General features: G+C 43.7%; 3 long non-coding RNA genes across 4 annotated transcripts in view; all 3 read left to right on the forward strand.

Moving 5' to 3' along the window:
- Window positions 1-20,647: 20,647 nt before the first annotated feature.
- LOC121073401 lies at window positions 20,648-33,562 on the forward strand. Of its 2 annotated transcripts, XR_005821689.1 has the most exons (4): window positions 20,648-20,963; window positions 31,337-31,549; window positions 32,900-32,970; window positions 33,143-33,562. It is a non-coding gene; the product is annotated as an uncharacterized LOC121073401 (long non-coding RNA). The 2 variants fall into 2 exon arrangements; XR_005821688.1 differs by lacking the exons at window positions 32,900-32,970; window positions 33,143-33,562 and adding an exon at window positions 32,238-32,507.
- On the forward strand, window positions 33,563-37,640 carry LOC121073400. Its single transcript, XR_005821687.1, has 3 exons — window positions 33,563-34,229; window positions 35,241-35,391; window positions 36,480-37,640. It is a non-coding gene; the product is annotated as an uncharacterized LOC121073400 (long non-coding RNA).
- A 25,321-nt stretch (window positions 37,641-62,961) lies between these two features.
- LOC121073510 overlaps window positions 62,962-71,871 on the forward strand; it is a 14,633-nt gene continuing 5,723 nt past the window's right edge. Inside the window, exons 1-2 of the long non-coding RNA XR_005821760.1 lie at window positions 62,962-63,071; window positions 69,599-69,753. This is a non-coding gene — a long non-coding RNA (uncharacterized LOC121073510). The remainder of the gene's footprint in view (window positions 63,072-69,598; window positions 69,754-71,871) is intronic.

The raw sequence follows: 71,871 nt of genomic DNA on the forward strand, positions 1-71,871 counted from the left end.
GGATTAGATCGCTGAGAATTGCAATCAGTTTCTGAAAACTACAACTTCTGATGAAATTCCCAAACATAAGCAGCGATGTATTTAGCCAGTATAAATCAGGGAAGTTCCACTAGATTTAGTAAAGCTAGCTTACGTCACTTGAAGGTGTCAGCTTTTTCAGATGCTTTTGAGAAAATGGCAAAAAGGCTTTTGTGTGCATCTGTGTTTCTGAGCCTTTTGGATTATCAACAAAATAGGCCAACCAGGAATAATAATAATAATAATAAAAAAAAAGCAAAATGATCCAGAAAGTGTCTGTCACTCATTGTGGTGAAAACTAGCTCTTATCAACTTTGTAATTTATCATTTTTCCAAGCTCCCACCTAATTTGAATAGGATTCACTTCTTATAAGTGAGGGGTGCCTATGAAGTGTCCTCATATATATATATATATATATATATATATATATATATGTATATGTATATATATAAATATCACTCCTCGGTAATAGATTAAGATGAAAATCTACATTGCCAGTGCTCTTGCTCCCTATATCCTATAAGATGATGATAACGCTTAACTTCAGCAGAGGATCTCTGAGGTTGCTCAGTCCTAAAGCTTTGACCACTTGTAGCTCAAAGCTGGGGACTGCAGTCAGCAGAAGCCCAAAGTAATTTATGAATCAGCACCAAATGGAGCAGTTTTAGTAACAATACCAGAAATGTATGTCCCAGGTTTGGCCGTAATAGAGTTAAATTTCTTCCTAGTAGCTCGTATGTTGTGTTTTGGATTTAGGATGAGAATAATGCTGATAACACCCTGATGTTTTGGCTGTTGCAGAGCAGCGCTTGCGCAGAGGCAAGGATGTTTCAGCTCCTCCTGCTGCCCTGCCAGCGAGGAGCCGGAGGTGCACAGGGATCGGGGAGTGGACAGGGCTAACTGAAGCCGGCCCAAGGATATCCCATGCCATATGATGTTGTCCTGAGCAATAAGCTGGGAGGGTCGGCTGGGGTGGGGGCAGCCAGTGCTTGGGGATTGAATGGGCATCATTCAGCGGGTGGTGAGCAATTGCATTGTGCATCACTTGTTTTGTTTAGTCTTTTTGTTGTTATTGTTATTGTTCCCCCCACCGCTCCCATTTCTCCCTTTCTAATTACACTCTCCTTATCTCCACCCACGAGGTCTTGCACTTCTCAGTTCTCTCCCACATCCTGCTGTGGGGCTGTAAGCGAACGGCTGGGTGGTGTTTAGCTGCCTGCTGGGCTGAACCACGGCAGTTTTGTCTTTTGCACCGTGTCTTTCTGAAAAGCACAATGTAGGAACTGCTCAAGCTATGGCTTTTTAAAGAGAAAAATAAATAGCAACAAGTAGAAGAATAGATAGAAACAGCAAAAAGGCTATGTTGTGGTGGGGGAAATAAACGCTGCTAGCTCTTCCCGAGCATTTCATTCATGAGATAAAACACAGTTCAATTTTTAAATCAAGTCTAAGCTAACACAATTTCATGGTAGCCAAATAGGAGAGACTTTTCTCTGACAGCATGGAAGATTACCGGTGGGTACATGGCCATCTTTCCACCACCAGAAAGAAGAGAGAACCCCTCCGACGGGCGGACTGCTTTCCCGGAGGGACATCCCTGCGGCTGGCTGTGCTCCCCATCTCGTGCCCACGGGAAGCAGCGGGTGGTTTGGGCAAGCGAGAGGAGCCTTGGCTGAGGTTTGCCTGCTCTTTGCCAGGGAGCTGGGGGCCGTGGGGTGCTACCTGGTGGGGAAGTCCTCGGGAAGGGACTGGCCATAGCGAGGCGAGGGCCGAGCGCGCCTCCCCCAGCCTGCTGCCCTGCCAGCGGTGCCGTGCTGTCAGAAGGCAATGAGTATGCGATTCTTGCCATGGCAAGTTCAATAAATGCAAACTATCGTTTCTTTCCTAGCCTTGAATGGATATGCAGAGACTAACTTCAGTCAAGCCGGAGTGGGGAAGCGTCTTCAAAGAGACAGGGAAGATTAAAGCACATTTCCTGAATGACAAAGTTTTGTGATAGCGGCAATTACTGTTCAGCCTAAGGGCTAGCTGGAATTTAACTTCCATTTTTGTTATACAGAAATATAATGCTCTCTGTGGGGAAATATGAAGAATTCTGGTTTCTGCCTCCTTGGTACAAACTGTTTGGGTTTTGGCTTGGATCGCAGGGTGGGTATTTAAAAGCATTTACAGGGCAGGCAGAGCGCAGCTGCCTGCTACCTAGCCTCTGCGCTTGACAGATGAGATTTTGGGGTCAGCCACCTCCTGCTGCCGTGAAATACCCTCCAAGAAACTGTTGGTTTGATCTCAGAGGGAGTTCTAGTGCTTCCTCCTACCACTCTGAATGGAGGCTCTCGTGGCAGCCCAGGCTTCTCCTGGGTCCATCCCCCTCTGCTCCCAGAGGGCTTCCCAGCCGAGCCCCACCAGCCCTAGGGTGGTTTCTTGGCTCATCATCTCTTACCTCCAGCTTTCCATTAGTTAAATGCTCATGAAAAATGCCTTCCAAAACTTTAACCTTCATGAGTTTATGTTGCCACGTTAGCAGCTGAACCTAACCGCTGACACAGAGGTGTTGGTGCGCGGTGCTGGGGGCAGCAAGCGCAGAGCAGGGCCTGGGCAACCGGGATGTGACAGTGCCGGCAGGGATGGAGGCTGCTGCCTGCCAGGCATGAGCAACCCCCCCAGCCCCAAGTCACACGATGGCATCTCTTTTAGTGTGGTCTACACGAAGTCTTGGGTTTCCAGCGCCGTGCTTTGCTGGGGAGCTCTGTTTATGCAGCCTCACCTAGGATTTGTTCAACTTTATGGTAACATGTCTTTAATTTTATTTTTTTGGATGGGCAGAATTTGTTCTCATGTTTTATGGAAATGTTTTTACCACTTCAGTATTATTATGCATTAGGATCAGTGATGTATTTTCATCCGCATGTGGTGCCTGTAATGAATTCTGCTGCCAAATTTGTGCTGTTTACCCAATGGGCATGGAAATCTGAGGGCTGTGGACGCAGGCCTCATTAGCAGCAATGATTTAATTTCTTAATCCAATATGATGTCTTGATACTGTGGTGCTAAGAGCAGTAGAAGTACTTGATTAAACCAGGGAAGAGTAATGGGAAGAAAAGATCCTAGAGCGTGATGCTTCTACCTTCCTCCTGCTGATCCGAGACGAGAACGTTCCTGGGCACAAGCCCCGTGGGGATGTAGGACAAGGCAAAGCATCTGTGGCCATTCCAGCATGGGAATGGGCTTCTTATTTTGATTGCATTGTCGCCCATTTTTTTACGTCTCCCTTTTTCCTCCTTCTTTTCCAGAGCATATTTGTAACCATGGAGATAGGAAAACAGGAGAGGCACCTCGCCGCGTGGATGGGGCATGGCAACAAATTGGTTTATGGAGGGGCTGAGAAACTGTGCGTCGGCCAGTGGATAAACAGGCATTTTATGTAAGAGTTATGTATTCGCAATATAATAGAATGTCTGTTTTATTTGTTCTTTTGGAGATTTATTAGTGCCTGAAGAGGAGAGAAACAAACAGCCCTAATTGAAGACCCTAGAGGATGGCAGCACTAGAAATGGTCCTTCCCAGGATTACACTTTTTACAGAAAGTAATAGTTTATGCTTCTGTGAGTTTTTATTGATGTCAGTTGTGTTTATCCTAATTCCTGTAATATATTCATCTACTGGTGCATGTGCTTGGAGAAAGAGAAATGTACCTGGAATTTGAACAGTTTAATGCAAGAAAAAGAAAAAAAGAACACTCTTTTAATTTTCAGAGCACAGAGAAATGGACACAGGGTGAGGAGCATGAGGGATCTCTTCAGATCCCAAATCCACACTTAGGTTGGTAAGCTGGCGACAGTCACAGGGCTTCTGCCCACGGATGTGATAAATGTGATAAAAAACCCAGCTCACACAACCAGGCACACATTCACATGTCTCTATTAAACTGAATTCAAATTTTAATTACAGGGGCTGAAAGGGATATGTGGTTTTATTAAGAAAATGTTCTGTATCTTTTAGCTCAAAGAAAATGGGTTTATTTATACCAGCCTTTTTAATTCTATATTCCTTAATACACAACTGCTTACTGTGTTTTATTCTTTGTCTTCCCCACGGATAGAACCATCAGTGTTATGTTAGTCTGATGATGGGTAAAGAGAGTAAGATTCTGGAGACGTGTTTTGAATTGTGCTATACTTTAGTAGTATTGATCTTGGGGCACGTAATGGCTGTACTGCATTTGACCTCTCCTTGTCAGGTTATTTTTAGGACAAGTTGTTTATAGAATTGCTAAAGAAGAGCTAACCTGAGGTAAGCGTTTTAGGATGTCTGATGTTTTGCAGATGTTAGCTCTTCTAACATGAGCTCTTTGAATTCCTAGGGGTAAAAGTTGTCTGGACCCATTCCAGTATTAGCCTTCCAGGTTGAGCACAGCCAGCCAGTCCGTTTGCTGTGTGAGCTCTGTGTGTGCCGTCAAGATGAACATGGGGAAAGCACCAGGGGAACACAGTGAAATTGTTTGCTCCAGCACTGAAAACTTGCTCTGATTCCAGCACCCTCCCTGGCACAGCTTGGGCTCGTACCAGGCAGCGTGCTCCCTTGTGCCGTCCCATGGGGTTTGGTCCCAAATAACAGTGGTCCAGGAGGGGGCACGGGCTCAGGGTGCCACTAAATGCAGCGTGGGTGAGAGCAGCCTGGTTTGGGAGAGGACAGTCCAGTATGTTCAGGCTGTATCGCCTGCCAGCACGCTCGAAGGAGAGACTGTGGCCTCTTTCCATTAACAGTATAGCTATGGCTTTATAGCTTGTTTCTCATAACTGTTATTAAATATTTATTAATAAATATGTTCACAACACATTAATGTAATAACCACACTCTATTTTTCTCTAGTACCACTCTGAGACCTAGACTGTAATGAGGTTGCCACCAACAGGCACTGACCCTTCAATATACTCATTTTTCCTCCATTCTGAATAGATGGATGTTAATCTGCTGTTGTATGGGAGTTTTCTGGCTTTCCCTGTTCCTGCCTCTCTGAAGCCTCAGGGGAAGGCTGTGGGAGAAAATACATTTTTCTGTGAAGACAAGCTGTTCTTCCCGCTCGCTCACAGCATCTCCAGGGCCGTGCTGGGCAGGGGTGGAAGCAGGTGTGCTGAGCCAGGCAGGGAGCAAACCCTCGTGGGCAGCGGTGGGTCCCAAGCAGCCCCGGGGACTGTCATGGGGAAAAAAAAATCAGCTGGCACCAGGGTTTGGCAGGGTGTGCTGGCTGGTGCTGGAAGGGAAAGTGTCTTGAAATAACAACCACTTGTAAGGAAAATATTTGGTTTCAAATATATTTGTATGTTTTTGATTAGTGCAAGGAAAAAACAAACAAAAGAATGCACGGTTTGCTATGGCAAATATGAAAAGCAAGGGAAAATTTCAGCATTTATACTACATAAAATCTGGGGATTTTTTTTTTTGCAGTGGGAACATGAGTGAGCAGTGAAGCTAGATGTGGGTGAAATTGCCTTGAAGAAAACCCTGTACAGCACTCAGGAAGTTGATTTTTGTACTGGTGATGGCAGTGGTTCCACACCACGGAGGAGGGAGCTCTGCAGGCAGCAGGTAAGCTGGTGGATGTGTTGGGAGTAAAGCCTGGTGAACGACTCTGCTCCTCTGGGCATGGCGATGGCGCTGCTGGTGGGACTCCTACAGCTGCCTGCTGGAGCAAGTCTGCATTAAATTTAATGGGAAATTATTATCCAGATCCCTTTTTCTGGCTTGACAAGCCTCACTAGCTGTGGAACACCCCACAAAGGTCAGGGTACTGAGGGGTGGCTTAGGGCAAGTCATCTCAGCTCCTGACAGCTTTGTTTAGTTTGATGCAGCATAATTAATGGGAATTTACAGGATTTCTACTTATGGACCCAATCTTGCTTCTTGTACAGCAAAGGCTGTCAAACAATATCTTTATGGTGTGTTCTGGTCTCACCAATGTTATTGTGTGTGTGGGTGTGTGGTTCTTTACATCGATTTACAATTAGCAAAGAAGGAAGCATTTTTCTTACACTTTTTGTTTATTTTGTAAAAATACTTGAGAAAACTGACCTCTGCTTCCCCAGTGTGTAATTACGTGACCATAGATTACACGTTCTTGAAAGGCCTTCCTTTGTTCAGAAGGAAAGTGAGGAAAAACTGGAATTGCAGAAGTATGTGGTGTTGGGCGTGGGAGAGCTAGAGCCTGTGCTGGGCTCTGAGCGTGCTGTTTAGTTCTGCTCTGAATCTCCAAAGGAAGAAACAAAATGCCAGAAGTTCTAGCTTCTTCATTTTTTTTGGGGGGGTGGGGGGGGACGGATTCTTGTTTGCTGAAGGCTTGAAGGCTTGATAAATGGGATCATGCACTTGGTTTCTTATTTTTTTTTCCTCCCATGAAAATTCCTTTTTCTGTGGCCAAAAAGACTTTCATACAAAAAAATCTGCATATAAATCTGCAAGTCTCTTTGCATCTGAAGGTTCTGCAAATCTGTGTAAAGATCTAGACCCTGAGACTCTAGATATATTCACCATTAATCCTTGCATTAATCTAGTTTGTCTTTCAAAAAGATGATTGATCAGATCAGAAAATTACAAGGTGCATCTGAGGGGGAAGAAGCTGGCAGGCTCAGGCTAGTATGGGAATGCTAAAATGAGAGTTTGACACTGGTATTTCAAACAAGGAGTTATGAAAGGACTGAAATTACATTGGAAAAACGATGGACTTGAATTTTTCTGGCACATTCTTGACTCAGGAGAAGCAGGAGCCCTCAGGAAGAAAGGTGCAAAGCGACCTGTTTGCTCAGTGCACTCCGTGCTCTGCGAGGCTCAGCACCGTGTGTTGGGTGCGACTGCGTGTGTCTCCTCTCACACCCTGAAAAAGGCAGTCAGAGCTCGATACAGCTTTCCTGGTAGGGCCACTCTATAATCATAAGCTACAAGGATATTATCAAGGGACTATTAAAACGTTCTTAATATGCTGCAGAATATGATTTTCTTGTCTTAGCAATTTCTTGTTTTCCAACGACTGCCTGTAGCATGAAGCAGCAATAAAAAATTCTGTGGTCTATTTTTTGACCGTGAGCCATTTCTGTGTGATAAAACTGAGCCGGCAGTAAAAGCATTGCTGGCCTTTCATGGGGAACACGTCCCGTGGGCAGTGGCAGCAGGACAAGGGTGGGAGAGCAGGTTCCTCAGTGTCCCACAGGACGCTTGGCTTCCCGGTGCGGAGGATGCATGCATGGGGACAGATGCACGTGGTCACTGCGGCTGGCAGGGGAGCACGGCCGTGCCCTGGCCCTTCGAGGTGCACAGGGCAGGAGGAGCAGTGCGGAAGGTATTTGTCAGTGGGGAAGCTGTGTCTTCGCTGTGATGCAGGCGCTGGTCTTTCTGCAGGTGATGGAGAGATGTCCGGACCCGGCCAAACCTGGCAGGAGGAACCCGAGGAAGTGCTTCTCAGCTAAAATGTGCCCTGGTAACGGTGCTTTTCGTCTGTCCCTTATTGGTAGGCTATTTTAGCATCCTGGAGTTCCTTGACCTTAACTAATGAAAGGGAAAATGTGCGGTTTTCAAAGGCAATGGTGAATAGGATATGAGACTGTTATTGAATTGTCTGCAGCTCTGCGTGCGGCTTCAGCAGAGTTTTGTGAAATCCAAAATGAGTCCTGGTGCTCTAATTACTGCAGAAATAAACTGAAGTGTTTTTAATGTATATCTATATCGAGGCTTCGTAACACTGGGCAGAACAGCTGTTAGACAGTGATTTGCCAAAATACCTACATTCAATCTGGGCAGTTGGTGAACTGTAGTATTTGCCAAATCATGGACCAGACAGACACTTATTCCAATTTTACGGTCTTATTTGCTGCCGCAATAAACTTGGGGTCAAAAAGCTCCAATGTAAATTGAAAGTAAAGCACTGTGGCTAAGTGACTTACACCGTGCTTCATTCTGCTGCAGCTCCACTTCAAAATGTATTTAATATAAGCTCTGAAACAAAATGATGCGAAATGTTAACCCTGCTCGGGCAGGACAGGACCAAAAATGCTAAGACATGTTTATTCATGACTTTCAGTGCAGCGAGTATCATATAATTGAAACAGGCAATGGGTCACTGAATTCACACAGAGCATCATGCTTTCAGAGTGTCTTTTCTGTAGGAATAGATCAGTGCAATTTACAGCAGAGTAATGCGGACGAGGTAAAGGCAATCTCTTTGGATAACCTAGCATTCATTTTTTATTAACTGGAGGGGAGTACTTAAGTTATCGTATATGCACATTTCCGTACCAGAAGAGCAGCAATCCAGCTGTGTTGGGGCTGTGCAGACGGCTCTCGGTCTGGTCTCAGGGAAAAGATGTGTGGGACCGAGGCGGTGGGGCTGGGCTCTGCTGGAACCTGCAGAGGGAGAATCGCCCAGGGAAACCCCTGAGAGACCCACGGCAGCAGCAGGTGATTCAGCAAAACAGAACGGATGGACAGGTGGATGGAGGGAAGGAAGGACTTTTTGGACTCTCCTGTAATTCATTCAGACATTGTAAAATCCGATGTTTTCACCAGAGAGAAAGCAGTATAGAAACAGGGCCGGGAATAAGTAGCCTCTCCTCCCCATAAACAGGGGTGTCTTCTCCTCACCAGATCCTGCCCATTCGCCTCCATTTCAGTTTCAACCAACAGGCAAATAAAGTATCTTGCAGATATGCCAAGATCTCGGATTTTTTGTGAATATCTGGCTTGGGCAAAACTACTGCTCGCTCTATCAGTAGGTTGTTATGAAGCTATTTGCACAGCAGATAGCATCACAAGTGAAGATTTCCAAGTCCTTTGTAAATTTTTTGCCTGAATTAAAGTTTTCCCCAGGCTTGAGAAACTCCATCTGGGAAAGGTGTAGAAGTGCTTTATTTGCTGTGAGGGTTTTGTGTTTTTGCTTTTAAAGTACAATTACAAAGTAAGAGTTTTTTTGTTTTTTCTTCTTCAACGTTCATCCTAATGAATTACAAGCATGCCATGTTTGCAAGCTGCAAATTGCTAAATAAACTGCCAGATAATAGGATTTAGTGTGTATTTTAATTTGATACCACTGCCCACAGCATTACAAGATGTTTTTGTAACGGAGTGCTTATAGCAGTGTGCTCCCATCATTACGTACCTTCATTTAGAGATTTCTAAGACAACATTATCAGTGGTAATACAGTCCCAGTTTGTGCCACGGCAGCCCGCACAATGCTTTCCTCCAACGTGGTGGTAATGGGCTGTATGAGATTTAATCTGGTGTTAAAGTGATAGATGGATTTTAAGGCTTGTGAACACACTAAATTCTCCTGTAAAATATACTAAGAAAATTAAAAAATCAATCTTTTTTTTTTTTTTTTTTTTTTTAATGGGAGGGAAATATTAAATGTTTGTGTAAAATAACCATGTTAATTTCTTAGTGGCACAGGAGGGAGCATGCATTTTCTGTTCATATATACCTAACATTATTTAAACATCTCTAAACTTTCACAGAAGATTTTTCAGGAAGGCACTGAAGCTTTAAATAGCTTGTTTTCACCAGAGCTGATACAAGACTGGGGAGAAATAAATAAATGAACAAGCAAAAGCAAAATCCTGTGGCTAGATAGCCAGCATCCACAGCTGAAGGTGCGTTTTGAAGGGCTTGCAAACCTGAGGCCAGATTTTTCCAGGGAGAGCTCCTTCTGCAGACTTCCCTGACCGCTGAGCAGTACCTCAGGTCCTGCAGACCAGCTTTGTAAGTAATCTTGTAGTGAACACCTTCAAAAGCATTGAAGTTGCCGTTTAACAAATTAGGTAAGATTTTCTGTGACTTCTGGGTGGGACTGCGTGGGCCGTCCAGGAGTGACCCCGGCAGAGGGGCTCTTCCCCAGGCAGCGCTCGCCGTACTGAGGCTCTCTCGTGGTACATCGCACAAGACATTCTCCACATTGCTGACAAGTTCTGGAGAGCACCTCTGCTGTAGAGAGCAGGAGCTGGAAATGCGGCAGACGAGCAGTGCGGCTCGTGATTTGGTTGCAAGTTTCCCAAGAACAGACCCTGTTCAAAGGCACTGCAGGATCTGGTTCTGGCTGTGAGCGTACACCGAGAGCGTCTGCAGCACTTCCCTCAAGCCTGGCGGGGTGAAGGCTGTGACGGGAGAGAGGCAGAGCACGGCTTCACAGTCACTTGCCTTTAATCACCCATCACTTCTGCACTCTAATGCCTTCAAGCTTCCCCAGGAGAAGCCACGTGGAAAGGCTCAGTGTTCCCCTAAACTGACTTCGGCTACAAGAGCGGCTGCAGAAAAATACAATTTCCTTTCCCAGCAGACTTTTTCAGCTGAGCTCCCTGGCTGTTTGGATGTAACTTAGTGCATTTTATTTTGCATTTTTCTTTCCCGGTGTTTTATTCTGTGGGCTGTGCGGAGTATTTACAGAGACTTGGTGCAGGGGGTGCCAGAGCCCTGCTTTCCAGGTGAGCAGCTGATCCCCTGGTGCTTTTGTTCCCAGCAACCCAACTGGAAACATCTTGGAGATCCTCTGAAAAATCTTGTTAAGTGTCTCAACACCACGGGCAGCCAAAGTGAGGAGTAGCTCTTGAAAACCGCGGGACCAAGTTTTTGTGTTTTTAATAAGATCTGTCCCGTGTGTCCTTGTGAGCTTCCAGCAAAGCTGGGGCTGGGCACGCTCCCACCTTGGTAGGCTTTCACTAGCTGAGGTGAAGACTGACAGCTAACTTACCTCCTGCAATAAACTCAAAACTACTTTTCTGTAGGAAAAATTGAGTTGCCTGCAGGTTTCTGGATGATGTTGTGAGACACCACTGCAAGAAACTGCAAGGGCTGTCGGTTCTGCCACCCTCTGAATACGGATGAGCACCTCTGGTAGGATGGGGGGCCGTGGAGAAGAGGAGACCGGGCAGGAGTTTGGCAGGGGGGGAACAGGGCAGCTGGGAACATGGTGCTCCGTGGGTGCGCGATGCAGGCAGGGGATGGGCCATGGAGAAGCAGAGACCTCTCGCTCAGAGATTCCCGCACGTGGCCTCTGCTGCTGCAAGCGGAGACATCGGTTTCTCACAAAGGGCAAAGCTCTCAGTTTGTGTCTGTGAGCACGGACAGGTTACCCTACTCAGTAACACGTTAATCAAAGTACCCCTGAAATACAATTTGAGTGAAAACTATACTTAAAGTTTGCTGAAACCGACATTTCTGCAAAGCATTTATTTTCAGCCACGTCAGAATATTTCACGTTCGGTGCTAGCTTTTCACTTCACCTCCAATATTAGCATGTCCCACACAACCTGTTTTACTACAGGGAACTTTCTTGAATGCCTTCAAAATGTAATCCAATGGGTACTTGAAAAAGTCACTCTTCTGCACATTTCTGTGGGCTTTAGAAGTGTATTTTCAGGGCTGTAAGGAAATGGTTTCTGTGTAAAGGTGTTGAGGTTGCTGTGAATTTCACCATCTCCATTATTAAGCATTTATAAACACATTGCCTGTATATGGCTACTGCATGGAAATTAACCCAATCTCATACTCACCCGGGTAAAGCAGTGGAAGAGGTCTGCAAATCTGGATTTTTCCATTCCCACCGTGGATGTTGCGGTGTTGGGTTTGTTTGTGCTTCATTGATTTTGTCTGTAGGTACAGGAAATTCTGCCTGGAAGGTTCCCTCTTTCATTATTGCTTATCAGCACAGCAAAACAGGCAGAGTGATATCAAATAGAGTCATAGGATGTCTCTAACAAGAGTACAGGAGGCAAAACATCACTTGAAAATGTATTTCAGTTTACCCTGAGTCTGTCTTTGATTGTCCACCCTCACAAAGCGAGCACTTCTACCAGGCAGACCGTGTGCTCTGTCTTGGGAACAGCTCTGGACGGGTTTGAAGCTAGAAATAGGCCTCAGTAACATTTTTTTTTTTCCACTCAGATTTGGATCGTGAGTTTTCCTTTAACACTTCAACAGTGTCTTCATTAGTTGATATGAATCCATCTCCATTTGGAAGGAAAAAAAAAAAAACAACAGAGGTTAACAGTAAGTCACCGATTACTCAAATGTAGCAGGAATTTTGTCAGATGGCAACATAGCTTCTTTTCCTTCTAAATGACCAGTTCTTGCTCAGGATGCACACTCTTAATTCCTAATGGAGACGAGCAGCTGCAGGCGGGTGCCACCCTGCTCCCATGGCTGCTGCTCGGCTCGGCAGCACCATGGGGCGTTATAAAGCTGCAGTCACTGGCACCAGCTCAGTGTTCGGACTTCCTGCATGCAGTCACTTGAAAATTTCTACTGCCATTGTAAAAAAAAAAAAAAAAAAAAAAAAAAAGTATTTATTTATTTATTTTTCCTGTTGAAGCAATTGTTAAAATTTGCCAGTGATGCTGCAGGCAGAAGTTCTTTATTGAGAGAAGATAATGTTGTTGTAGTGTATGAGCCATGTACACTTGCTATGTACACTGTACTGTGAGCTATGTGGTTGGAGAATTTTGTGTCTTGGGGGGAGATTTTTGGCAGCCAACTTTTATTGAAGTAAATTCAAAAAGGCAGTAGTGTCATATGTTGTGCCATACTGAAGACACAGATTCATTCCATTGGCCTTACCTGGCCTGTCTTTGGTCCATTTTCACATAGCTCCAAAGGAAAGAGTATCAGAAACAGTGTGGGGAATGATTGTTACCTTGTACACGTCACTGGTGAGACTGTGCCTCGAATACTGGGCTCAGTTTTGGGCCCCTCGCTACAAGAAGGCTATTGAGTTGCTCGAGCTTGTGCAGAGAAGAGCAACAAAGCTGGTGAAGGGGCTAGAACACAAAACGTATGGGGAGCAGCTGAGGGAACTGGGGTGGTTTAGTCTGGAGCAAAGGAGGCTGAGGCTCTCTCCAGCCGCCTGGAAGGAGGTTGCCATGAGAAGAGTGTCAGTGGTGACAAGCAATAGAACATGAGGAAATGGCCTCAAGTTGTGCTGGGGAGGTTTAGGTTGGGTGTTAGGAAGAATTTCTTCATGGAGAGGGCAGTCAAGCACTGAGACAGGCTGCCCAGGGAGGTGGTGGAGTCCCCATCCCTGGGGGTGTTTAAGGGATGTGTGGACGTGGTGCCTAGGAGCATGGTTTGGTGATGGAATCCGGTAGGTTGGGTTGACAGTTGGACTTGGAGACCTTGAAGGTCTTTTCCAATGTGATTCTGTGATTCTATGACTCTAAGTCCCATGGAAGGGTAAGCTGCTTTTGTCTGAGAATGTCTCCTCCCCAGGACTGCTACTCCACTACTTCTCCAAATCTATTTTTACTGTAATTTACTGCAATTCAGAGGTGTTCCAGGGCATCAGAGCAATAACTTTATTGTCCTCTTATTAAAATGGTTTATATTGTGAGCAAACCTTGCTGTATTAATGGAAGAAGAAACAGTGATGTATCATACCATCTCTTTAAATTATGTTGTTTTGTGTCTGTGTTAGATATTAAACATTATGTCATAAAATGTGTGGCTGTAGAGAATTTCAGTAGGCTTGACATCAAGGTAAGAGACAAATAATAAACACATCCTAGTCTCTTTTATAACAGAGCCCTTTGCAACCATGGAACACTAAAGCTAAAATGACTTTTTGCCAATAATTGTCTTTTGGTTCTTTAAAGCGATATAGTCAAACCTCTGCAGACTCAAAACTACCAGTTAAGGGATTTGCATCTCTGCTAGATGCAAAATTCAATTCAGTGTTCAGTTGTTTAAAATTTAAAATCTAAACTTAAGTATGTAATAAAAATTGGACTGCTACTGGTACTTATTAGTCTGGGAAAAAAATGGTCTAATTCAATGGAATTCATGGGCATTGACACTACATTGGGGTTTATTAAATAGACAAGGTTGTTTTAATATATAAACCAAGAAAAGGCTGCAACATCAAGCAAATTATGCAAATTCGAGTGTTTAAGTAAAGGAGTCATATCTGCATCACATCACAATTTAGGAAGACTGTCCCTTGCCAGATCTTCACCGTGCCAGTGATGGTGGCTTGTGCAGTGTTACAGATATGTGCACGGTCAAATTGGATTGTGCTTCTCTTTCTCCTGTTGGAAGCACAGTCCCAATATGCTACCACATTATGGAAATTAGAATTAATAGATTTTAGAGGCTCCAGCAGAATTGGAAGCTTCATTATACTAGGCACTGAATCTATATATAGCCTTGTCACTGGTGGTGCGGTTCGCGCTGTGCTTAGTCGATGTGCTGTGGAGCAGCCTGCGTCCACGTGAGGTGATTTGTGGTGCGTATTAACTGGCAAGAAACTGTGGTTTGCAGTGCTGTTTTAAAACAACAAGCTCACTGAGCGCTGCATTGGTGATTGCGGGCGAACATTTGCAGTCTGGCAGTGCTGCAGCTCTTTGTCTCCTCTCCTTTCTGGCTGCCTCCCTCTGCTGTGTCCTCTCCTTGTGCTCCAGGATGTAGGAGTAAGGGTGGGAAGCCATCAGAAGCGCTGCCTTGGAGAGAACAGGGAGGTTCTCCACCAACAGCTGGAAATATGTCCCTGTCTTCTGCCTTTCAAAAATCAGCATTGTGCTGTCTGCCAGTCTGCTGTGACCCATCTCCCCCGTGCTCAGAGCTGCCTGGTTGCGTTGGACCAAGCCAACCCAAACTCCCCAGTCGCAGGTGTCTCAGGAGAGCACAGGTCTGCTGGAACCAGAACCTTTGTAGGGAAAGAAAGTTCGAGCAGTGTAACAACAGACCATGTCAAAATTAAATTGTCTACAGTGTGATCAATGCCATTCTTAAGGCCATCATTTTCATGGCTTTGACAGTGCAGCATCTGACTGTATAAAGCACACTTGCAACCGAGTGAGGTGCTTTATTGTGTTTTATCAGGACAGCTTTCAAAGAGACTTTGTAGTATCTAGGCATCTTCCTTCTGGTGAAAAGAATTCTCATAAAATTTAACAGTGCTGTTGGCAGTGGCCATAGCGGATCAGATACAATCACTCACCCTTTTCTAAGAGACCTGCTGTTGATGGCCAGTGAAACCTCTGCCTGCACAGCTGCTCCTGCAGTGGGAAGGGAACCTCTGGTCATCATTTTCCTTTCCTCACCTATTACAGATACCTGCCCAGCTACCGTGTAGGTTCAGAGAAAACGTGCTTCTAAACTCCTGTTACTGTGTTACTGTGAAATGATTGTTAAGGGATCACAAACGGATCCGGACTTTGATTTTTTGGGGGGCTAATGAGGGTTTAGCGAGTCAGTGTGTTGGATCTCTCCTCCCCCCTCAGAGTCTTTTTGTGATCTAGAATATTAAACACCAAATTACAGTTGATCAGGCAGGAATAGAACTAGTTATACACACTGACTTAATGCCAGCTTGTTGTCATGTCACTGTTGTTTTATACGTCATGGGATGGATAGCCTCCTTGTCCGAGCTGGACGTTAGGCCATCCATTTGTAAGACAATTCCTTGAACCTGTGATAATTCCCCCCCGTCCTCTCCCTCCAGCTGAAAATGCTGCCTTTGCATTTAATGCACTAAAATAGTGATGAAACATTCCAAGATACTTTCAAAGATTTTTCATGAAAATATTCATATGACCGCAGAAAACATTTTTAAAAGTATCCACTCTTCCAATAAAAGTTATAATTAATAAGTACGTCCTCCTTGCAGCAGCATGCATTTTTATGGAAAAAAATGACACATCATACCGATACCACTGCATGTTAAAGAAGGCATTAAAACATCCCAGAATGAAAAATAATTAGAAAAAAAAAATCCACGAGAGTAAACGTGCCACATCTAAGAAAAGTTCAATTAAAAAATGCAGTTTTTAAACATAAAACTATGGTCTTCATTCTTAAGTTTTCATACCACTACATAAAACCAAGCATGGAATATTTCACTTCAGACTGGAGAAAATCTCCCTGAAATTCTAATGAAGTTCATAAAATATACATGAAAAATATGCAAAAGAGCGAAGAAGCAACAGCCAAAAATTCACTGAAATTTTAGACTTGCATTTAAATGTCTCCTTTTTAGTAAACAAAGATCTCTTTTGGCTGCTCATAATTGTCTGAGGGTCTCTGACTCTCCACTTGGCAGCCCAGGACTTTCTCCCTTACTCCATCAGGTAATATTTCCACACCGTACAGTCTGTAGCACAAGGCTGGTGGCATCTCAGCAGCCCCTCTGCGAAACGGCGTCCTGAGTAAACACCACTGTCATGTGAAAGCTGCTTGGGCAGAAAAAGGGTCACTTTCCTGCAAAGCCTTGGTGCAGGTACTCAGGACACTGTTGGTGTCCTCGGGTCCCTGAGTGCTGGGGGACGCTGGTGGTCACCCTGATGTGGCCGCCGTCAGCCTGTGACTTCACAGCTGTGCTGGGCCATCAGAGCACGCCGCGTGGTCTTGGTGATTGTGTTGGAGCGAAAACAGAGGTGAAGAGTGGCAAGGAGAGTTTTCAGCACCTCTCGGGTCCCTGTTGTTCTTATCAGGAGTTCCCACAGTGGGGTGAAGGAGCGGTCTGATGGCATTACGAGCAGGGAGCACGGGGAGGAGGTTATTGGGAGAGCTCAGTGCCAGCTAACCTCCTCTCACCACAGGCTCGTCGGCACCAGCCTCAACACGCAGTTTTCAGCATTATACACTGTTTTTCTTCAGTAGAACTGAAAGTGCTCTCTAAATCAATTTTGTACCATCGCCGCGTTCACACTGCGCTGGGTCATCCCACAGAAGTGGAACCCTGACTGGGAGGGTCCTTGTACCCATCACAGCACAACCTCCTCCTTCACCCATCAACAAGAGAAATGATAGAGGAAAAACAGGAAATAATGATGGAGGAAAACATTTCCAGTTAAGTTCAACACAGACCTGCTGCTGCTCTTTTCTGTGCTGATGCTGTGCTATTCCTTTGGCTTCATTCACACCCCAGTCAGACATGAAGAGAGAGCTTCCTGCACCCAGCACTCTCCTATGCACAGCACCAACCCCAGCCTGTGCAGAAAGGCCAAAGGAGATTGGTTTTTGGTTTTGATTTTTAGGTGTTCTTCTGTCTACCTCAGTCTATAAAAATGTCAGAGCCTGTGTTAGCTTGGTGCATGCAGTTTTACAGCAATTTGGACCCTGGAAGAGCGCTGCTGAGTCCCTTGGCTTTGGTGCCCGTGCTTCTGCACTTTTGCAGGTTCCAGCTTAGCAGACATAATAGGGCACAGAAGGAATAATAAGACTTGGTGACCTTGAAATTTATGGTAAATCTGAGCCTAAAAGTATCTGAAGAAATGCTTGTCTGCAGTTTAAATGTTTTTAGAGCAGTGATATTCCTACTACTTGCTCTCTGCAAACATAAAGATTCACCCTTTCCTCTTAAAAAGCCACCTGGGATTCCTGGGCATGAAGTTGCCCTGATTATGAAGATTGAGGATTTTGTTAATTTCCATTTACAGCAATTTTCCAAGATAAATGTTGGATTTATAGTCTCCTGGCAGACACTGTGTAAAGGGAATAATAACCGTGTACAAACATTTTTTTATTTTACAGCATAATGTAAATAAAATGTAAATGTGGTGGGACGCCTTCAGCACAAGGCTGCTGTGTCCCCCAGCCACAAGGCTTGGTGCACGTCTCGCTGGGCTCCTCGGTTTCCCTCGATGCCCTCTTCGCAGGTGCCAGTTGTCCATCGCTTTCTCTAAATTCCCAGTCCTTGTTATTAACTTGCTGCTGGGGGCTCCCGTCATCATCTGGAAAATCCAGGGGAGAAACAAGAAACACCAGAAGCCAAGAAGCTGGGGAAAGTCCTGCGAGGCAGAGGTATGGCTGGAGAATATTGGCCATTGGCATCGTGATAGCAGTGACCTGACCTGTGAGGGAAGTGCTGCTAGAGGCACCCACCTTTAATATTAGCAGGGTTTGTGTTGCATACACATTGGGAAGCCACTTTAATTATTTGTCAGCCCCAGAAGTGTGTCAAAACGTGTGTGTATATATATATATATGTGTGTTTATAATCCACAATGGCTTGTTTATTTGCTCTAGTTCAGCAATTCCATATCTATAAAAAAGAAAGCTTTTCAGCCTTTTTGATGAATTAGCAACAGCCCTGGGAATTTTGGCAATCAACACTTGCTGAGATTCCCAGTGCTGTAGCTAATTTGAATATAAGTTAATGAGTTTATTACAGGAAATAACAAACTTATCTTTTTTTTTCCCCAAAAATCCTTTCATTCTTTGCTAACAGATTGTTTCATTTGTTTTGCCAATTATTTCATGAAGTTTCTCAGAATGTTCATAATCCGTTCATTAAGAATTCCTTTGTGCTTAGGATAATATCTGATAAACTCCAAAGGAGAAGAGCAATAATTTCCTTCAGAGAAATAACTATATCAGTGTGGATTTCCATGGAAGATGGCTGCAACACTGCTTTCTGCCAAAGTTAAGCAACTCTGTAAGTTGCTTAGGAGTGAAAAGTTATTGCTGGCAGCTGTGAGAAGGAAGGGGCCTTATCTGGCATTTGGAGTTGTGTCGGATGTGTTCCCCCACAGCAGTGGGTGAAAGCACAGCGATCTTCAGCCAGCACACAGGGGGAGCTTTCTCATTGACTGTCGAATAAGTTGTAGAGCTCTCTTTGTTGGTGTCTCTGGAGCTGGTATTCCCAGTTAAAATAAATAAATAATCCTATAATGCTAGGTGCATTTAAAGTATAGAAAACCTCTTGAAAATGTTGGCAGCTCCTAAGACATCAAGAAATATTCTCCCTGTGTTGCTCTGAGGTACCTCAGATGCACTCAGATGCACTTGTCTTCCATGATATGTTGATGCTGAAAGAAAAGAAATGGAGCTGAGAGGACACAGGGTTGCCCAGCTGTGGCAACCCCCTCAGCTGAAGCAGCGTTTGGAGTGGTTGGGTAAATACAGATTCACCTAGACCAGCTCCCCTGGTCTCACCTTTGCTGTTTTCTTCTTTTCTTTTTAAATGAAAAGGAACGAAGCTGTTGGCAGGACCGAGGCACACCCTCGGAGTTGTGTATTGAACAGTGATCTTTCTTTTGTCACAGCTGATAGGAACAGGTGAGGAAATTTCCTTTCTCTTCTCCTTTGCTCCTGGCTGGCTTTGCTCCAAGCTAGGAGGATGTCTGAATTCATACTTGTGCTTTCCAGCTCTTGGTGGGAATTCAAGGCCAAACGTGAGTCCTGTGCTGATGGCCAGGCAGGGGTTTTCGAGGCCTTTTTCTGCTCCCTGAAGCACAGAACTCTCTCCACAGAAAGTCCAGGCTTTGGCACAATACAAACATGGGATGATTTAAATTCTCACTTGATGTACATGGACACAGCAAAGAGAAAATACAAAAAGTTTAGGAAAGGAGGAGAAAAAAACTAGCAAATATCACAGGAGAATTAAGATTTGCTAGTGGGACATGTGAGAGGTGAATTATCCTCATTGGTAGCAGTTTGCAGAACAGATTCACATGGATACATTGGCCTTTTCCCTCTCTTTGTGGTCAAACACGGTGAAAGCAAAAGAGTTTGCTCTAAAACAAACAAGCTGACAAGTCTTGTAACTGGTTGCCGACACAGGAGGTATTTAGATGCTGCTGGCACATCACACGTGTCCCTGCAAAGCCCCTGCACCCGCCTGGGACCGGAGCACTGTCACTAGAAACTAAAACTGACAGCAAGAGGGGAAAGGTGGAGTTGTGAGCTGAGGGATGAGCGACGTGGGAGAAGATATCCACCCCTATGGTGCTGCCGGCCCTTTAGCTGGTTCATGCTGTGGAGGGAGTACAGGGCGTGCTGCTGTTATCACGCTGCTTAGGAAGCTGGTAGGCAGCAGTGCAGGTACAGAACTAAAAGGAGACAAAGTTTAGAAAAATAAAAGAAGTATAAACAGGGAATCGGTACGGTGAAAATAAAGCAGCCTTCATAGAGAGCCATAAACTGGGACAGCGAGCCCACGAGGGCCTGCGCGCTCTGACGGGGTCCCTGTGCAACCAGCACAAGTTCTGAGCCACAGCCTGCCCCCTGCCCGTCTGCACAGCTGTCGTGGGGGAAAACTAGGCTGATCCAATGGAGTTCGTTCCTGACAAACTCACAGGGGTTGATTCCCCTTTCCTGGTTGGGGTGTTGGTGTTTGCAAAGGCTTTCCTTCATATTTTGCTCCAGCGCGTGGGAAGGAGCTGCAGTTAAGCTGAGCAGTCTGAAGACAAGAAGCAAGAGCTGTGTGCTGTTACATAGACTAAGGACTAAATCCTGCAGGTAGTGTCTTGCTTCAGGTGGTGTTTCTTCTGCAGTGACCACTCACAAAGTGGACGTAGGCCACCCACGGCAGGAAGGTGAGGGGGAGACTTGTGGTCAGTGCATACGTGCATGTGCTGACTGCGTGATGGGCTTGCTCTGCCTTGGCACTGGGCATAGGTCTGGCTCAGGCCTTCAGCCACAGCAGGCCTCCAAGTGCTCCTCCCGAGCCGGAGAGCTCGTTAGCAGCAGGGCCGCAGGCAGAGCTCATTGCCATGAAGTCTCTCATGGGAAGTAATGAAGGGATCTGAGCTTGACTACAAATCAATCTCTTTATCTAATAAATATGGTGCCTCATCCCTTTCCTCTCCATAATCAAAGGAAAATTCATCTTGACACCAATCCTCTGTTACCCGCGGTGGAGCCCGATGCTGCCGTGCGTGACACAGGCCCCGGTGGTCAGGCCTCACCCTGACCACAGCCCCTGCTGTGTGACTAATTGACAAGGACACAATTAAGTGCTAAGGGGAGGGGGGCTGTGCAACTTGATTCCTAAACAAAACACCTGAATCCCAGAAGATTACTGACCAAGAGACACTGGCATTGCACTCCTATTAATGGTGATCCCTAGCATGAGCTTCCTGAGCTCTCCAGGGACTGCAGCAGGCTGCACCCCCTGTCTCCCCCAGCCTCTCAGGTCTGGCTCCTCGAGGAATGAGCTTGTCCACAGACAAACGCTGATGAGACAGGAGGGTGAGTAATTCACCTTAAGGGGGATTTGGGAAGTGAATGCTTGGGGTTAGAGCTCCCCCAGGACCCTGCAGTAAGTCTGGGGTGAACCTTGCCATTCTTAAATCTGGAACTAAGTCGTTGTTTGTATTATAGCAAATTCCTTCAGGTCATTGTGTTAATTGACTAACACTCAGATACTGATTAAATGCTGTTAAGAATCACATAATCTGATCTTATTATTTCCTATAAAGGCATATAATAAATCCTTAATTACTGCTACATTAGATTTGTGTAAATCTAATTGCATGACACTCTGACTTTCCTCGCTTCATAGATATTCCTCCTGACTGTTCACGTGAAATTTGAATCTTAGTGACAGACACAAGGTGGAGGAGGTAAAATCCCTGTGAAGAAGATTTAGAGTGAAAGGGATATAACTATGTTTAATGGGGTGGAGAAAAGGAAGGTTTAGGCAAAAGCTGAACTTTTGCAAAATAGAGCCTTGGGGGATGTTGTTGGAGACCTGCATTTAAAGCTGGGCTGAAAGTAACAGAGAAAAGTATTCCTAGGAAATACCTGCCCTCGGTACTGAGGCTGGAGGCTGTCCTGGGGCATTTCCCAGTGCTGCTCTCAATCGCTTCTGGGACTTTGTAACTCTCATGGGATAATGTTCTGCTGTCAAACCGGCTCCCTGCAAGCACCAGCATGACTGGTGAAGTGTCTGATGGACATCCAGCTATATGTCACGCCAACGTCTCATTAACACTCTTCCTAAGGAAGCAAGCTGCATGTGGCGGGGCTGTGAGCTGCTGGCGGAGCAGGGGTGATGCCGCCCACTGCACTGGAGCTGCACAGGCAGTGCACAAATGTTTTGTCCTGCCTGCCTGCGCCTTGTCAGCCTGCGAGGGTTCACAACAGCACCCATTTCTGTTTCCTGTCCACCTCCCCGACCAGCCAGTAACCTTCATATTTCCAGTAGATTAAAATAGGTCGGCTTGTGCCATTATGTCAATGAACACCAAACAATCCAGAACGTATAGTAATGCAGTGGTAAAATGCTAAGGGGGCAAGTGAAAAATGTTTATTACCTTGGAGTTTCTCTTCTGCGTTTTATTTATTGCTAAATTGGAACACTGATAGCCATATGGGATACTGTTTATTATTTTTCTGCAGTCAGCATTCTAACACTCTACCCATATGCAATTAAACTGAACGCCACGCTTTGCATTGAGGTTTTTATTCCTTTTAAGAACAGAAAGGAATAACTTTGTTGCTCTGTATTGTAGAATAATGTGTTTAACACCAAAACTCCAATCAATGTGATACAGATTTTGTGTTCTTCTCTTGCCATATATTTTGTACCCACCCTGCACATGCTTCGTGTTGGCTCTGTCTCTGCTCCTAACATCAGCTAGAGTCATTTAAAATTCACAAAGCCACATGGGATTCACACTTGTCTGTGAATAGCTGGTTGCTATCAAAAGTATGTTCATGGTGAAACATTTATTTATTTATTTAGAAGTGTTTTTCTGAAGATGCCAGAAACCGTTAGTGCCTGTTATTGTGTGATAGCACACAATTCTATAAGCACTGCTGCCTTAAAGACACTGCAGCCTGTCTGTCTTTGTGCTTGTGCCTTGATTTTATTCAAATGTCTTTATTACAAATACTTTCAAATGTCAGTGGCTGCCCTTAGTCATCTGTCTCAGCTAAGTCAAGAGTTTAGAGACTCCAGCTGCAGGATGCTTGGGGTGTGGAAATAAAGCCTCTCAGTAAAAGGGAACTGGGAAGAGCAAGGAAGCTGGTAACCACTGAGTCTGAGCCATGTGGGTGTGCAGTTACACTCACTTCAGGTGCCTGCTTCAGTTTAGATTTGTTCCCAAACTGGGGAAAGAGCAAAACTGGGATGAACAAAAATAAATGGCCCAGCGTTACTGAAAACAATACTTGATCAATTACCATAAAGTCTGTTTCCTGCTGGAAAATAACATAATTGGTGGTATTTGGAACTTAAAAACTCTTCCTTGGTAGTTATTAAATTCCATGACATTTCAGCTTGATTAACTTTTTAACAGATAGAGCTTGAGGCTGTTACAGGGAGACTTCTGACGTGAATGGGATATCTGATGACCTACCGCAGTGACAGTTTCAATTATTCAAAACAAAGAAAATATATTATAAAACCTCATTAGTGAAAGGAAAATGATTAACTTATTGTCTGATCCTGTTTTAATGCTGGCTGAGCTGAAGGGCTGCGGTGTGGGAGGAAGCATCCTCCTGCCCCAGAAGGTGGAGGGAGAGCAGTGAGAGGTTTCAGAGCTCAGCTCTACCTTTGCCTCGCTGATGACATCCTGCAGGAGTTACTTCTGCCTTTTGTATAGCATATGTATTTACAGGGGGCTATTCTGTTCTTGAGAGCCCTCGTTTACAAAATCTGGCTTTGTCTAACCTTAAAGTGAAACAAACCCAAAGAAATAAGGCTCTGAACAAGCTGAAACTGACTGAGCTATTGAATGATGATCAGAGAGAGATTTAAATTCATTTCAAGATGCTCTATGCTTCAAACTACTGAAAGTGAATATACTTAAGGATTAATGGAATTTGCTTTTGTCTTTCTTAAAGAAGGAAAAAAAAAGGCTACTTAAATCAGTATTGTGCTTGTTATGCATATGAAGACACAAAGGTTATGAAAATATGGCACAATCTCTTCAATTCTTAGATTTAATTAACACATGCCTCTGAGGAACAAAGCAAAAGGGATGCTCACAATAAATGTAATTGATAAACTTGTGTTCCATATTTTGAAGGTGTGAAACAACATTGGTAATAAATGACTACTTAATAGCACAAAATGTCAGGAGAGGAGAATTTGAAATCAGTTTGGAGGATAAAGGGAGAACCTGAAGAAAGTGGGTATGTCATAAGTCATCCTTATGAAAGGATTTTCTTTTAAAATAATGAGTATTTGAAGAAATCTGTAGAAAAGATGGATGAGGGAATTGCTGTTTTTCTCAGTAAGTTTTTTTTTTTTTTTTTTAATAAAAAAGTTCTATTCCAAACCTATTTGGCCAAAGTGGTGTGTGAGTTCTGTAGGTGACTGGAGATGGTAAAAGTACGGATGGAGTGAACCTAATGGGACAGTACTGGATGATGCTTCAGATACTTGGGGAAAAGAAGAGTGACTTGGGATCTGTCATACAAAAATCTTCCCAGTTCATTAACCTGGTATATAGTTACATCAGCAATTAGACACTGTGCTATCAGAACATCAGGAAGTCCCTTGTGGTGCCCCAGCAGGTGGTGTCCGTCCTGTATAAAAAGTATTGTCATGCTGTGGGTACCCCAGGGAGCAAAGCAAGAATCAGGAGATTTTCAGAATTCTTTTTCTTGGAGTTCTTTTTATTAAAGAAGTAAGAAGAAATTGAGCAGACAGACAGGAATCTTTCTCAACAGCCCTACCACCAGTATCTGCAGAGAATTTCAAAAAATAAATTTCCATGCTTTAAAGCACATCCCAGGTATGTCTGCATCCTTTCTAACCTTGAGAGTCCTTTCCCCAGTTTGATTCACGATAAGTTTTTAATTGGAAAGAAGTGTGTGGCAAGGCATTTTTGTAGCTATTCTGACTCCTTTCTCAGCTGGGAGACTTGCCAGTTTTGTAGGGTGCTCCAAAAGTGTCCTTAACCACTTAGTAATTGTTTTCTGCTGGAAATGGGGATACAGGTGTAACCATTTCTTTTAATCAAAGCTGAAGAAAATGACTGTTGTCCATTTAAAACATGAAATGTTCAGATTAGTTCCCCCTGGAGCCCACTTTTGGGCTCCAATCAGGACTGAATTCTTCCCCAAGAAATACAGCTTTGGAGAGCCCAAGGTTTTGCCATCAGAAGTGTTGGGTCATCCTGGGGGCAGAGGTGAGCTACACGCAAGTCCCCGCGTTGAATTGAAGCTTTCTGTGGCTGCATGGTCCTCGTGCTGCATCCCCAGATGCCACCAAGAGCTCCTGCACCTTCACTGTCCCCGCAAGCAGCAAGCACACACCAGGTGTTATTGTGTGCTTTCTCTTTTAATTAAAAAAAAAAAAATAAAAAGAAATTCTTTTCTGGTTCTCTTCTGGCAACTTTTTTTTTATACATTTGAAATGATTGTTTCTCACTATCAACACCTTATTGCCAGTCTGAACTGTTGAGAGAGAATCTAGCAATTGTGTGCTAATTACTCTTATTGCTGCAATATCTCAGATAAATGCTGAAGAGTTGGAAGATAATTATTATTTAACCAATTAAGATTGTTACAAGTTCAGGAACACAGCTCTTGGATGTTTTTTCCCTGGCAAATTCAGAGGGAATGCAGTAATTTAACAGCGTTTTCAGAACTAAGCGGAAGAGATGGTCAAAGAGAATTTTTTATTTTAACAGCAGCTGTGGGATTTCACCTTTCCCTCCCAGCTGCCACCCAAGCTACCTCCAGCTTCTCATTAGACATTGTTAGATTACAGTTGTTGGATTACGGTCTGACCTCAGGTAAGCCCACAGTTTTTGTTTCCACATCTGGGTAATGTGGAAAAGTAGAAATATTGGTCTATGAATTATGATAAAGATCAATGTGGTTTTCCTTCCTCTTTTCTTGCAGATTGCAGCCACGTCCCAGTGGAGCATTCCCAGAACTGCTGTGGTGCCTTGCACTGGGTCCTCCACAATAACATTTAAGCAGTGCTTGCCTTTTTGGTTAGCAAATCATTCCCGAGTGTCTGAGGGGGAAAAACCCACCTTAGTGCTTGAGCAATCTTGCTTATGTGCCTGCGGGCAGGGCTCCTGGGCTATGAGAGGTCTAAAATAGGCTAACATTCTTGCTGATTGCCAATTAATGTGTTCATTGCTACTAATTTTTTATGCAAATTACATCAACTTTGAGTGAATGTTAACCTTATCTAGCAGTCATTTCTTGCCATTGGCACAGCTGCTAACCATGAGGGTTACCTGGACGGTGTCTTTTTGAGATGTGAGGGAGTGATGAAATGACAATTGGAGCAACCATTGGAGTACTCGGGTTCCCTGACCCCTGCCAGCAGAGCTGCTCACGGGGGTGAAGAGGGGGGACAGAGCTCCTCTGGTGCAGGTGAGGGCACCACAGGAGGTGAGGGCCGGCACTGGCTGTGCACGGGGGGGTCTTCCCCAGGGAGCTGATTGTGGGGCCGTGCTGAGGCACTTGTCTCATTACATGCAGTTTGTTTTCGTGATCAGGAATGCTCCTATGAGAATTCTTCTTCAAGTATTCGCTTCTTGTGCATGGAGTCTCGAAGATTCTTAAATGTCTTCAGGCATTACCCAGAATAGAAGGCTTTCTTTGCAAATTTCTCCTCTTCCAATTTTTGTTACCTCCTTCTGGGACTTCACCTGAGAGCTCTTGGTTTTGCAATCATGACGGACGTGCTGACTTAGTCACAGCGTGTCAGGGCCTGCTGGAGAGAGGTTCTTGTCCTCATGTGACGTGAACCAGCCCCGTGTCACAGAATCACAGAATTGTTAACGTCCTCAGAAGGAGCATCTGAGGGCCGAGGGGCAGCCTGGTGTCGGCCTGGTGGTCAGGCCTCAGTGCAGCCTGGGCCCTGCCTTACCTTGGTTGGTGCTGGAGGAGAGGAAGTAACTCTGTTTATAAATGAGCCTAGGGAAAATTTAATAACTATGTTTATGAAAATATAAACGTTGATTTAAAAACGTATCCTGGAATAAATGGCCCAAGAGAAGTTATAGATGAATTCATGGCCAAATCTGTCAAACTACTCTCACTGTGGTTCCACACCCATAGCTGTCCTGGATGAAGGACTGCATGCTGACCCTAGGGTGGGGGCTTTTGCTTTACCTGTTGGTTAATTGCCTTGGTTCTGCAGAAACTGCACTAGTTTCTCTCTCACGAGAGCAAACTGCTCTTTCATCTCCTGTTCCGCTTGCCGTAAACTCCTTTTGTACATGTGAGCTGAGAGAGACTGCTCTAATTAAGATATGCTAGAGCAAAGTTAATTTTCAGAGTTTCTTCCAGATGCCAATGGGAACACAGTGCAATCGTTCTATAGCTAAGGTAATTGGCTTCTGCTCAATGTGATGCTGGCTTACGAACAGCCAGTCAAATGCACCTATGCCAGCAATGAGCAAACTGGTCACAAATATTACCAATAATTCTTGAATTAAGTAATGCTGAGTAGGTTAATGTCTACAGTCCTGTTGCTGTGGCTAAGAGGAAAGGAGATGCTGATTTCACTGTTTTTTCTCAGTAGGATAAACAAGCTGTAAATGACTTGTGAATTTGAAAAAACAAGGTGTTCAGCATGTTCTTCTTCTTCAAGTCAGCTGTTTGTCTACACTTATTTATTCTCATTTTATGTGAATATTTTATTCCTTTGATTTTTTTCACTGGTTGGGGTAGTTTTGCCAGGCCGTGGCCAGGCAGCACAGGGTTCCTTGTGTCAAACACAGCCTAATGGGAAAAATTGCAAAAACTCATTTTACAGTTTGGAGAACTGTGGGGTACATTGGCAGTTGAGGTTATCTAATGGAAATGTTTAAGAATTGTTTGTCTTTCTTTATGCAGGTTTTAAATATTTAAATATAATTTTGAAATCACAAGTTTTCTTTAACTTGTATTGATTTTGAAGCATTTCATGGACAATGTTCACAACACAGAGAGGCTGTCACATGCTCTCACTGCCTCTCAGGGAGATTGCAGTGGATAAAAGAGAATTCTGAGGAGAGAAGCTGGAAAATACATAGAATATACATGGATTTTCCCTGGTCCTGTCAGGGCACTGATTGTTTTTCTCATTATGTTATTTCCATGAATTTCATAGATGCTGGCAAAGCTGATCCTCTAGCCACGGTGGACAAGTACACAATTTAGGAGATTTGCTCTTGCCCCAAGGGTTAAATGTGAAAGCTCTTTCTGAGAGCATAGTGGTTGTGGGGGAATGCTGAGCAGGCATAATGCACCAGGAGGTGTAACACACCGAGCCTGTCCCTCCAAGGAGTTAGTAGGGAGCCAGGCCAAACCCTTGGTGGACCCCAAACTGTTGGCAGGAGAAGAGGTGTCCCCACACTGGTGTGCATCTCCTGCCCCACTTCGGGCTCCCCCACCCCACCTAGAGGAGCTGCTGCTGCATTCGAGGAGGCCGGCTCTGGCTGCACAGGTGGACGACAGAGAGGAGAAGCCCTGCTGCATGGGTGATGCACAAGCAGCTCTGTCTCATAAGCAGGAGACAGATGCAGCTATAAATTTTGTAGGCGAGCAAAAGAACTCTGACAAGCTCTTTGTAGGTAAAATTTGCCAGAGAGGGATTTTTTGAAGAAAAAAAAAAAAAATATTCCAGCTTTTGTTCATATATGCTTTCTGAGTGACCTGTATTAATTTTTCCTATAATGCTAAATAATTAATACTTAGTGTGAAAGCTGGAATTACAGACTGCAAGCTTCAAGCATCAATGTAATCTGAAATCAACCCTCTGATATTTATCCAGCATTTATTTCTGCCTTTAGCATTCAAGAGATGCAGTAGATAATTCAGAAGAATATATGATCAAATGCAGCTTTTGAGCAGGGAGGACAGGCAGCGATAACAACTCTGCTGCTGAAATAACCTTTCGTGATTTCTTTCCCAGGCTGTTGTCTGCCTTTTCCTTTAACTCTGCTTTTAATTTGACTCTGAGCTATAAAATACCAGCCTCGTACGCTTTACATTTGTACAGAAATCCTCCTCTTCAAAGTGTTACAGAAACCTTAATTAATCCATTCTTGCTATGTGCCACAGCACAGAAGCATCCTGGCCCTGCTTTAGAGACAAGAACTGGAAGAGCAGAAACCGAGGCCTTGGTCCTATGAGCCCTGAGCCGCTGTGGTGATTTACACCCCATAAACATGCCAGCTGCCGTGATTTTTGTTTTCCAGCACCCAGCTCACGTTGTGCACTGGGTGGGCAACTGATGCGCTTGTGGTGAGGATGCTCCAGCATTGAATGCGGCAACAAAAGAGGAGCAAAATCTGTTGTGTTTGGGACCCAGCAGCAACCTCAGGCTTGTTCGGAGCCTGGGCAAAGCTGGGCCCACAGTCTGCATCTCACCAAGAGTGTTTTCCATGGGTTTAATCCCCTGAGAGCGCAGTACCTGCATGCGCATCTTGCAGGGCAAGGCGAGGAAGCATAGCCCGGCCCTTGGCACGTGGTGCACAGGCTATCACCTTCGTGGTGTGGTGGCTGCTGGACTGGGTTAGAACCTGAGATTTCAGCTTTTTTTTAAGGTTGAAAGGTGAGCAGGTGCACCCAGGCGCTATTTGCAAAAAAGCATCAACCTTCACAAAGGGGATGCTTCTGTGAGGCTCTCTGTCAGGAAGGTGCTCACGCTTTCCAAACGCTGTCACAGGGAGGGATGTCACAAGCGTCGCATTTCTGACACGCGCTTCTGTAACATGCCAATAGTAGACAGAGGTGCTCTGTCAAAACCAAATCCTCATCAGGACTGTAGTAATCTTCCCACAACCTCTCCGTCTCGTTTGCTGGGATGTCACTGGGGCGCGCTGGCAGGTGGCTGTCACGCTGAGGAGCTCCATCCCCCGCGAGCCCCCGGGATGCCCGGCGCTGCTCCTCGTGTTCCCATGTGTCAGAGCATTAGGATTTGATATGGCATCCTAATAGCCCAGCAGGAAGGCACGTCAGCAGGATTTGTTAAAGTGCCAGGTAAGAAAAGGAAAGCAATGATACCAGAAGCGTGAGAGGTATAATAAGAGTGGAAGGAAAATGTGCATTATTTACCTGTTAATCTTTAAGTGAAGAAAGAGCAGAATGGGTAGTGCTTTTCACCTAACAGGACAAGACATATCCTCCTCTCTGGAACATAACATTTTTTCCCTCATTCCTTTCCTGGACGTTTCTAGCCTGTTTTATGACAGTGATTCAGGAAAGCACATACTCATGGGCTGCCCTAACCGTGGGTTTGAAATTAAACCAAGTGGTGAAGCAGAGTCAGTGTGTTCCAGAACAATTTTAGACACCACGTATAACCCTTTCCAAGTATTTTCTTGAGGGTTTGTTCCTGCGGCTACCTGAGGGACGCTATTTTTTGTATGAGGAAATAAAATCACAATGCTAAAAATGACTGCACATCAGAGCTGTTGGAATCACCGCGGGTGAAGTTCATGTCCGCAGTTACTCACCTGTTATTTCCAAGGCCTTGCAAGTTTGGTACAAAATTCATCTCTACTAGGAAGCTTTAAAATCTCAGTCCAAACAAATTTCTTAGCTATATAAATTAGAAGTAAAAGGAAATTATATTGTGAAGGTGCCAGAACTGTTGGAAAGTGACTATTTCAAAGAGCGATTTCATCAATTTAATTTGACCATGCGCGAACACCGTGGGGATGTGGTACTCTACACTGAGCTGTTAGCACGCAGAACAGGAATGTAAACTGCTTATGTCTGCCATTGACAGATGGTTCATTTCATAGAATATCATCGGGAAGTGTATTAAAAAAAAAAAAAGAGAGAGGGAGAGAAACCCAGAAGGTTTCTCAAGGGGCTATAAGCTGGAGTTTCAGAGGCCGTGAATCTATGTAGGATGATCAAAACTACAATCAGTAATTCACACTTCTCTCTGATCTCAGAGCTTGAAATGAGCTGTGCCTGTTTTACTTGTGACTCTTTCCCTCTCTGTATGTTGCCAACGTTATTATTTACACTGCTTTGATGCATTTAAATTATTACTCATATGCAAGAGCGAACATTTCTTCTGGTGGAGAGACTGAGAAGAGTCGAGGTGGTGATGCAGCGTTGTGCTGTGAACAAGGGGCCCGTGCTGCCCAACAAAGAAAGCACGGCACAGTACGGAGCCTGGAACACCAGGGCTGCAAAAACACCACTGCTTTAGGAGCACTGGCATGTGTTTTCAAGGAGTTACAAGGTTTGGTTTCCTTTATTGTACGTTGGAACTCTGGAATTTCTGAGTCTGGACAATGCTTGTACACGCTCAATTTTTGATGAACATCGTGGTCCCAGCCCTGTGTCTGAAAGGCATTTTTTTTTTCAGTGTTGATGTGGTAAACTTGTTAATTAATGGGCTTGGTACAAGCTGAATAATTTGAGACATCTTATCCCAGGCATACCATCCTTATATTGAACCTTTAGTATGTTAATAGTGCTGGAGAGACCGATCAGAAACAATCAGGAGGGGAAAACTGAAAGCTCGAATAGGAGGAACTGGAGAGGGTTTCTGGGTGGGACAAAAGCCCTTGAGAGTTCAAATAGCGCAGAAGAGAGCTGGCTCTGCAGAGTCTCGTGGGGGAGCCAATGGAAGCAGCAACTCTTCCTGTGTGGAGGGATGTCTTAATCCCATGATTCTTATTTTTTCTCCCATACAGAAGTTGGTTTGATTTACTAGCAGAGCCAACAAAATTGCTACGCGTGAACTCTGCAGAGACTGAAAGGGAGAGATGAGCCTTGGAAAGGTCATCCACCAAAGCGGTCTGCGACATCAAAAAATTGAAAATTAGTGTGTAGCTGCAGCTAATGGACCTTAATACATTTTGAATTGTCCTACTGGGAGCAGGAAACAGTTGCAGAGGATGGATGAGGTATTAATATTTGCACTAGCCTTTAATTCTTACCAATGCAGTCTCAAGAAAACGTCTGTGTGGTTAAAAGTTTTCCCCTCATGGACAGAGCTGGCAGGGGAAAGCCAGCACTGAAGTTAGCAACAGATAGAGTACTCAGACAATGTTTTCTTAACTTTTCTTTTTTCTTTTTAACATTGGTTATGTGGAAACTTTTTCCTTTGAGGTATCACATAGATGCAGATAATTTCTGTAAGCATTTTGTCAAAACTCAGAGCCAACAGGTGGTTTAAACCTGTCTGTCCAAATTTCCCACTCCATTTATAACTGAGTTACAAAAAAGAAACTTGAGATGAAGTCTGTGCTAGAACAGTGCCCTTTAATAAACTCTGCGGCCCTTCCACACCTCAGGGCTGATTAGGCACGGCTGCACGGAACTGAGACATTAGCTTCTGCCAGGGAATGAACTATCTGATGAACGACTGCAGCCACAGCTCTAGACAAAGTTGTTTCTGATGCATGTATGGGTGAATTCAGAAGCATGTCCTTAGTTTACGGGAAGAGAGTCTTGAAAACAAAAAGATATTCCAAAGTTTTTCATCACTACCCTGGCACAAACTTCTTCGATTGCCATGTATGCTTACATTTTTCTGCCAGCAGGAGTCCAGGACCTCACCCAATATTAATTATTTATTTCTGCTTCTAAAAGATCTTTAGGACTCCATGCTACAAAACTTCAGTTCCAAAGCCAAGAAATGAATGTTAACTTTGCAAATGTGAGCTACAGAGAACAACACCCAGCCAGGGGGCTGCACCAAGCCAACGAGCAATGTCAGGAACAACCACGAGCAGCTCCTGAGCTTGCTGAAATCCCAAGAGCAGAGCAGGGATGTTTCAGCTGCTGCTGCAATCAGAGGTTATTAATGCTGGGTGCCAGAGGCAAAAGTGGTCATGGCGGTAGGCTCAAGATAGAAAAGCACAGAAGAGATACTCTTTTTATAGTTTGTTTTTTTTTTTTTCTCTACTGCAATGGAAAAAAAAAACCCAACAGCACAAATTGATATCCTGATTAAACTGGAGGACACCTGCCTCTGGTAATGATGGAATTAAGCAAATTATCCTTTTATTGCACCATTCTCAAGTTTTTATATAATTCTCCTCACGTCTTTCTTGTAATTGCAGCATCTAAAAACCTTTCCTTCAAACAGTGTCACTGATTTCTTTTGTAGGTTTGTTTCTTTCCTTTATAGAGGGAAAGGTATAAGTAGTAAGTGGTTTGGTTTTCTCTTCAGTTTTTAAATAAGGCCTAATTATTAACTAAGTATTTTGAAGGGAAAAAAATAGTTAAAAGACTGTATAAATTGTATGCAGAGTGAAGATCCAGTCTGGTCATGGCGATGGAGGTTGGGTCAAGTTCTTTACGTTTAGTGCATTGTCTCCAGGTAAGGAGAACTTGGAAGAATTGCTATTGGGGAGCACCAGGCATAGTTTTTTTTTTCTTTTTTTTTTTTCTGGTTAACAACCTCTTACTGACCACAGATTGCTTCTGTGTGAGGTGGAAAACCGTGTCTGAAATCTGGTATAGGCTATCTTTATTTCTGTTTCATGGTACAGGTCTTCCCAGCTCCAGCTGAAATAGCTGTTATGTCATTAGGTGGTGCCAGTCGCTTCAGCAGCCTGGTTTGGTTGTCCGCGTTTGTGTTCTGGCTCAGCTGCATGCAGACCTCCTTGATGAATAGCAGACTTCCAGCACATACAAATGGCCAACCATTATGCTCCCTTTAAATGGCTTTCAGATAAATACAAAGGGAGGAGATAAACGATTTAACAATAAAATATTTGCTCATTTTTAAAGTTACCCGAAGTTCCAGGGAACTTCAGTGTAGTGGAAAGAAAGCCCAAGGAAAGCTCGCTTCACAGAAACCATCACTTCTTGGAAGCTAAGCTCTCAAAACAGTTTCGTATAATATTAAATGTGTTAGAGGAAATTCGGACGCTTGGGTTGATGAGGTGAGGTGGTGGAGCTGGAGCAGCCCTGAGCTCCCGGTGTGTGGGCTGCCCTGCCTGGAGCCACGGGCTGGGCAAGCCCCCCAGGTCCCTTCCAGCCTGACCTGGTTTATGATTCAGTGCCCCAGAGTGGTGACAGTGCTGAATCTCAGTGTTCAAATGTGCTAATTAGATTCAGAAAATGTACGTGTTGTTTCAGGTTGTCACAGTGATGATATCTGAGAAATAAGAGTGGCTCCCAGCGAGCCTGATGCATGCGGGTGTACACCCTCAGGGAGAAAATGGGTTATTTTGTTAGCAATGCAGCAGAACATTTTCCTGTCTAAATAATACGATATTGAGATTTTGCTATATATAAATGTCTTTTTGGGTATGCTTTGGGTATGTTTTTGGGAGGGGCAATGTGTTCCTGCTGATTTTTTTTTCTACTGTTTTTTACACATCACACATAAGAATTCCTGCTTCAGGTGATGTGCACTGAGTTTGAAATGCCTCGACAACAGATAATGGGAAATTCAGGAAATAATTGCTTTCTTTTGATACCTCTTCTTCATTTCCCCACCTCCCCCCAAAAAAACGGGAAAGACTTGGTGAGAATAATGCAGACTGTGCCCATGGAGCCTGCAGGAGCAGCAGAGAACGCAGAGAAGAGACTTCTGAGTGCTTTTGCTGTTTTCCGCAGGGATGCCCTCAGGTATGTAACTGAGCCTCAGCAGTCCCCTGCTGCCAGCAGTTCCCTGTGATCCTGTTGCCAAGTTTTCTTCTCCTTTCCTGCATTAATTTCTACATTAATTAGTGCATTGATTACTGCACAGTGGTGTTGGTCCGTGTGATGACTCTGAGAGTTCTAGGTTTGGTGCTGAGTAGCGCATGTACAGATGTGTGCCTGTGGGGATGCCTGGACCATCAGGATGGTTGTACGTGAGCGGGTGTGTGCATGCACGTATAGACGTGAGCATTTGCACACATACACGTGCATGTACATACATACCTCGTCTACACGATGGTATTGCTGTGAATTTTTATCAGCTTGAAAGAAACCCAAGAAACAACAAATGACCCAGGTTACAAAGTCAGAATAATAAGGCTTAAAACATGTCATCACTGGGTCTTTGCTCAGCTTTCCTCTGATTTCTGTGCTGGTAAAGCCTGGCTGGTGCCCTGGCTCACCAAGAGGGAGGGGATGTGGCAGAGCCATCCTGAGCCGTGGCTGGTAGCAGTGCTCACCCCCATGAGTGCACTGGGAGCGCCCCGTTCAGCAGGGCTCTGCTGCGCGAGGCGGCTCCAGCAGCGCGAGCGGTTGCGCTGGGGCTCCCTGGTGGTACTTACGCCTTGATGGAGGGTGGCTGGTGCTTAAACACGGGGTGAAATAGGGGCTGACACAGCAAGCACTGCTGCTCTGTGAGGGCAGCAGCTGTTCTTTAAAAAAAATGCCCTGAGGTAAGTGAAAGGATTTCTCGTGGGCCTTTTGCCATTTGTATGATTCCAGTGAATAAAACGCCAAAATGACGATAAAGATTTTCCTCCCTTAGGTGATGGTTTACATCAGTTGCTCTAATAGCCAAGCATTAATTTTATATATCGCTTTTACTAAAGTCATTTTCTCTTAAGTGATATTTTCAGTGCATCCCTTTAATACATAGTATGTTCTGATTGTCATTTTTTGTTTGTTGTTTTATGTTTTTTTTTTCTTTTTCTATCACAGAAATGGCCTTTATTTTCTCTAAATGACGGGATGATTTTCCTGTCTGTGAAGATTGAGGACCAGAAGTGCTGTGTACTGAAGTCCCGTACTTATCCGCGGGCCAGACATCATAGCAGTCTGTCGTATCGCTCTGCTGAGCCTGGACTTGGAGGTAATTCACTGAATATTATGGCCAAGTCCTGGGGTCCGCTGAGCAGAGGTTAAGTTTGCTATGTGGTGATAAACCGTGCGCTGCGGCTGCCTAGCAGACTAACTGCTCTGTCTTCTGGAGCTGGGGAAAGTCAAGTTTGGTCTGCTTGGTACTCATCAATATACTCAAAATGTAGTCTCCAGACCATTTTCTGTCATGCAGCCCTTCTAAAGCACTCTGTTAAGCTGACTTTGCTCCCCGCTGTAAGAGCCGTGCACCCCGGCCAGCGAGGTGCCTCTGAGTCCCTGCGGTCCTCTCCCAGACCTCCTCCCTGGGGACTGAGCAGTGGGACAAGAGGAGCACCCAAAACTGCGTCAGGGAGGGTACTAGCATTAGCATTATTAGCCAGGAGGTGTCTCTTGCTAGGATAAATGCCTCTGTCGTATGAGTTATTTCATATAACACATATGTCCATATATATTTGACATCAACAGCGACGGCAGAGGTGTGGGCAGAGCAGCGCAGTGCTCTTGCAGAAAGGGAGAGGCTTTTCAGACAACCTTGTCTCCTGAAAAGGTGTGGAAAAACATTTCTATAGCAAACTGCTTTTTGTCTTGAGAACATTTCACTATATCAGGTGCTTCACCACTGCAAGGTTCAGTGACTGTCAGAGATATTTACAACCTGCGAACGAGGAAACCATCACAGAGGTAAGGTGGGAAAAAGTACAGATACATAAATTTAGCTAACACACATCTGACCGACTACAGGTGCAGCTGCAAAGCACACTCCTCAGAAATAAAAAAAAAAAAAAAAAAAAATACGGGTAGCATTAATCTCTCATGATGAATGTGGTGACATCACCTTTCTAACACAATTGCTTTTTATTTCTCTTTAAGAGACTTTGGCTTGGCTGCCGATAGGAAAAATGAGATTTTTATGAAGAAGACTGTGAAGAATGCTGTGATTAATCTTGAGGCAAATCTCAGACTTTTCTGAAGTTTCTATTAAGCAGGATGCTAATTTTATCATTTCCACTCTTTTCCACGTTTTCCTCTAGGACATATTCAGAAATTCTGAGTGTTAAACCAATCCTTTGATTTTTCCAGCTAAAGGGAACAAACTGAACAGCCCGTGGTGGATTGACTTCTATTAGATTCTTCAGGCATCACCATCAGTGTGAACTCCATTTAAGTAACACCGTCAGAGACTTAATTTATTATATAATTGATAAGAAATATCACCTAGGAAGCCTAGACAATGAAAGTGACTTGCACAGGAAATATTTCGCTAAGAGACAGCGACATGGGAACGCACTGGAGGCAGAAAATTGAGTTATGGAATAAATAGGTAAAAAATAATTCTTTGCGTATAACAAACTTCTATTTATTTATTGTTGTATGGAATTTGGGAGGGCCTGGCATTACTTATTTGTAGACGACAATAAAATAGGAGAAGGGGAGTTAAGCAGAAGGGGCTGGAGATGGAGATTAAAAAGGGAGGTGGAAGCCAAAGGGGGGGGAGAGAATTGCCAGGAGGAGCAGGAGAAATCAAGAGATGAAGAAACAGCTGGGAAGGCAGCGTCTGGGAAAAAGGGGGAAGAGTGAGCAGGAGGCAAGGGCAATACTGAGCTCTGGGGGTATCCTGCTGTAGGAGAAGCTGGAAAATACCTCCTGCTGGGCTCTTAGAGATGAATTGCCTGCCTGGGAGCAGACCAAGTGCTGTCAGGGATGCCTTTGTGCCACCACAAACTGTTTCTGTTGCAGTGGAGGGTCGTTTGCATTTCTCTCCTATGCATATTTTAAAGAGTTTGTGATCATCTAATAAATACTGCTGTCTGCAGCATTTCTGCTGAGTGCACGATGGTTCCTCGCTTCTGTACATGCTTCGTAAATGGAACCAACCTGTTGCTAGATGAATTTCTGTCTCGTGGATGCTGTGACCAGGGAGAGGGGTTTGGCTTACCAGCTGCCCCTTTGGAATTTGTCCTTTGCCATAATGCCTCAGTATCAACACTTGGATAACAGAAATTAAGGCAAAACCCTAAAATGGGGAAAAGAAAGGGGAAAAAAATCATCAAACCCTTGACAAGTTGCCAGGGCAAGATCAGGAAGATGATCATCTAAGCTAGGAAAGAGCCAGCACCTATGGGGAAGGACACTGAAGGGTGAGAAGTGGGTAGGAGTGGGGTGCTGAAACAGCATAAGGTCCAACATCTCATGATTAACTCATTAACTATAAACGAAATAACATTTCAAGTTTCCTCCACGTTTTTCTACCCCATAATTTTTTCAGGCTTCTTTAAAACAAAGACCTTTCTCTAGTTTCAAAGCGGGTTTCAAAAAGTAGCTTTTTCCTCCCCACATATCTTTTCTCCGTTCTGTATCTAAGGCTATAAAACATGGCAGATAGCAATGTTTCTAATTAAGTTTTTGAAGCCCTTTGCCAAACCCCTGTCTAAGGGCTGAGAGGATACAAATCACTTGATGATTGCTTCCAACAATGGTCAACCAATGGGTTTGAAAAATACAGATCAAAAGGTTGATTCTCAAATATTTATTATAATAAGCTGAACAAGCATCAGGCTGTAATTCATATGGCAGAATGAAATCCTTGCTAAATCATCACATCATAAAGAAAATTGCTTTTTTAATTTAATATTTCTTTTTCAGCTGTTTCTATAGAGACATGCTAATTTAGGAGCTTAATTTATTATCTGGAAGAATATTAAGCTAGATACAAGTTTTCCCCAAATCACTTTCAAGTGAAACCAAGGGCTCACGTAAGCGAGGCGTGTGAGCAAAAGTGCAAATTGTCTCCATCATTATTATTACATGATTTCCCATTATATGGCTCATCATTCCTCCGGCAGCAAAGGAGTGGATAATGATGCTCTTTGCCACTAGTTTGGTCACTGAAATACTGTAAACTCAGCAGTGATACAGCAGCAGCCTTTTCCTGAGAGCTGTAGCACGGCAGTGGCAGAAAACCGTTTCTTGGTTGGGGAGGCGTTGGTTCTGTCTAAGAGCTGACCCAGCACATGCTGAAAAACAACAACAAAACCTGGCTGCTTTGCTTCAAATCTGTCACTGTAGCCTCATTAGCTTTTCAACGCCCGGAGAAAACCCTGGATATGTTTTTTCTCTATAGCCCACCCAGCATGACGGGCTCAGGTCCACAAACGGTATCGCAAAGAGGAAGCGTCCCCACGCTCAGCAGGGACATGTGCCCCTTCCACCCCCTTTTCGCACCAGGATGCTGCATGGCCACGTGCCAGCCCCCTCCCACCCTGCCCTAACAAGGGTCATGACAAAGCACAAAGGACTTAGACGAGTTCAGCTCCTCGGATTTACCCTGACCCTCTTCATCTTGTGTCTGTGCTCCCCAGCTGCGGGGCAGCTCGTGGGGTGAAAGCCAGGGGCTCCCGCTGGTGAGCAGGGGTGGGAGGAGGGGTCCGACGAGGGAACTGCATGGACAGGGTGCAGGCCCAGGAGCGCCTCGCTCCCCAGAGCTGCCCAGTAGAAGACCAAGGCTAACGTGATGGCTTTGTGAGGCTTCTTCTGTAGCCTCAAACTATTATTTAGATCTTCAGACGTATTTTATTGAAAGCATTGCAAATAGACAGCTTGGCCGTGTGAATTAGCTTCTCTTTGAGTGACCTGGTTTTTGTCACATTATTTTGTCGTGTGAATTGGTCTGCATTAGAAGTGATTGTATATCATCAAATGCTACCTATTTCATAAAGTGTGTGAATGAAGGGATGATAATTTAGTCCAGTTCAAAATAGACATGTCTCTAGCTTAAGAAACTAGCAGCCAGTTGCTGTCTTTGTTGAATCACAGAAATAAATAAGTGCTTTGTGTATTTTAAGTGTGGTTGGTGCAGAGCATAAGCTACGTAGCAGACTCCACAGGGGACAAAAAAAAAAGAGAAAAAAAAGGATGCTTTGCTGGTCTAGTGCAGTAAGTAAACTGTGAAAGATTAGCAATACTAACAAAAAAAATAATCCACAGCTTGTATCTATTATGTGTCATTTATGATTTAAAACGTTGATCATAAAAAAGACTTTTGGTTCTTTTGGTTCCTTTATGGTATTGGAAGTTTCCTTGCCTGCTAAGGGAAAGACAGTAGGTCAGGAGATGCAATGGAGGCACTGGTGTGTTCGGGAGGTTATCCGTGCATCTCACCACCTGCAGCCGTACCCGTCCTTTCTGTGCCCCAGTTGCTGCATTCTCAGTGATGTGGGGGAACAGAGCAGCCTCGTGCCCTTCCTGCAGCCTGCTGCACTTTGCACGCCTTGCTGCTGCTGAGCGGCTTCGCGTTGCGTGGCACACAGCAGTAACGTCCCACCGCTGCCCGGCTCTGGCAGGAGACGCCTCGTGCCCTTGCTCACTCCTGCTTCCCATCTGGCCCAGGAGCCCAGCCCCGTGAGAGGGCTGGCCTCGCGCTGGGCAACGAGAAACACCTTTAAAGCTTTTTAATATTTCCTATTCTTTTTTCTTTACACTGCAGCCAAGTACGCTGGTTTTATATAGAAAGCGCTGCTCTTTTGCTAATTAGAGGCATTTCTACAGCACTAAGGTTTAAAGGTGAACCTTGAGATCATTATCTCGTTATCTTACCTCAACCAGTTGTTCCTTGCTGCTCACAATTGATTTCCCTTTATAATAAAACATTTTGTTTAATTTCCCAGAGATTGATTCACAGCCCACTGAAAGCTAGAGAAATTTTTCCACCGTGTTCCATGCTCCTTGGGCAGGTGATCCCAGGGCACCAGCAGTCCTTTGTAGAACAAATCAGAAGCTTTAACAGGACAAAGATTTTGCTCCCAAGACGAATGGGTGCTGGCCAGGAGCAGCTTGTAAAATCATTTTCCCACATGCAATTTTGAAACTTATTTTATGGATTTTGTCATAAAAGGTAAAGTAAGAGGGAAGAGAAAGGAGTCACAGGTACAGCTGCCTGGAAAGTATTCCAGGGAGGAAAATTTCCCTCCAAATTGTACTGAATTTGACAAAGATTTAAGAATTAAAGTTTCTAATTCCAAGTTGGGAAATGAGTATTTTGAGCTTTTAGAGAGAGCTTTATGGGGATTTGTCATTTTTCTGTGGGTAAGTGCATTTGTAGGACCCGGTTTTGTTGTACGCAGTGTGATGCAATGACAAGGAGCACCACAACTGGTGTCAGGCTCCCAAACTTTCCTCGCATATTCTTCCTGAAGATCCAGTACTGGTAAATGTCTTGATTTCCTAAAATTGAATTTTCCAGCAGGTCCCTGCGCTGACCAAGCTCTGGTCAGCGTGGCGGTGCAGGCAGGGGAGCGCTGGAGACGCGGTGGGAATGGGCTGCGGGCAGTGCTCGGCCCCGCACGCTGCGTGCCCCGAGGTGAGGCACAAGCACAGCAGCAGCAGGGGCTGATTTCTTGCCAGATCCCTTCTTTTCTGGGAAAGAATGAAGGTTTTACTTTTTTCTCGAGGGTTTTTATGTTCCCAGCATGTGAGCCTGGAAGGTGTCCCTGTGATGCTGCCCTGCAGTGATGCTGCCCTCTGTGCACATTTGCCCGCTAGCTAGCTGGGCTTGTTTTTATATGTACCTATTTATTTTTTACTGCTGCAGCTTATCTGGTGTACTGCTCAGAACATTTTTTATATGCAGGCATTACTTTGGTATTTGTCAAACTATTGGTATTAGTTTCACCAGCCTACTAGTATAGCTGTCTGGAATAGTAGCCTAAAACACAAATAGGACACGGGCCCTTTATATGAGGAAAGCATTTTGCAAACACCACAATAAAAGATTGTGTGAGTCCAGTAAGTGGCTTTCAGCAGGGAGAAAGCAGTATTGGCAGCCTGTTTCTTAAAGCTAAGCTCGAGGCAGTAAATTTATTGCTAATGGTTTTACTTTCCTTTTCTGTCATGGTCTTTGGATACTCTTAATTTAAAGAATTATGTTATTTTCATACAATAGATCGATAAAAGAGAAGAACTTTCGTGGCTGCTTCTGGCTCAGAGAAGGAGTGGTGGCCACGGGCTGGGGAAACGCCGTTCATTCAAGCCCTGCGGAAAGGGAGTCTTCCTGCCGCTTCTCTAGGGCTTGGGAAGGTGAGATTTTGCAGTTTTTCTCTGAAAGCTGAGAGTTAGTCACCGCTGTTCAAACTGAACCCCGTACCTGGGCAGCTGGAGCTGCTCGCCGACGGAGCTGCTGCCGAGGGCACCGGCAGAGCTCTAGGAGGCTGCAGTAGGTGCTCAGAGCCATTCACCTGGCGAAGTTACTGAACAGAGCCCTTCTAGTACTTTCGCCTCCTTTGGAGAATTTAATGCGATTTGATACTGACATGTATAACCACAAAATTAAGGACTTTTCAGTGAATTATGACGAGTGGCTCTCGGTCTACCTGTAAAGAGTGGCTGGACAATGCACCCTGGCACCACTGCAGGGGTTAGCACAGGAGCCTGCTGGCACTGCAACGCTTTGGGGTTATTACACACCAGGTATTAACTGATTCCCGATGAGCAGGTGCCCACCTGCATGCCACGTGCCTGTTCTCCTTGCTGGTAGTCCCAACTACTCAGTGCTGAGCTGGTGTCTCTGGGACCGCTGAGCCTCAGTGAAACTGCCCCTGCAAGGCAGCTTCTCCAAAACAACGGCGTGCGAAGTGAGCAATGTTCCTCACGCCACTAAATGACCTCCAGGAGCAAGACAAAATATTTTATCTGTAAGTCTGTTTTCCTAGAGTGATGTAGGCTGAATGACCTTTCTCCTACTCCAGTCCATAAACAGTGACAAGCACAAAATGTTTGAAAAAGCCTCTGCTGGTGATGGGTCTGTGGCATGTGCAGGGTGACCATGGACGTCAGGTGTGTGCCCTCCTGTCCTGACAGCACAGGAATTTAGGAAGGGCCTTAGCTGCTGCAGTCAAATTCAGATTCCCACTGCAAGTGATAATTCTGAAATAACATTCCACTTCGTGGGTTTCCACTTATGCCGATATTTCATAAGCAGCTATGCTAAGATAGGCGTTAAGGTTACTAAACAGACACTTAGGAATTAAGCAATGCTGTAATCTGTACTGTGTGTTATAATGGGATCTTTAATTATGTGGTCATGCTGTGACCTCTGCAGAGGTTTGGAGGGTTCAGAAAGATGACTTAATTACAAAGTATTTCTTTCTATTTCCTCTTCCAGCCTGTATAGGTTCTCATTTCACAGCTACCTAGACTGCTTGGGTGGGTAATTTGGATGAGGCTGTTTCTCTAGGGACCGTCAGGTTCTTAGTGTAGCACCAGGCGATGCTATTTTTACAGTGCTTCTCTGGGTGATTTGAAGTGTGAGGGCTTTATGGAGAAGCTAAGGTCAAACTCGTTTCTGTGGCTGCTAATTTTGTTGCTCAGCTTGAGGCTCTTTCGGTTCATATCTGTTTTATCATTTCCTCCAGTCTGGGTGCTGCCCCAGCTGATGCAAGCTCCCAGCAGCTCTGCAGCCTTGCCCACGTCCCACGTTGGCTGCTCAGAGGATAAACTGCAACTCCCAGCCACTGTGGGAGCCTGAGCAGGGCACGCAGCAGCACAGGGGCTCCATCAGGATGGATGGGCTTTGCCAGCCTCGTTCGCGCCCAGACACTGGTGCGGAAAGCAGTGGTGCTCGGGGCGTGGGGCGTGCATCAGATCGAAGCTCCAGAAACCTCTTGGTCACAGCCACGGAGAGCTTCATCTCCTTGTCTACAGGCGTGACCAGCAGCTCTGCAAAACTGAGAGATTTTTGACAATTTGCATACTTATAGGGTTGTGTTGACTTGTTTGTTTTTATAGTGCACAATTTCCAATGCGCTTCACAAAACCCACTTACTAGTTTTACCAGCCTAGCTTCTGGCCGTATCAGGAGAGAACAAAAAGGAAAATGCAGGGTTTCCCAGAATGTGCGCACGGCTCTTTCATGAAGATCACAAGGTGATAAAAGCAACTTCAAAGAGAATGGCAGATTTTAGCAATAAGCACTTCTCCCGTGCCTTCAAACCACACACCAGCCCCTTCTTATCAAGAGCGCAGCTCCTGTGTGTGCGCATTTGCTGTAGACCAAATGTACTCGCGGTGCTTCCCGGCGTGGTGCAGCTTAATTGAACAGCTGAGCACAGGAGAGCAATTGATTTTCTGTAGTCGGGAGACACGGGGCAGTGGTTGGAGAAGTAACGCAATCCCCGCCTGAGGAAGGATTACTCAATCTATACCAGACTATGATTTGAAAACAACGGCTAAGCAGCATCAAGTGCAAGTTCAGTACACAGGTTTTGGAACTGTCATGCATGAAACGTTTTTGATGATGTCCGTAAGTGTGCCTAGAAAAGAAATAGAGAAAAAGTTTGTGAGGATTTTCCAGAGATAGTTTATAGATTCCGATGAGGTTTTCTTTCTAATAAATAGTGCTCGTCCGTGCAAGCAGCACAGGTCCATGCACTGATGAAGTCTTTGGATCAAACTGCTCGCAGCACGGGGTGAGATCGTTGTTTGTGAACGGGGTTTCTTGTTCTTGCAAGCACAATAAGTCATGGTGGAAGCTTAACAAGTCTCTGGTTTTGTCTGATAAGGAAGTTATTGATGAGTGGAGGAAAGGAAGAAGTGAATGAGCCAGGGAAAGCTAAAAGTGATTCAAAGACACAGGAAGGGAAAAGTAGTGTGTTCACGTGAAAAACATCAAGGAAGGTGTGATCAGTCAGGGTGATGGGTCAAATGATGGAAAGCACAGAAATGAAGCTGGGGAAAGAAAGTGAAGGAAGAACCATGTGCCAGGGCTAGGACTTTCCACGTTTTGGGAAGTAAGAAGAGTCTTTGTAAAACCTTCAACCTACTGTGCAAAGCATGTGGCCAGAAGAGGGACCGGGGGCGGTGTGGAGGCAGGAGGCAGAGCGGCAGTGGAGGAACAGTGGCTGTGGTTCGTGGTGAGGTCCTTGGTGCCCCGCGGACAGCACTGCCCCGTGGTGCTTCTCCTGAACCCCATCAGGGCTTCAAACCCCCTCGTGGAGTTTGCTTCCCACCACTGAGCAGGCTTCCAAAACTCGGATAGTTTTGTGACACTGCTATCACCATCTTCAGCATTTCAGTATTTTAGGGTGCGTTTTAAAAATAAGATATTTGTGCATTCTTTTCTGCTATAATTTTACTGTATTCATATATCAAGGATAATTTTGTAATTTCTGATCAATTCTATTTAAATAGTATTGGGGGGAACATGGTGCTTGGGCTCACGTAGATGACTTTCCAACACCGGGTCTATGAAACGCAGAGTTTTCTATGGTGACAGACCATTTAAAGCTGATGCATTTTATTAGAATGGACTTTAAAAAACAAACAAAAAAACAACCTCCTGGTAATTTTTGTATCTCTTTAAATTGGTCTTAAAATCACACTTTGATTTTTTTCTTTCTGTTGGCATCATAAAAATGATGTTTTGTTTGCAAGTAATTACATATTGACTGCTGAAGTGCACTCACTGCTGAACATTTATTGAGGAAGATAGTTTTATTAAACAGGGGGAAGAGGGTGCAACAAGTTGGGTGGAAGTTTGGCTGTATACAGCCAGCTTTTATAAGGAGGGGTAGCTGATCTTGTTTCAGGACTAGAGAAAATGCAACTTTTCATTTACTTTTCTGGACTACTGCCTTTGCAAACAAAGTTAAGTATTGCTTTGCAGGAAGATGGATTTTTTTGTCCCGCAGAAGTTCCTTAGTGTTTACAGAATGACTGTAAATAAGATATTTTTGCAAAATTTTGTTACACGTTTTGGTTGACTGGAATGAACACAAGCTGTAAGTCACCTGGGAGATTTTGGCAGTGACTGTGGCCACTCTAGTAATTCTTCACAAATCCGTGGGGATGTGGGGAACAGCCACACCGAAGCTGTTTTCCTGTGCTGCAGCTGGCTCTGCAGCTCTATCATCCTCTGCTGAAAGTGCTCTGGTGTATTAATATTCCAATGATTGTAGCATTAAATCCGACCAGGGAGTTAATTACATTGGAGGTTACTTTTAAGATCTGCCAGCGATTCCCTCCCGGGACCCTCCTGAGGGATCGGAGGACCCAAGGAGCCGCTGGTGAGAGCTCCTGCACTGGCGGGGAGAAGAGCGGAGTGAACGCGTCTTCACAGGGACGTCTCTGAGAGCAGCTCTGGTGCCAGGTTCTTCAAAAATCAGAGCTGCTGGAGATGAAATCCGAATAACCAGTTGTAGCTGATGTTAAGGTTTGGGCTTTGCTGAGCTCTTAAGCACGCATTGCTTCTCGCTGATCTAAACCTCATTTCCTTGAGTGGCCAGCAGCAGCGGGTGGTGCAGCAGCACCGCAGCAGTGCCGTGCTTCTGGACACACGGTTTCAGAGTGGTACAAGGACGGTTCAGAGGTAGGATCCCACCTGCTGCTCCCCTTGCGTGGCTGCAGCCCCACTTTATCCCCCCTTCACCCTCCACCACTGCCCAGCAGAGCGCCGCCGCGCACACCGTGTGCCGGGGCCAGAAGGGCATGGTGCAGACACTGCTTGCAGGACCTGCGTGGGTGCCACTGGGTCTGGATGAGTCAACATAGCTTCCTGGTCTTCCCAAAACCAGGGGTGGGTTGAACAATTTAAGAAAAAAATCCACTTTTGAGTTTCTTTTCAGAGAAAATTGTGAACGGGCCATCAAGCTGAAGGTCTTGCTGGATAGACAAATGAAGACCACGCTGCCTAATTAGACAGCCTAATTAATAAAGCCCATTGTTTCTTGTATAAGCCACTGTTAGCCAGTGCAGGGCAGTAATACCAACATTGCTGAATGTAAGGACTCACAGGGATTTCTAAGAGATTAAATATTTATACAGGTAATAAGAATATCCAGTTATTCATTAGGCAGGGTAAATGTACTGGAGGGACATGAAATGCTTTTGTTTCAGAGTACAACATCTCACTGAAGGCTGAAATTTGGAAGGCTTTCCCTCCTCCCTGGTGAATGTTTGTCCACAGCGGGTTTATCAGCCACAAACAGCAGAGGTGGGAGAGCCACCAGGCGGTCCCGAGCTGTGCAGCCGCTGCCGCAGGTCCGCCGCTGCCTGAGCATCCCCGGGAGATTCCTCGTTCTGCCCAGGGGGTCGTGATCATGAACGTGTTCATTAATTCTTCTGCTCCTATGAAATAAGGAGATTTGGATGTGGCTGGCTTGATCAGAGCTGCATCCAGCTGCGTAGGAGACCTCTGTGTGGGAAAGTGTCTGCGGCAAGCCTGAGAGCAAACCTTAGGAACCGCTGGTTGCCCACCTGAAGCGTCCATGCAATGACTGAAGACGAGTCTGGTATAGGTATGATAGTCCACGATGTGCTAGCTTAAAATGAGAATATGCTTCAAATATCACAATGTATTTAAATTAACAGGCAAGCCTTTTTACCCAATTGATTGATTATGAAGTGGCAGGCTGCATTGGGTAAATTAATTATGGAGAAGGAAAGACAGAAGAAAGTGAAATACTGTTGCCGTTGTAGCAGTATTAATTGTTCACCATCTGTCTGTGGAAATGAAAGAGAAATGGAACAAAAAATAAGATCTCAGAAGGTTGGTTGTGAATATTCCGTAAAATTTTGAGGTTCCCTGATGTTCATAAAGCAGTTGATGTTCATGATGTTCATGTTAATAAGGAATAAAAAAGAGATTTGAAGCACTTAAACATGGTAAAGCAAAAATTCCCTTGGATTTTAGTAGGTGACAGAAATTTCCCCAGGTGTGACGGAGCTGGCCCAGCTCCTGTTGCTGCTGCCAGCCTGGCGAGCGGCTGTGGGGGGGTTTGGGGGCTGTGGGGTCAGTGGGGATCTGGGCAGACACATCTGCACCTCCGGCCTCCATCACCTTCCCGGTGTTCAATCAAACAGGAGCTCTTCCCTTGGAAGGATACTTCTAAAATGTGAGCAAGATTTAAACTGAGAGCTGGCTTTGACACCAATAGAATTCATGCTCATGCTTAATTTAAAAAAATCTTTATTTTCATATAGTTATATACATATATATATACACACATTATATATATTATGTTTTTATATATTTTATATACAGTGTGGGACATAGTTCAGAAGCATACTAAGATAATTTAGTGTTAGGTCTATTAACTTTTTCACTGTTGACCGAACCAAAAAACTATGAGGTTTATTGTCTGTACAACACCATGATTAGATAGCCTCATTAACAGTGTTTATTCTGTTTCCCCCTAATTGCCTCCATTCCTTTAAATGATATGTCTTTAGAGACTGAGACTTTCTTTAATCTCAGAACTGAGGGGCAAAGCATTGACTAATGAAAGTGCATTTCATCTTTTCTTCTATCATGTTTGCCTTGGAGGGGGCGTGGGGCTTGGGGTGTGGATGCAGTTTATGGTAAGAAGTAGATCACAAATTGTCACAAGGATTTTTGTTTATGTGCTGTGAGAATACGTTTTTAAAACCATGGAGCAGGACAGCATGGCACTTAGCAGCCGTGCCTCTGGCTTTCTCCTGCCCCTGAGGGTTAAATTTGCAAAAGGGGCTTCTAATTTGGGAGCCAAGTTAGAAATATGTGCTTGATTTCCAAGCTGTTTACCTGCAACACCAAGGGAGCTAAAGGGAGCTTCAGTTATTCCTGGGAATTGGATGATTTCCCGGTCCCATAATTTCATGACAAAGCCATTGGTGCTATGAGAATAAAACTGCAAGAGGAAATGATTTTTCCCGAGGCCTGCAGTGAGCTGCAAGGCACCGAGTCCTGCTGGTGGGACCCTGGGGCAGCTGTGCTGCCCAGCAGGTGCACCGGTTGTGCATCAGTCTGCTGCTTGGCCTTTGTTGCATGCAAAATGCACACATGAAGTCCTTTAGCATGTCTTTGTAGTGTAGGATCTGGTTTTCTGCCCCTTGATTTGGGGGCTGCCATGAGATCCTTTGACCTAGATCTCTGCACTCAGGGCATATTATTTACACAGACTGATGCATACATGTTGTTATTCCAAAAGAAATGAAAATACTGCTCTGTGGTGTCCAACATCCCTAGAAGAATATCAGAGGAGATTATGGCCCATCTCGCTATGCCCTATTTTTCCAGTTTCTGCAGTTAGAGAGAGGGAAATGACTGAAAAGAAGAAGAGAAAATATGAGCCCTCTCTCTGATTCATTAGATAAATAAATAAATATTCATAGCCATCCCTGATGGTTATAGGTTTAATTCCCCTTTGGACAGAGATGCAGTATGAAAAAGATACCTTTTGGTTAAGGGCAGGGAGTGTAACCAGATGTGCTGATGAAGTCACGGTGGTCCCGTTCAGTCAAATTGCTGTAAAATTCCTGTGCTTGCAGCGGCCAGCAGACAACTTGTAATTCAATTCAGAGCCAAGGTTCCCTTAAAATCAGAATCATCTTCTAAATGTTGCACTGCACTGAACCAGTCTGAGGCTTTCACTGCGTTTGGTTTCTAAACAGCGCTGCTGTGTTCAGTGTAGTCCCACGGAGCAGTTTGCTTGGTGTCTGTGTGCACATGCAAGCTCGGTGACCTTTTCTTGCACGTCTGAGCTCAATATCAGTGCAAATAGCACAGTTCAAAAGTGACTGAAAAGCCCGGTCTGCAGTTTCCCTCTGCAGTGGCCGAACAGAGGGTTTTCATTTCATACATCATTTACAACTTGCTGCAGTGATTCCACAAAGTCAGGGCAGATCATCCAGACAAAGCCGAGAGCAGAAGTGAGCATGTTATTTTTAAGATCTCTATTGCCATCATCATCGGGCGTGCTCGACACCGGGTTTATTGTGCCCTATCTCACCAAGCTGCCCAGAGCACTGGTTGGCACCTCGGTGTTAACTCAGCAGAGTTAATTTCTGAGGGCACTCCTTTAACTCTGCCTTTTCCCATGGCCCGCACCCACCCTCACCAGCTGCCCAGGGCGCTGCCCAGAGCCACTTGTCCCCCCCGTGGGTGCCCAGTGAGGCAAATTCTTCCCAATGTGCCCTCCCTCCTCCTGCTGCAGATGGGCCATATCCTCCCCTTTCTCAGTGTGTTGCTGGTCCCTTCCTTGTCCCCCTTTTCTGCAAGGCGGCGGTGTCATTAGTGCTTTTGCCAGCTTAATTTTACTGGCTTTGGAGGCAGCAAGAAAGCCAGAACAAGAGAAAATTGCTGGTTCTACTTGGGATGAAGTCGTCTTCCCAAACTGCCTGTCCTCCTCCTAAAACCCTGCCTGAGAAATGTTTAGCAGCTGCGTCTCTGTGGCGAGCTTCCAGCAAGTGCTGTCCTAAAGCACTAAAAATAGGCGCTGTAATATTTCCCCGCCGTTATTTTGCATGTTGGAACGGCAGAGCATGAAGGCTCTCTGTGTTTGGGGTTTGCTTTAGGAGATTTCAATACCTCTGAAGGTACAATACCTGGCAATCCATCTTAACCTTTCATTTGCAAAATGAGAGTGGATGTTTTATCGGATTTCTCCCTTAGGATTTTCTCTTGACAGTTAGTAGCAAGAGAAAAAGCTGCGGTGTCCGTCCCTTGGCATCTCAGAGCTGATAGAGATTGAAGGCAAAACAATGCCTTCAGTAAGTGTTCAGTGTAAAGCTATTCCAGTTCTGGTCTGTATCACGGACAAATTTATTTCTGTGTATGTATTCATAAAATGTTTGCATTGTACTGAGCCATAATTACTTGTTCACTACCCATAGACCATGTAAAGCTACCGGCAGCCCTCGTGTCCCTCGGAACGACTTCTTTTTGCACAGCTTCCCCGTGCCCCAGCCCGTGGCACCGCTGTTCCCGGCCGTGCCGTGGGTTCCCTCAGCGCTGCGAGCAGGGCTCGGGGCCGCGGCGTTATCCTGAACGTCGGGTCTGGCTCAGCACACCCAGGCACCGTGCGCTGCCAAATTATACAGATCTTAATCAGCTGGCCGATTTTCAGCATTCCCTTCATCTGCTGTAATTGAACTTTAACTTCAGGCGTTTAAGACTTGATCATTACTTTCAGGGCTCGCCTGGTAAAGTGGATGGTAATTATAGCTATATAGAATCATATAAGAATCGTGATGGGTTTTTAAGACACTTTTCCAGTTTCTCCATTTTAATTAAAGAATAACTTTAAAACTAGCTAAGAGGCTATTATTTTTGGGTGTTGATTTAGTGTTTTGACCCTTCTTCATGCAAGCGATATATTATTTAGAAGAAAAACATTTACAGGTAAGTAAGGGAGTGAAGCAGGTTGAATTGCTGTTCAGAAATGGAAGAAAAACTAGAAGAATTGGGATCTGATCGTAGAGAAATTGTAAGCCTGATTGCTTTCCTTTTGTGCAGCTGAGAATTGCAATAAAACTGGGAATACAGCAAAGGTTGATGGTTTTGTGACGTTAGCTTCCTTGTAAAAGTGGACGAGTCCTTGAACAGATTCATTCATGTTTCCATCAGAGGAGAACTTTACTGAAAACAAAACAAAAAAAAAGTTAACTACAGGCTGGACAGAAATGAGTACAGCTGCAATACGTAGCTGGTAACGTAAGCGTGACTTTAACAATATATACAATAGGGGGACACACACCGCATTAATTAGTAGCGTTTGACTCTGTTATTTTCCTGTTTTTCTGTCTTTGCAATGATTGTTCCTGTTAATCTGAAGCCCAAAAGGTTTTCAGATAGACCTAAGTAAAACGGGATAGAAGAGTAAGGGAAGCCATGCCTGCAGGTTGGTAGAAGAAGATGTAGGGCTTCAGACATCTCACGACAAGATTGGGTGGGGTTGGAACTATTTAGAGTAGGAGAAGAGAGGAAATAAATCACGAGGTTGCAGTAGCTCGGTGTTCCCAAGGTCCTTCAGCCCTGACACCACTCAATGGACTGTGTCAAACCTGGGATGGTGGTGATGGCACTGCAGGCTGCGATATTTATTCATAGGCTAGCAAACCCAGACTTATTTGTTCAGTTCATAGGCCAGTAATTCATGATCATTCATTCCAAGAATATAACCAGAATTAGCATCAAAGTGAACTTGCAGCCTGTATAAGAAAACTTATTCATTGCCGTAGTTCAGTGGAAGGTTTCCTGTCAAAAAAAATAAATTTCCACTGCTAATTAAGTGTTGTATGCAGAGTTTAAGAACAGATTCACACTAATTCTAATCCTAGAATAAAGGTTTAAAAATAATGTTTTCAACCAAATGTTATACTTCTAATTTATACCAAATCAGAGTATAGGAAAAAAAAAATGAAAAAATAAATGGTGTGACAAACTTGGGCAATTTTGAAATAGACTTTATTCATAACGTCAGCCTGCGAAATCCACAGGATATGTGAGCAGTAGGCAGTCCATTAGCTGCAAATTTATTTATTTATTTATTTATTTTTTAAATCTACTAACTTTTTAATAGGAAAACAAAACAAGAAAGTCTGTTCAGGTTTGTATCCCCTTTTTGTGTCTGAGGGATCAATGAATCCCTCAGAATTGGGACAATTTTTCTGATGAATTTATTTCCCTCTATTTGTAAAAGCTAACCTGGAGCCTGGAGGCAGTTAATGAATAGAAAACTTGCTTTCAAAGCTTTCTTAGAAAAAAGTTGTGGTTTTTATTTTTTAATTTTTAATTTTTATTTATTTATTTATTTATTTTTGTGGGCAGGCTCACACAGTGGCTGTTCTGGATATAATTTACTTGTCCTGCTCTCTGCATTGATTTGTTCAGAGGAAAGTTGCAATCATGAAGAACCCACGGTTCCTGCTCTCCAAAAAGAAAATTAATCAGGTAAAATCTTGACTGCTTAAGTAAGTAACAGCTTTTCTTAGTGATATGAACAGTGTTGTCTACTGAATCTTAAAGCTCTGTTTCTTCCACGGAGAGCTCTGTGCCCAGCTGAATTTCTAGAAAATAATAGAAAGAACAATATTATCACTTATTCATCTTTATATTAATATCTTTATATTAATTATTTTAAAGTCTCTTGTATGTGGTAATCAGGCTCAGAATGGTGACGCACTATCAGCTTTTCATAGATAATTACTCTATCACTGCAAAAGTCTAGATATATTTGTCTATATCGTGCCTTAAAAACCATAATGGAGCCATGAGTATCTTTTCAATAGGTTTGTGACTAAGGACAGCATTTTCTGTTAAGCATATTTAAAAAAAAAAAAGTCCGTCCTCCCCCCCTCCAAAAAAAAAATAAAAGAATTCACTTCCATAAGGTCATAAAACTCTTGAGGGGCAATTTTTGTCTATAGCTATGGGTCTGGAAAGCAACATGATAACTTATTTGAATGGATGATCCCTGGAGTATTTAAGTTGGCATTTATGAGCAAAGAGAAATAGAAAGAATAAATTATGCAACTTCTGTGGTAGCATTCATTTGCAGTAAAGTGTGCATTGTTTCTGGCATGAGAAAACTGATATGTTGTAATGCAAAGTATCAGAAACAATAAAGGGAATGAATTATGCTGGGTGCTTGTCGCCAGTTCGTACTGTGGCTGTTCTGGATATAATTTACTTGTCCTGCTCTCTGCATTGATTTGTTAGGAGGAAAGTTATAATCATGAAGAACCCACAGTTCCTGTTCTCTGAAAAGAAAATTAATCAAGTAAAATCTTGACTGCTTAAGTAAGTAACAGCTTTTCTTAATATCTGAAACAATGAAGAATACAGGTTTTGAACTGTTTTACTGTTTTAAATTAATAACTTCACATCTGCTTAAAAAGATAACACTGTCCTGAATAAAGCATGACTTTCTAGCTTTGTATAATGACTCTTTTTCAGATGATATTACAGAGAGCCATAGAATATGAGATGAACCTTAATTAATATTCTTTCAATTACAATATATTTCACTGTCATATTCTTCTAATATTCATGAAATAGCGAGAAGCTGGTTATAAAGCTAATGATGAGGAAACTAAAAGAATGAGAGTCCAACTCCATTTCCTCCTAGAGAAGACAACTCTTTAATTCCCACCTTCCATTCATTATTCAAAGCTTTGCTTTTAAAAGTATAGACAGTGATCCAAATTCTGCCATCACTTGTGTGCAGAAGATACATAAGTATTAAAATTTCATTGAAAGTTCATTTCAAATTTGTTCAGGGTTCCTGAAGGGAAACATAGCCCTGTATTGATTAACATCTGGGATGGCGTGCAGCTTCCTTTGGCCACTTCTTTTTGAAGTTGCTGTAGTGACTGCATCTTTAGCGACGGTGTTTTTCAACCTCTTCTAGAACTAGAGCTTAGGTTGCAACTATTGCCTTGGACATCAGTAGGACGGCTGGTGGTACTGGGCTGTGATGTTTGCTGAGGACAATGCCCTTCCTTGCTTGAGTTGAGAACTGAAGTCATTAAAGCGATCAAAGTTGTTTTTACCTAGTGTGTGCAAAGGGGATCAGAACCACAAGCTTTCCCTTTTAAGATGTCTTCCTAATAATCTACCCTCTTTTTTTTTTTTTTTTTTTTGGGGGGGGTGGGTGTCGGGAGCTTAACCACATAAGCTGCACTGACAATTCTTTCCCTGCTGATGCTCCTCGACTCTGTTGGGTAACTTGCTGCCGAACCCTAAAGCAGCCGCACGTGGTCCTGAAGTTAGAGGAGATGTGATCACAGGGGTTGAGCTGCAGACAAATAAAGCTTTGTTTCAGACCTTTCCCACGGTGACCCTGCCCAAAGATAAGTTTGATCTTGACTTTTAACTCCCAAGACCAGGTGCATTTGGTAGCTCTAGCTGGCTCCTCATGACCTGTGTCCAGGAGGCCGACCTCCAAGCGGGCTTGGCACGGCGCTGCCCGCAGGTAGCTCACAACACTCCGGCCACGGCCCTGCAGATGCTGCTCACATACAGGCACTCCTCAGGTTCACACTTCTGAGATAAAAAGCGGATTTAATAAAGGCTGGCAAGTCAAACAGCGATATACGCAGCTTTCGTAATTTTAAAGCAGCATTCCTTTGCTGTGGTGCTTGAGATATGAGATGGGACTATGCAGTCATAAAAAAGAATAACTTTTCAAAATCAGCTGCATTGTGAAGAGAAAATAGTCATTTTCTACAATAAATAAATCAAAAATCATGTTCACGGCTTCTGGAGTGTAGAAATAATAGCTGACAAAGGAAATAAAATCATGATAGTAACATATAAGTGTGAAAGAAACCCCTTTTCAGCTGACCTGCTCTAGAAGTCATTAACTAGCAACGTGCTGACAGCACAGGAAAAATAACCTCTCGGAGACTTTTATTAGTTTTCCTACTGAGCTTCAAGTAACGTCAGAGCCAGCTTAGGAATTTAATGCGGTGATTATATAGCATGTCCTTAATTATTTCATATTGCATTATTTGGGCAATTTTTGTTGACCAGTTCACAGGATGTAAAACTCACAGTTCATCTCAAAACTTCAGTGTCAGATACTTTCATAATGAAAATTGATCCCACTTGTGGTTTAAGATCAGGCCAATCACCATGCTCCTGAGGTAACAAATTTTTTAATATTAATAATTAACGTGATAGACTAAATTCTTTCCAAATAATTCCAAGTTTTTGGAAATAGCCTGTCCTTAGAGCTACCACATTAAAAAATTAGATGGGCAGTGCTGTGAGATGCAGCAGGGTGTGGCTGGGAGCAAGGGGATGCTGCCCTCTGGTTTTTTGCAGTTATTTTCCTTAAAGATCATGGTCATGCAAGCTATAAACGTAAAATAAAATAAAATAAATTTCTGGACGTTCTGGACATTATTCTGGAATAATATCATTTTCTTCTCTGGTCAGGCCTGCTTTCTGTGCCACTCACCTTGCAGTGATGGTTCCCAGGCATGAGGGAGTGCAGGGCTGGTCACATTCACCCAGTCTGGGTTCTTGGTGCTGCTGCGCCCCTGCCCCATGGGCTGTACCTGCAGGGACAGAGCGGGATCTCTGCAGAGTCCTTGGGCTTCAAATGTGCTTGAAATAACCTGGATTTCCTGATTTGTATTTACTTTTTATCACTTTTTTTTCTGACTCAGAAAGATGAGCCCAAAAGTAGTTTTCCTGGAAGAATGAGACAAAAAAAATCTCTTTTGTATGTCTAAAGCGAATTCATCTACTGCTGTAACTTGTACTGCAATAAGTCTATTTTCCTCCTCTGTTAGGTTTTATAACTATTAAAGAATGTGGTCCAGATGATTTGCCAGACAATATAAAATGGTTAGAGATAAAGAAAAACTACTTAATTTATTTATATAATACTTAAATAAGTTTCCTAATATATTTTTAGATATAGTTTAAAATATGTTTACAGTGGTTATGTTTCTTTTGTCTAAAGATAAAAAAGGATTTTACAATGTTAAGACCATTCCAGTTGTACCTCTGCCACTGCCTGATAAAGAAAAAAAAGGTGTGTATGTGGGGGCGTTGACACTTCTCTTGTCCAGGTTCATTAACGTAGAGGTGATCTTTGAGCTTTCTTTGATGCCATGCTAACTAACTGCGTAGCAAACTGATGTAGCTGTTACTCCTGCCTTACTACTTCCATTACCTCCAAAGCTGGGCATGCAGTGAGTAAAGCACTTAGGCAAAGGCAGACGTTTTTGCTAGAGAAAGTTCTTTAATTTATTTCCACATGTGGATGTTACCACTGAATACACTGCACATCCCAAGGATGTCAGTTATGGCATAATGCCCTGCCTCCAGTAAATTGTGAATTAAACCCCTGCAATCCACTAGCTCTCTGTGACACGCACCCCGGTATTTTGTAATTGCAATACAAATTGCTTTCCAAGGAGATCGTGTTTAAGCTCTCGATTTCTTCAGTGACACCCCTGAAGAGGTGAAGTACTTTACACTTATCATTAAAACCCAGCGATCTATACAAATCACTTCCCAACGTGGCACTCACCCTTTTACTCTGAGACAGATAACCAGAGCATCCCGGAGAAGTTTCAGCTTACATCTGGGTGACAGATAAGAAATTTCATTGGACAGGTTTCCACTGTGATAGACAGAAGTAATATCTCTGTCAGCAGGAGTATTCAACCATGTAAGTCTCGTAAAGTTAACACTTTTGGAGTCAACAGCTTTTATGCAAGAGGAGATGTGAGGCAATGCCCCTCTGCTCGTGCTCCACTACTGAGTTAACGTGTCGGGAGCTGCAGAAAGCTGCTGCGAGCAGAGTAGCTGACTCTTAAAAACTGACCCAGAAAAGTGGGTGTGACCTTGAGTGGTTTAGCTGGGGTTTTGGGGAGGGAGGAAGAAGCTGATTAACTCGAAGTCAGAGTTTTCACAGGAGAAGTTCAGTTCTGGTGCAAGTGTCCACTTGTATTTGAGAAAGGAGGGGAGCGGAGCAGCTGCAGCCGCTGCCTGGAGAAGCTGCTCTGCAGATCTCTTGTTTTGGGAAGTTACGGTTGAAAATTGTTCTGATCAGCCATAACTTTTTTTTTTTTTTAATTATTTTTTTCCCATCTCTTGTTTGCGATCTGGCACTGGAAAAGGGTGAAATAAAGACAACACGCATCATGGGAAAATGTATTCCACATCTACTGTGGTGGGGTGCCCCTCACCTTTTGTACCCATGGTTGTGCTCCAAGCCCTGGGCAGCCAGGGCTTCTTTAGTTGTTAAAGGCTTCTTTAGTTGTTAAAGAAGGTCATTATCACAGTTATTTTCCTTTTTAGAAAGTGTAATTTTTTGAACTTCCAGCACTTAATCCTTTTTGTTGTCACGAGTGTGGTTGTTCCCGTCTAATGAGTTAGAGCAAAATGGCAGAAACTGTCTCCACTAATAATAGTGGTATTTGTTCTGTCCCTGTCCATGTGTAAAAAGACTGCACAATTTATTGGGAAATAGGCAGAAAGCAGCATTGGCTTCTCAGCAGATGGAGTTATAAAATAACACGTTCTTCCCTTAAGAAAATGCAAGCTAATCTGCCATGGGTAAAATATCTTGTTTTTCTGATGACAGGCATGAAAGCCAAATGGAGACTTGCACATGGATACAGCCAAGAAATGAGTCTGTGGACAAGGCACCAATGCTGGTCACAAATGTCACCGTGCAAAAACAACATTGCACTGAAGTTTGCAGGATGACGAAGAGTGGGAGCTTGTTACTTCAATGATTCTCCATATCACCCTTATATTGGGGAACAAATTCAGGTCAGCATTATCTCATTTACTGCTGAAATACCTTGCTGTGTTGTAGAGCACCTAATGTCTCTTTCCTAAGGATCTAACAGCTGCCTGGGAAATGTTATTAGAAGATATGTTTTTTTTTTTTTTCCCCTCACTAAGAGTTAATTCCTGCCAAATGCTATGTTCAGAAACGCTTCCTGCACCCTGCAGCAGGGATCACCGAAAGGCTGAAATGAGGGAAGGATGACACCAGGTAGGACACGCCATCAGCCCCGTACCCCTTGCACAGCCACCCTCACCCAGAGACTTGGAGGCAAAACCCGAGCTAAAGCAAAATTACAACTAGTCGGAGAATATGGAAAGGCAGACAGAGTGCTCGTTCCTTTATCACTTATGCTGTCTTTATCACCTTCTCAGTGGTAGCCTGCAGTCTGAGCAAAAGGGAGGGTGTGTAACTCATATGAAGAAGAGCTTTGCGGGGGATGCTGCACTGGAGGAGGAGTTACTCTTGCAGCACACACTTTGAAGTAGGAGGCAAGCAGGGGCTGGCATTTGGACACCAGGTGCCCGGTGCTGTGGTTTCTCTGCTGGACACGTCTGTTGCTGCCTCCAGCCTCAGAGTGTAAGACACAAACCCTGGCTTCTGCCGTGTGTGTTAGGAATGCATGCTGCGTGCAGCAAAGATGGTGGAACAATACACACAGTGTAATTTGCTCGTTAAGAAATCCAGAAGTAGATGGGCACAGGTTTTTGGATCCTGTTCTCTGAGGGCTCAGAGCCAGGGTGGGGAGTGCTCAGTCCAGCAGCTGCCCTGCAAAGTGATCCTAGGAACAAGCCAAATCACACAAACAAAGGAGTTCCAGTCTCTTTCTTTCCCTTGCTGTGCCTGGTGAATTACTTTTCATCTCTCTCTAAACCCGCCTTCTAACGTTGTTCTTCTGGGGGAAGGAGGAACAGAGAGAAAAAGTCTCTCGCTGACAGCAGACGGCTGGCACGAAGAGCATGGGAAATCCAACACTCCTCCCTCTGGATTCCCTAACAAGAGAGAAGAAAGCAATGCATCCTCTGAAATGACAGTCCTAAGTACTATTTCACTACAGAGATAAAATAATGGTTCTTGATTCATATTATCTAAGGCAGATGAATTCTGCGGAGCAGCGCTTTGGCTTTGCCTGCTCCCCCTTGCTCGTCTCCTACACTCCCTGGTGTTTTACTGGGCTTGTGGCAAGCAGGGAGCTTGAGATGCTATGGTTTAAGGCACGAACAAATAAAATATCATTTCTCTATGTAGATAAAATTATTGCAGTGAGTTATTCATATTCTATGCTAAAATATTTGTATGAATTCAGATCTAAAGCTATATAATATGTCTCTCAAAAGATGTTTTAGAATATTTATGAAAACAATTCATAAAATTAAATTCCATTAGTTCTAGATTAGCACTTGACATTTGTCAGACTAATAACTTTTCTTAGCTGGAGGGGATACCCTGACTTTCAATAATGCTTAATGGATTCTCTTCCTGATATCTATTTGGCAGTGTTAGTCTTATTCTTACTTATAGAAATGGCACTGATCTGACAAGATTGCATTTTTATCTGGGATGCAGTCTTTAATCTGTCCTTTTTTGCTAGCTATATGCACGCATACTGTTGGCATATCCAGTGAAAACACATTTTTTATTTCTTGTGTGCTTAACAATCAGCTTAAACATGACTCATTAATGAGTTAAATCATATATTTTTATGTCAATGCTGACAAAGTTGTTTACACGGTTACCTGCATGTTTGGAGGGAAGATTGTCTTGCTTTGATTAATACATCACGAATGTTTATGAACCGTGTCCGCCTGGTTGTCATATTCTATACCAGAGACAAGTTTTATGGAGGTTTCTTAACATACATATCTTACTTTCCTGGGCAAACAAAATTCAGGAAGCAATAACAATGACATCAAACAGGTATGTTTGCTCACCTGATTCGAGTGTTGTAATAGAGCAAGATTCACGCTTTGTAGATAGAAAAAAACTTTGATGTCTGTGAATGTAAGATCAGTACAATATATTGTTTCAGATTACACCAGAACAAAGTTGTCTTAGATATCTGGAAATGAGGATTTGAGAAATGTCTATGTACCAAAGCCTGCAAGTGGACTGCACTGTCTGCATGCTACTTAGTGATTAGTAAGCAACAGCTGGTAAGAATGTCCTTATTAGACACTTAAATCCTGTAATTTTAATTACTGTAAGGTTTCTCCCTTTATTGTAATCCCCTCCCTTACCCTCAGTTTCCTACCTAGTCACATAAACTAAATCTACAGCCAGAAAGCACCGTCATTATACACTTCCTAAGCATATATTGATCAGCTATCATCAATAGAAAATGGAATGATTTTATTTACTAGCTTGCAAAATGTGTAACATACATATTGTAACTGGGATAAGCAAACCAACACCGATGCTGGTAGTCAGCTGAACAAGAAATCTCCAAAACTTCGAAAGGAACACTTCAGCCTCTGCCTGCTTGGTCACTGAAGAAATACATGTTTTCAGCTGCAGGCTCACGACACGCAGGATCTATGTCAGTGATTGTGCTGACTTTGGTCCCAAAGTAAGCAATATGCACCAGGGTTCCAACAAAAGGACTGAAGACCGTAAAAATGGAGCAGCAGTAAGAGCAAGAGCTCTCACTCAAGGTGGTGAGAAGCTTCTCACTGACTTCAGTGACAATGAGATTGATCTTGACTCTCGCCAGGATGGAGAACCAAAGCCAGTAATGATTCTGGGTATCTAAAGGGACTGAGTATTTGGACACTGATACCCACAGTCACAAATTAGGGGCTGTCCCTGTTCCATAAACATGTCACTCTTTTTGAAATTCTGGTTTTCTGAGATGTGCTTCTGTGTACGCACTCAAGTGTGAGGACTTTGATCTCTGGCTTAAAACCACCTCTGGCACCCAGAACTGAGACATTTTTCAGGCCAAATGCAGGAGCCTGCAGTGCAGCCCAGACCTCCCCTCCAGCAGGACGGTGCCTTTACCAGCCCTACACAAATCACCTCTGCGGTTTCTGTGATCTCTGGACCAACAATGCTTGAGTTGTTTTGCCGTGCCACGGTGAAGCTTCAAGCAAAGGGGCTGAAAGTGTTCGATTTTGCCAGCAGCCTGGTGGACAGAAGACATCCCCAGGGAGAAGGGTGTCTGCTTGACACCTGGCTTGGTTTCCCTCCGGGTGACAGGCAGCTGAGGCAGGTTTGAAGTGTCTGATCTACAGAACATACAAGTTAGGTTTAACTCAGGACCTAACCGTAGTAGTTATGTATTAAATGTTGAATTTGTAGTACATAAAGGAATAGTAAGCTTATCTGGCATGAAGTGCCTTCAAAACAAGGCAGTTCACTCTGAACAGTGTCTGTTGAATCTTTCCCATAGCTCCTGCAAACCATTTGAACTTGCACTCCAAATATCTTCTATGGCCTTCATATTTTCATACTGGTGCAGTTAGGAGGAGAAAACAAAAAACACCAAGAGAAGAATTTGTGTAAGCCCTGGCGACCCCACGTGAGTTCTCCGCGTGTAACTGGGTGTCAGAGATCCCTGCTGCCAGAGCTCCTGGCGGTCACTGGTAGAAACTGGCCATCACGCGTTTCTGGTAGAAATATGTATTTGTTACAGAGAACATAAATGTCTTCCTCTTTTTTTTTTTTTTTTTTTAAATCAAAAAGAAATAGTGTTTTGTCTCCTACTTCTGTAGCCTCCTATGGGTCAATGCTTAGCTCAAAAGCTCTTTTGTGGAGTTTTTCCTGTGATTCTAGCAGCATTCTTCTCTTTTCTTTTCCTGTCTCCAACTTCAAAACCAGCAGCTTGAACATGTGCTTTCTACAAGTTTTATTGTTGTTGTTTTTGTTGTTCTTTTTTTTCTCATAAATTTATTTATCTTTAGACTCAAAAATATGATCAGTACAACCATCTTGCTCCATAAAGGAACACAATTAATTAATCTAACTAGTTTAAAGGTAAGAAAGTGGTAATTTCATAAGTATGAAGTTCCTTAATAGGTTAGGAAAAAAAATACAAAAGAACAAAAAGGATAAATTGTAGTAGATAAATTAAAATGAAAACCTTCAGCTTTTGTACAAAATAATCATTGTGTAGATCACAAGTTTTTTTTTTCTTTTTAATATAGTACATACCAGTAAAAATCTACTGCCAGCTATAAAAAAAATTTAAAGGCTTTTAAAACTTATAGCTGTGATAAATGCTCTTAAGTGTAGAAAAATACAGGAATCATTTATAGTGCTTATTACCATTTCTGGAATAATTCTTTAAAGTCTCTGACAGCTATTTCTTCTTTTTTGGAATACTCTTATAGGAGACTGTAATTCCCTTGAGCCTTTCATGAGAAAATGAGCCAGGGGTCTTACAAAGCAGGGAGGCAGCTGGGGAATTTAGCTGTCTCCAGCTGGAGGAGAAGTTACGTGAGGTGGGGCTGTGGGCTCCACCTGCACGTTCACCCTGCTGCTTCGGGAGGGTGCTCCCCTGCCCTGGCTCTGCAAAGCATGAGGAGGGTCTGTAGTGGACATACAGGGGAAGAAACAGGTAGGATGATCTATAGTGTATCCCCTAATTTCTTGTTGGGCTGCGGGAAGCTGATGGAGTGGTTCTCCCAGGCCGCCTTCTGGGTACCTTGTGCCAATCACTGTGCATTGGGGTAGCAGCTCTGGCTTCAAGTGCGAGCACTGCTTAATGAGGTGATCTGGTCAGAAACCACACAGGAGCTCCCATTAAGTGCGCTGCTTACTGCCCTCATCACCGTAGCAGTTATCATCGCCGTCACGTGAGTTTTATTCCACATCCCAACACCCATAGGTAGCGCTTCTCGAGGTGGGAGTGCTGTGACACCATGGGGGCTCCATCTGGGCACTAACAGCCCGGAGAGGTGCAGCAGAATGGGAGCGGGGTCAGAGTTAATTAATGTCTGCAGACACTGAAATGAATGGCAATTTGAGCTGAATATTGCCCTCTCTGTGTCTGAGACATCCCCTTGTCATTGCAAGGGGCTGAGGAGGGTCAAAGAGGGCATCATCTGGAGGACAGCACCCTTTCTGGCTTTAGCACAGAGCTTTTGAAGAATTTTCTAGATGTGTTTATTGTTTGGTTACTCACTCCTGAGAGTTTTAATGCTTTTACACATATTCCCTGCACTGCATAGGCACATTATCTGGTTCCAATACTACACAAAAGTAGCCATATCTCAGGAAAAACATCTAGGGGTCATCACAGCTAGATTGATAAATATTGCATGACTACTGAACGTTCAGTAGCTGTAATTGAAGCTAATAGGATGTTTGCAATTAGTGATGGGGAGTCATAAAAAGTAAAGCTGCTCACATTATTTACTGCAGACATCTAGACGTTGATCGTCCTGAGACCCTCATGTTTAATAGGTGTATATGAACTAACTGTTTTGGTTTTGGATGTAGTCTGCAAAATGCATAGATGTATTTTTTTTTCTTATTTTTTTTTCTTTTTTTTTTTGTTTTTTTAAGGGCTTTTTCCACCCTGTTTCAGGGCTGTATATGAACGTCTAGTGGTGTGGGAAGTCACTCTTCATGCTGTAACTGGGCCCTGCTGCACCATATCTGTTTCTCGGTAAGAAGATCAAACCCTTGTTAATTATTTCTATATTATGTGTGTCTTTTTTATTTCTATTTTTTTTAATTCATCTAGTAAATGTATTGTATTTTGGTTACCAAAGAGAGTTCTTTGCACTGAAGTTGTTAAATGTTTGTGAAACGCACGGGACTGCCAGGGCAACGCTTGCAGGGCCAGCCCTACACCTGAGAGGCCGGGGCTGCTGGCATAATACACTGAAAGACTGGCTGATTTGGCAGGGGATAAATTAGGTACAAGAAACAGACAATGAAGATAGAATTAATTGCTATGAAACAGCCATTTGTTGCCTGAACTTGTCCAAACGCATTTCCCCTAACTTTACAATTAATTTCTGATGAGTTAAAGATTTACAGGCCCCTCTCCTGGCCAGCCATATGTGGACATTTACATTCTTCATGTTCCTGTATGCCGTGGGCTTTGCTTCATGGAAGTTAAATGCCAAACAACCCTGCTGGCATTGCTCTGAGTGCCTCGGAGTGTTACCAAGTACTGCTGCTGTGCTTTCATCGAGTGTTTCGTCTTTGCTTACTCCACTGTCTTGGTGAGGTACCTCAGCTTTTTTATCTTTTAAATATTCAAAGATGGATTTTTATACAAATGGATTGGGTGGAAACAGAGGAATGCTGTCAGAAATAGGAGAAGAAAAGTCTGAGACCCATTTTGGTTTACGTTCTGGAGGAGAGTTACCAGACTGTACAGAGCGGGCTGCAGGCATTGCTGCTCTTGTTAAGCTTTATTAAAGAGAGTTTAAGATAGCTGTGCTCTATTTAGTTTAGTTTAACCCAAATGAAATCACAGGGCAGGCTCTAAGGGGCTGTGGAGGAGGTGAGCCCTGGGAGGCCGGCTGAGCCCGAGAGGAGGATTGGGATGTGCAAGTGCCAAAGCAGGGGATGAAGGCTCTCACCGCACACCCATACTCATCTGTGAAAAACCTGCCTGGGGCATCTATTGCTCTTCTGTTCACCACTCTGCTGTTGGAAATTTCCATCCTGAGCGCCCACGTTGATTCTCACTTCTTGTTTATTCCTGTGGGCAGGGACCTGCTGTTGTGCTGCAGAGCGCCTGAGTGCTGTAGCCATGGGTGGGTCACAGCTGGCCTGATGGCCGCCCTAGGAAAGATTTAGTGTGTGGGGGTTTTATTGGGATGGTTTCAATCTTTGGAGCAAGAGGTCTCCAGTCAGTGCTGAAACAACTCAGTACATTGCTGCACAGAAGGAAATGGGAGTTGGCAGCAGCGCCAACCTGCCCACAAATCAGCTCAAGGGGATATTTAGGAGTTCTTGTGTGCAGAGAAAACCCCTGGGTGGCACACGTACACTGTGTCCTGGGAGTGTGCAGCAGCGGGGATGTGACTGGGGGCTTTGCCCAGTTTTCCCCATGTCCCCTGAACTCCTTCACCAGCACCCCGTGAAGCTTGGTCTTACCCAGTAGCTCCGGCTTTGTGCTATTTGCAGTTCTAGCAATAATCCTGGGGCTAATTCAGGGACTCTCTGAAAGAGCAATTCCGGGGGGAGATGTCTAGCGTGGTGCAACCTGAGCGCCTGCAACCCCAAGAGCTTCAACAGCCTCTGGCGATCCTCGTGCAGGTGCTGCTCCCCCCGTGTGGGGCTGCTCTGTCAGAGCTAAATGCACCATGAGAACCACGTCCGTCTGTAAAACAGACCCCAAGTCACAAGCTAGGCCCACACAGAAAAGGAGGAACAATAGCCATTATTACCATTCCGAATTTTAATATTCTCTAATAAGCATCACAATTCTGGCAATATGAATTGGGCTTTATGTTGATATTTAATATATCCATCTGCCACAGTGGTCCAGAAGGAGAAATAATTATGTATGCGGGCAAGAGATCTTGTTATGTATTGGAAAGATGCCATAGCAAACAAAAGGATGGCTTCTTAATCTTGCAATCTTGGCTTCTGTAACCTGAGAGGCGCTTGTGCTTGGTAAGCAGCACAAGTTTTCCACTGGTTCTTTTCTTTCACCCAGTGCACAAGTCCCACATTCACTGGGCAGAAAATCAGCACTTGGTGCTGAAGTTTAGTGTGGGATCAGATGATTTAAAAGAATGAAAAAAAAGGAAGGAAATATAATTCACACGGGTATACCACCAGCAGGCTTGACAAAAAACAAACAAACAATCAGCTTTTTATTGACTTTTTTATTCAAAATAATAATGGTATTTTTGTATTAGGTTGAGTTTAAGCATGACACAACATTTATTCTTTTCCTTAAATTTCACTTTCACACTGAGATTTTCCAGAAAGTCACAGCTGTATTTCAGCAAAATTCAACTTAACACAACCTGGTGAAAGGATGGTGTTGAAACAATCATAAAGACATTTCCAAAGAACTACTATCCCACCTGCCTTTGATAAATATACCTGTCTTGTCGACTTTCTCAAACTTTTCTCAACTGCTAGGTACCTTATACTATCAATAAACTCATGTTCATATTGACTATGGAACTGCAAATTTTTTTTTGTCAGCCTCGCACCAGCATGTGTTAGTTTATTACCATAGTTTTGTTATTATTATTACTTAACTTCGATCTTGATTAACATGGAAGCCAATTTTACCAAAAAAGTGATCTGACGAATCAAAAAAAAAAAGTGTCATGGTTGCATTCTCCCTTTTAAGAGCCACCTAAGGTATAAATGATTGAATTACATCAAGCCAAATACTTAAGCCTATGTTTTCCTCCTTGCACTTTTGGAAACCTAAAAAGTGTCTTAACAGGATTGCAAGGAACCTTTCCAACAAAAGACGTCTGCGTTGTGCGGGATATATCAATTACTGAGGCAAAACAGCAGTCCACAGTGAGGAAGCCCTCAGATGTTGCTGACTGAATACCCAGTTCCCAAAGTCTCTTCTCCACTAGTGGGAGGTAGCACATTGCAGGCAGGGGACCACCAAGTCACCGCTCCCGTAGGGCAATGTTTCAACCAATCATTATAAAACGCCAAGGAAAAGCATACAATTCAATTTCTGAATGTGGGCTGAGTGAGAGGGCATCACTTAGCAGATGGGTCTGGGCTGACATGCGCTATTCACTCCTTTCCAAATAAATGTATTATATATTTTATATATTGAGAAATCCGCCACCTCCACCCCAACCCACTGTATGGAAATTATAAATGGCTACAGTGCATTGAATCGCACATTGGTTTTGTTTCTTCTTTTTTTTTTTTTTATTTCTCTGTAGAAATCAAGTTTCCATTAAATGAAAGAGGAAAATGCTACATATAAAATTAAAATAGAGCACAAAGTCAAGGGCAGCATCAATTTGCTTACCATCTTCCTGGAACAATCAGAAATTGCCCATGTGCTATGGATATCCAGATACTGTTTATTTATCTTAGTTCACAGTAATTTTATGATGAGAAAAAATTATAATGTGGTTTTACAAGAAGCTTTTACAGGGCCAATTTGTATGCCTCATTCAGCTGGGGGAGGGAAGGGTTGCAAAATCTGGTAGAGATAATACCTCTGAATATCTAATAATGGAAGCTACTTTCTGAAGCAAATTCCTGGATGTACATGAATTTTTCATACCAAGTGAGGTGGCTATATTTTTATCTTTTTGTCTTGAAGGAGTGGGTTTAACATGATTTATTTGTCAGTTAGCTGAAGAGCTGTACAACCACAAGGTCCCCGGAAGGCCAGGGCTGGCAGCAGCGTGGGGTTTCTGTCCCAGCAGGTCCCCATGGCCGGTGGCTCAGGGACGTGCCCAGGGAGTTTGATCTTCTCCAGGGATGGAGCCCGACAGCCTCCCTGGGCAGCCTGCCCCACTGTCTGACCATCCTCACAGAAAAGACAAACAAACAAACAAAAAAACCTCCAGATTTGCTGAGGCACTGAATGGCTCAGACGTGTACAAGCTACTTGTTCACTATGAGCATGTACAGGAAAGATACGGAAGACCAGAGTGTTTGTTAAAAATGTCTATGAGAGAGAAGGGAGGCCGGGCAAAATCTTCAAAAGGGATCAAACAACTTAGAAACCTGAACTGACTTTCAATGAGACGTCTTAAGTCAATTTTGAAATCAAGTCCTGAGTTTCTGTGTCACCTGCGTGGCTTTGAAAGGGTCATCTTTGACTGCTATCACATTTTACAGAATTTACAACCTGGATGGAAGAATTTGCAGAGAAAATGAGATGCCAGCAAAATGAAAATGAAGGAAATGAACTGTAGAGAAATGTCAAGTGAATTATTTCGGAAATTTCTTCCATTTCACTGTGTCTTATCAAAAAATTTGTATCAAATGGAACCTTTAAGTATTCATGTTATCTTAACTTTCATCTGACATGAAGCAGATTAGCTAACAGTAGCGAATTTAGTATGCAGGAAAATGGAAAATGCATTTAAATAACAAATGTACACAAAAACCGTCACAGAAAGCATGCTGAGCACCATTTTTACAAACTCTGCTCTGAGCTTGATAATCAGATGTGTTAATAATTCATCCAGGACTGCTTACTGCTCGGTGATGGTGCTATCTAAGACACGGGGTAAGGCTCCTGCTTCTTCAGAACTACAGGTTACTCCTAAATGCCAGAAGTGGCTTTTGATCCATGCCATTGCTTGTGGCTCTACGGTCCTGTGGAGACCATATGTGGACCTTTATGTGGCTCTGAGAGTCCTTGACTTCTAGAGGTGATAACATGGACCTAGAGATCTTTTTTTTTTTTTTTTTTTTGAAATATTGACCTTAGGTATGCAGGGGCTGGGCCCAAACTTGCAAATGTGGGCCCCCCTTCTCCCAAAGTACTGACACTGCTCTGTATTTTAAAGATGCTACATGGCCATTTCTGATATATGTCATAAGCAGGAGGTGCAGCTTTCCTGGACACGTGCCATAACTTCCTGCCTGCCCCGGCGGTCTTGCAGGTCCCACTCAGGCTGGGTATTTATTCCTTTTTTAACAGATTTATTGGTTTGGATTTTACTGGGTTTTACTGGATTTATTCTTTTTTAACAGATCATGGCTGTCACTTTATGCATTTTCCTTCTTTGTATGGCAAGCTTCTTGGAGCAGAACAAGTGTATATGGGAACATGTGGAACAGTGATTTACATTAATTACTCCCTAAGTGACTGGTTTCCCTAGGAAGCTCTCCCGCTGTGAGCTGTACATAGATGCACATGACACTCATAGCAATGCTGCAGTGCTCTTTGAAGATTTCATGCTTCCTGTGCCACAGTCAGATTTGTCACGTTGGAGGGTATCAGCCTCTCAGAAGCTGCTACGCTGGAAAGACAAACAACATATGCTAGAAATGCAAACACGTGTTGTTACATTTATTACGAGAACTGCTGATGAAAATGAAATACAGAACGATCCTTTATACATTGTGAGCTTGACCATGTTTACGCACAGTAAGAGAAAGTGTGATATCACCACTTTGTTGATTAGAACAGAGAGAGAAATTAGTAAACAACAAAAAGCTTGTCATTTTCCAGGGTCAGAATAAAACTCAATATTTTATTTTGGTTTTGAAGGGAGGAGGAAAAGAAAATTTAATGTCATCTAAATAGAGAAATGGAAAGCTTAAATGGTAAAAGCACCATGGTTATATTGAAGGCATTGCATATATGCACCAGTATAGATATTTAGAGATGTATGGTCCTGTGAAATACAGATGTGAAATAATTGATCCTATGCCTTTCTGAGTGTTAAAAATGCAGAAGTCTTTGGGAAGATGTGGTTGTTTTTGCATAAAAACAACCTCCTCCCAGGACCACTTCAGGTGGGTGGCAGCCACTGCCCTGTGCTCAGCACTGCGTGCCGTGCTCTCACCATAAAGGCTTCTGGACTTTGATACATGAGTGGAGGCTCTTGCTTACACCCAGTTAGTATTTGTCCCAGATTTCTCTGGCGCTTTATTTTGATGGTGGTTTTGAACACTTGCTGAATGTTCCATGCACAGGGACAGCACGCAGGCAGTGCCCAGCCAGGGCACCGTGGGCGATGGCACCATGACGCTAGTGGCAGGTGTCCCTGACCATGGCAGGGGGTAGGAGGTCTTTAAGGTCCCTTCCAACCCAAACCATTCTGTGATTCTGTGAGTGGGAACCAGGAGGCACTTGTTGGGAACAAACACGTGTCAGGTGAAAGTCATTTCCTCCCTCAGAAAAGCTAGCGGCACCGAGGTGAGGGGAGTGAGGGCTGTGGTCGCGTGCTTTGACTTTGCAGTTTATTAGAAAAGAGCCTCTGAGGGACAGAGACCGTTCACACATCACCTCCCAGCTCGCCATTTCCCCTGGCAGGTGGATATTACTGTTTTCTTTGGTGATGAACAAACTAGAAAACTCTTCAGCTTCCTCTGAAGACAAGAGTATCTTTTTTTTTTTTTTTTTTAAATCAATTCAGAATGAAAAAGTTAACTGAATTGCCTTAATTTCTGTCCATCATTGTTAACATTTGTTGTAAGCCCCATCCACTAATGGTTTTGCGTAATTCCTAAGGTTACTTTTGTTCCTGTTACATTTAACCCCCACAGCCCTTTCTCTTCTGTATGCTTGTACTTCCACCAAAGAGGTGTTTTCCCGTGCTGCCAGCAGGCTCGCCACCCAGCTCACCATGCCTTGCAGGCTGCTCGAGAGCACGTTTGCACCGCTCTGGAGTGAGTGAGGGATCCCTCTGTGCCCACAGCCCGTGAGTACCAGAGCTCACTGCTGCCACTATTCTACGTCCATCCAAGACTCTGAATTATTCTTGGTAGAGGCTTTTTCTTTCATATTTGATATGTGTATATATATAGTCATAGGTCATTCTAATGCAACTATTGGATGATAGCAAATTGTATATTTACTCCTTAAGGACACTTTTATTTTTTTAATGTATTTGTTTTTTAAGATAAAGACCATATAGTCCAAAAGGAAAACAGACAAACAAAACAACACCGACCAACCAACCCAAGATATTCAGCATCACTGTGAAATTTCAGAGGACTAGAAGGGGAAAAATGCCAGACATATTACTGTGATCCTGGTATATTCCAGTCTTGAAGCTTAGGAGTTTGAAGCTATAGAACGAAGGAGGTCTATAAGGTAGATTTTTAGAAGGTTTCTCTATTACTGTTAGCTATGCTGTTTGACAAATCCATCTGCATATGGATAACCCTCCTCGCTGCATATGGCAAGTCAAAAAAAGAAAGTGAATAAGAATATAATCACCCTCCCTACACCATACCCATTTACGCTCCAAACATTCAGGCCCTGACGGATTAGAGCTGAAGCTTTTTTTGTTGCATTTCAGCACTCATTGGCTCAAAGATAGCAGAGTTATTTGCTGAGGGATGGACTAGTCCTGAGAGAAGTCTCTCCTGTGGAAACAGAATCTGTTTTGAATACCTTTATCAGAAAATGCCCACCAGACAGAAGCAAAAGCTAGTTTACATCTATTCTCCTCAGAAACGGGCTCTGGCTTGGCCACTGGAATACTCCTGTATATTCTTTCCATCCTACTGATAGCTCTGGACCTGCTGCGCATTTTTATATTTTCTCTGAGCTTCCCGTGCAGAGCTAAACATCCACTTCATAACTCTGACAATGCCTGAACAGAGAAGCATGGCTTCATCATAGAGAACAAATAAAAGGCAGAGGCAGACCCTGTAGATGAAGATTGCTGTTATGGTAATTCAGAGTAGGAGATAATGACTGGCTGAACAGAATTAAATCATTTAGCTTTTGCTTAAACAAACAAAAACAAACAAAAAACTAACAAAGAAAAATAAACAGCTCTAAGAATGGATAAAAAGAATTTTGAATGAGGAGCATCAAAAAATATTGTTATTTAAACTCAAGACATATTTATGACAAGGCACTGCAAAATATAGAATGGCATCTGAATTGGGAAGAGTAGAAAAGACCAGAGGGAACCAAACTCATGAGCGTGGTCCCTTCCTGTCCTTTAAAAGGGCTGTAACAAAAAATCCTCTTTTTGTGCAAATTCTGTTTTCTTTATTGCTCTATCCTACAGCAGCTTTCAGTTGTGCTGGGTGCAGATGCCCATTTTTATTGGTATAGGTAGGGCTTGGGCACTGCAGTGATCAGGGCCCATCTCCCCCTCCATGTTGAGTTAAAAGGGACTTTGTATACTTTAGGAGATGTCTCTGCATTATGGGCAACAGCTACTGATACTGTGAGAAAAAAATCAGCTCAAATCTGACGCAAAATTACTTGGGCAAACTTTACTGCAAGTGAGCTTAGCAATGGAGTGTGCTGTTATTGCATTATACCTGCTGAGACGCTGGTAAAAATGGCATCGCCAGCTGCCTGCTAATAATTATGGAACATATTAACACTTTCCAGTGGATAGTTTAATTGCTTCCTCCCTCAGGAAAACAAATTTCATAAACCTCAGCCTGTTGTTATTTATGACACATTTAAAGCTTTTTCAATAATCTCAGCAGTGAATTATTGTACATGGTTGCAACATGAGAAAGTCAGACGTGCTGCAGCCCAGCATTACGAAGCCCTATCGAATATTTGCTCTATTGCTTTTGTTGTCACAGTCTGTTTTCCCACTGGAACATTAAAATCTGAGACTGGCTATAACAACCATTGAATGATAAAAATAAAGATAATGGTATCTAAAATGGGATTTCAGTGTAATGAGCTATGGTAACGCTGATACTCGAGTACTTGCTGGTGACCTCGGAGCACTGCCGAGTGCCCATCCAACGCGGCTGCTACGCGCCGAATGAGATGAAAGTGGTGCTTTCACTGCCAACTAAGGGCTCGGGAAGGGAAGAGCTGGGTCAGAAATGGG

Source organism: Cygnus olor, chromosome 7 (genome assembly GCF_009769625.2).
Source record: "Cygnus olor isolate bCygOlo1 chromosome 7, bCygOlo1.pri.v2, whole genome shotgun sequence".
NCBI classification, from domain to species: Eukaryota; Metazoa; Chordata; class Aves; order Anseriformes; family Anatidae; genus Cygnus; species Cygnus olor.